The following is a 72,089-nucleotide window of genomic DNA, read 5'->3' on the forward strand; positions in this document are numbered from 1 at the left end:
TGAAATAAAACAATATTAAAGGAAGATTCTATCAATGGAGAAAGGACTAAGTTATACATGATATGTTTTATTTTTTATTGAAGTACAGTAGATGTATAATATTGCATAGTTTCAGATGTATAGCATAATGATTTCAGCCAATTTGTAGAATATATTGCAATATGAATTATTACAATAATTGTAACATAAAATTATTTTAAGCTATTGTGTATAATTCCCTAATCTATACAGATTATCTTTGTTGCTTCTCTACTTAATATATACTACTTTGCATCTGTCAATCTCCTACCATTAAATTCTCTTTCCCTTCCACTTTGGTAAATATAAATTCTTCCCATATCTTAGAGTCTGCTTAAGTCTTGTCTATCTAATCTCTTTACCTCTCCATCATGTCTCTATCTATCTCTCTATAGCTCTATCTACCTATCTATCTATCTATCTACCTATCTATCTATCTATTTATCATTTATCTATATATCTATCTATCATGTATGTATATATCTATACTTCTAACTATTTATGTGTCATATATCAATAAATAGCTATAGATAGATGTACACAGATATTTGTTATTCTTTAGATTCCACAGATAAATTAAATTATATACTTTTTTCTTTGTCTAAGTTAATTCACTAAGCACAATATTTACTAAGTCCTTTCATGATGCTGAAATAGCAATGTGTTATATTTTTTCATGGCTGGGTATTATTCCATCACTTATTTATAGAAACATCATATCTTCTTAAGTCCATAGTCTACAGTACACTTTTGGGTTGCTTCCCTGTCTTGCATATTATAAACAGTGCAGTTGTGAACATTGGTTCTTCTCAATTTAGGGGGTTTTCCCCAGATTTTTCCTAGGAGAGTTATTACTGGATCATATGGTAGTAAACATTTTAGTTTTTACACAAATCTGAATACTGTTTTCCTTAGAAGTTGTACAAATTTACATTCCTACCAAGAGAATACAAGAGATTTCTTACCTCCCCATCGTCTCCAACACTTACTATTTGTAGACATTTTGATAATAGCCGTTTGACCAGAGTGAAGTGATACCTCATTGTTGTTTTGATATGCAATTATGTAATAATTTGTAATGTGAAATTTTATCACTTTCCTGTTACTCATCTGAATGTTTTCTTTGGAAAAATATTAACTCAGGTACTCTACTTTGGTTTTTGATTGGGTTTTTGTTTTTCATCTTGAGCTGTGTAACCTAAATCCATGTTATATCTATTAACCTACATTTATTAACCCCTGGTCACTTGCATTGTTTGCAAATATGTTCTCCAATTACATAGGCAGTGTTTTCATTTCATTGATAGTGTCCTTAGCTGTGCAGAAATTTTCTAGTTTGTTTAGGTTCCACTTGCTTATTTTTGCTTTTATTTCTTATACCTTAGGAGACTGATATAAGAAAATATTCCTATGATGTATATCCTAAAGTGTATCACCTATACTCCCTTCTAGCACTTTTATAGTATCAGGTCTTACATGTAGGTCCTTAATACACTTGGAGTTTATTTTTGTATATGATGTCAGGGAAAGCTTTCATTTCACTGTTTTACATGTAAATGTCCAGATTTCCCAACACCATCCATTGACGAGACTTGTCTTTTCTCCATTGTGAACTCTTGCCTCTTTTATCATAGATTCATTGCTCATAGGAGTTTGGAATTATTTCTAGGGTCTCTATCTGTTTTTACTGATTATATCTCTGTGCCAATGCCATAGTGTTTTTATTACTGTAAGTTTTTAGTAGGGTAATGTATCCAGGAGGTTTATACCTCGAGATTTGTTGTTTATTCTCAAGATCATTTTGGCAATTTTTAATGGTTTCATGTAAAACTTAGAGGTATTTATTTTCTTCTTATGTGGAAAATACAGCTTCGTAACAATAATTGCACTAAATCCTTATGTTTCTTTGTGTAGTACTGTCTTGTTAACAATATGAACTCTTTCAATCCAAGAGCACAAGACATCTTTCCATTTCTTTGAATCATTTTTAATTTCTTTGTCAATGTTTAATAATTTTCAGTGTGTAGATCTTTCACATATGTGATTACATTTATTTTAAGATATTCAGGGGAATGGGGTTTTAAATGTTTTTGCTTTCGAAGTCCAATTTATGGTATCTCATGATTAATGTGGACAAATGCAAGAGGCGTCTTTACATTAATCTTGTACTCTGCTCCCTTGATGAAATTATTTTTTGTTCATAATAGTCAGTGTGGAGCCCTTAGGACTCTCTGTGTAGATTTTTATGACTTCAGTACTGGTGACGATTTTACCTCTTTCATTCAATTTTGTGTTTCTGTTACTTCTTTTTCTTTCCCTTTTCCTTTCTTCTATTACAATTGAACAGATGTGGTGAGAGTAGGAATCCTTGTCTTGTTCCCGAATTTACACAGAAGGCTTTCTGCCTTTCCCCTGAATATTATAAATTGTTATAAATGTCCTTCAGTATGTTGAGAAATGTTCCCATTGTACACATTTTCATGAGAGTTCTGATGATTAATGTATGTTGAATTTTGTCAAATGCTTTTTCTTTGTGTATTGACATGGTTTTGTGAATTTTGTCCTTCTTTTATTAGATATGTGTCATGCTGCTTGACTTGTGTATGTTGAACCGTCCTTGTGAATCTGGAAGGAATCCATCTGATCATCATGTATAATCCTTTATATGAATTGCTGGATTAATTTGTTGAAATTTTTCGAGGATTTTTGAATCTCTATTCATCAATGGTATTGGATTTTCATTTTCATTTTTATTTTTGGGGGGATTGTCTTTGAGTTGTTTTGTTATAAGGGTAATGGTGGCCTCATGGAATAACATTCGGAAATGTCCTTACTCCTTCATTTGTTAAACGTTAGGGGGAAAGGGGTTTTAGTGAAGGAATCCAGGCATTTTGTTCAAAGGGTGTTTTTAAAATTATAAATTTTATTTAACTTATACTGATTGCTCTACTCAAGTTCTCAGTTTTCTCTATTCAGTCTTGGCAGGCTGTACATTTTTATAAATTTGTCCATTTCTTTTAGGTCATCCAGTTGGTTGTCATGTAACAGCTTATAGTGCTTTCATAATCTTTTTTTGTATTTCTATAATATCAGATATTATTTCTACTGTTTAATTACTCATTTTGTTTGGGTGCAGTCTCTGTATTTCTTGATAAGCCTGGCTAAATGCTTTCCTGTATGTTAACATTTTAAGAAAAATTAAAGCTGTTGGTTTTATGATTTGTAATTTATTTTTCAACTTTTTATTTATTTTTGACCTAATCATTAAAGATTTCTCGTTCTACTGCCTTTGGGTTTTGTTTGTTCTTATTTCTTGTGGTTTTGGGTGGTATGCTTGGACTTTTGTATGGGGTTTTTCTTATTCCTTGTAGAAGGCTTGATTTGTTCTCAGCTTACCTCTTAGATTTGTCTTTGATGCATCCCAAATGTTTTATGTAGCTGTGTTTTCATTGTAATTTGTCTCCAGGTATGAATTTATTTCCCCTTTGATTTCACCTTTGAACTTGTTTTATTGTATTTTTTAAAAGATGTGGTTTTACCTCATGTTTGTGTTTTCCTATTCTTCTTTCCAGAGTTGATGCATAGCTTCATACTTTTGTGTATGGAAAAATACTTGATATAATCTATAATTGCTTAAAATTTCTGAGGCTTATATCATGTCCTAATATGTGGTTAATTCCTTAGATAAAATCCTGTGCTTACTTGAAAAGTTTATATGTTCTGCTTTTCTGATGCAGTGTCCAATAGCTCAGTTAGGTTCAAATGATTTAATATGCAATTAAGACCTCTGTTTTCTAACAGATATTCTTTCTGAATGATCTGATCATCAGAAGAGTGAGGTGTTAAACTCATCTACTATTATTGTTTTATAATGAATTAATTCTTTCATGTCTACTAAAATTTCTTTTTATATTTAGGATCTATGCTGTTGGGCCATATATAATTTACTGAACGTAATTCCCAAATTTTTTCTTGATGTAAATTTCTTTATATTATCTCATATCTCTTTCATTTTGGCCCTTATTTTAAAATGTATTTTGTATGATTTGAGCATTGCTATCTGCACTTTCTTTTCAATTCCATGGTATACCTTTTCCATTTATTTCCAGACTATGTTTATCTTCCACCATAAAGTGAGAATTTTTTGGGGGGAGGCAAAGATGGTGGAGCAAAAAGATGCTCTTAGCTCACCCTTTCCCACAAATGCACCAAGACTCACATCCATAGACCCACTAAGCTAACAAGAAAACCTGCAGAACTCTGACAGTACATTGTCCTCTTCAATAGATAAAGATGCAAAAAATCTGGCAGTAGAAAAGTAAGAAAGAAAGAAGAAAAGGCAAAACAGAGTGGGACAGGTACCTCGGGGAGGGAGAAGCAAAGAAGGACTGGTGCTCATTCACTAAGTCTCCTCTCTACAACTGAGATTTCGGTAGGATGGAGGGGGAGCATTCAAGTCTTGGACCTGTACAAAGTATAAGTTGACTAACAGAACTATGATAAACAGTCACAGAGGATCCCTGTGAGGCCCAGCAAATGATGTAGCCTGGAAACTGAGGACAGGGCCATGCTGCCCGAGCTGTGTGGTAGATGGGGATGGCTGCACTGTGGCAGCCTGGGGGAATGGTGTGGGCTTTGTGCCATGGTTGTGGGTGCACAAGGCAGAACAACCTGGGCCATCCATAAAACAACAGCACAGATGTGCCCTGTGGGGGGAAGGTTGCATTCCCCATCTCTGAAAATCCACAAACGTTTCTAGGTGAAGAGAGCTGGGGTTCAGACACAGTCTCCATAGCCTCTGGTGCTTTGCGCCCAGGCAGCAGTGTGGCAAAAACTGCATCTACACCTAAGGAATTAGAAGCCGCAAGTGTCAGACGGAGATTTGTCTATACCATGAGGCACATAGGATCCTACTGTAATGGTTCCTCAGGGAACTTGTCTGCCAAGAAAACAAGGAGCTGGATTTTGGCCTAGACCATGGACAGGGCAGTCCCTCAGTCTTCCCTCAGCCCACTTCTGTTGTGCAAACCCAAGGCAGAGCGTACAGTGTCACAGAGCTTCAGAGTGGTTGGCACACTGAGGGGGCGGGTGGCCCCCACATTTTCTGCTGGAATGCAGCCTCTGACGATGGTGCTGGGAGAGGGCGTGATGCCCAATCCTTACTGGTCAGTGTGCAACATCTGACTGCAGCATCAGGCAGGGCAGTGACAAGACAGCCCAGAGTAAAGAGAGCTGCACCTGACCCAGTGTTGGGTTTAGGAGCGATCTGCTTGCCAACATGCCCTGGGAGCAGCACAGATGAGGGCTCCAATGGAGGGCCTCTGGAACAGGAAGATGAGCTTCCAAAACAGGATGAATACAGAAAGACTTCACATTAAAAGTACACAGTCACCAGGAGGACACTGACAACCCTCTTGTTTTAATCAGTTTATACAGGTTCCATTTTCTATTACTCTCCTAATTTCTAATTCTTATACAATTATATATACCCCCATTATAATCCTATGAAATAATTAAAAATATTTTAATTATTATTTTTCAAATCTCTGTTTCAGCTTGCTTTTCTATTATTCATTATACAATGTCTTCAAACATTTATTTATCCCTTCTTTAAAATTCTTTATCTCTCTCTCTCTCTTTTCTCTTTTCTAACATGTATTATTACATAGGCATTAGGTAGATAAACTCCTTTAGGACCACACTAGTTAACTGATACTCCAAAAACCACATTGCCAGAGAGGTAGGAGCAAGACGAAGGAGCAGAGAAACCATTCCCAATTAAAAGAACAGTAGAAATCCCAAGAAAGTATGATCAGTAAATAGACACTGATATCTTAGTAGATCAATATTTCAAAAAAGAAGTGATCAAAGTACTGAAGGAAATAAAAGAGATAGTGTTTAGAGATAAAAATATGTCAAAAATGAAATGGAAGCAATAAGGAAGAGCCGAGTAGAATAGATAAACTCGTTCACTGAGATGAGGAATGCTCTAAAGGAGTCACAAAGCTGACTAGATAACACAGAGGAATGAATTAGTGACTAAGAAGACAGGACAATATAAAGCACCCAATTAGAAGATCTACAAGAGAAACAAAGAGAAACAAATGAAAAAAGCACAAGAGACCTATGGGATAATAGAAAGCATGCCAAACTTGGCGTGGTAGAAGTCCCAGAAGGGGAGGGGAGATCAAAGGGGATTGTAAAGGTGTTTGAAAAATTCATGACTGAGAACTTTCCAAACTTAAAGAAGGAATCAGATATACAAGTACAGGAAGCTCAGTGTCCCAAACAAGAAGAACCGAAGCACACCCACAGGAAGACATATAATTAAGATGGCCAGAGTCAAGGATAAAGAAATGATCCTAAAGGCAACAAGGTCATATCAAATAGTGAGTTACAAGGAAATGCTCAGAAGGCTTCCAGCTGATTTCACTACACAATTTCTACAGGTCAGAAGGGAGTGACAAGATATACTCAAAATCCTGAATGAAAAAAATGATATACCATAGGATACTTTAACCAGCAAGGCTATCCTTTATGGTAGAAGGAGACATAAAGAATTTCACAGACAAGAAAAAGCTACAAGAGATTAGCAACACTAGACCCATGCTAAAGGAAATATTGAAAGGTCTCCTCTAAAAAGAAAAGAAGCAGAATGCTACAGAAACGTGAAACTCACAGCTAGAAAGGTGACAACTCATGAGTTACAAATAAAATAAACACAAAATTTTAAAACAAGACATACAAATCATTGAGAGTGGGAGAGGGAGGAAGGAAAATAGAGAATTTTTTTTTCTTTCTTTTTAAAATTTTTTGTTCTTGGTAAGATGGGTTTGAGATCATGTTACTATCAGTTTAATAAAAGCAGTTATAATAATCGTCTAAAAGACTTATAAAAAAGAGTAACAAGAAAGCAAAACTTATCAGGGAGTCACTAAAACTAAATAAAACTCATGATAATACAAAGGAAAATTACCTAACCATAAAAGGAAGATGAAAGGAACAAAGAGGAAATACTAAATCACCTGGAAAATAAGTTGAAAATGGCAATAAACTCAAACCTATCATCAACTAAAAAAAATGTTAATGGACTAAAGGCTCCAGTTGAAAGTCATAGAGTGGCATGTTGGATAAGAAAGCAAAAACCTTCAATATGCTGCATACAGGAGACCCACTTCAGAGAGAAGGACACATATAGATTGAGAGTGAAATGATGGAAAAGTGTATTCCATAAAATTGGAAAAGCCAAACAAGCAGGTGTTGCAGTACTGATTGCAGACAAAATACTCTTTAAAACAAAGGCCATAAAGTAAGATAAAGAAGGACATTTTATAGTGATTGAAGGAGTGATACAATATGACGATAGCACACTCGTTAATACATATGCACCAAATAGAGGAGCAAATAAGTACATAAAATAATTACTAACAGATTTAAAGGGGGATGTATATTTGTAGATTTCAACACTGCATTAACATCACTGGACAGATCATCGAGACAGAAAATAAATTAGGCAACAGAGAAGTTAAATAATAAAATACAAATATTAGACTTGGTGGATATTTTCAGAGCAATGCACCCCCCACAAAATAGGATATACATTCTTTTGAAGTGCACGTGGAATATTTTCCAGGATTCATGATGTACTTGGGCACAAAAGAAACCTCAGCAATTTTATGAAGATTGAAATTACCTCAAGCAAGTTTACTGACAACAATGCATTGAAGCTAGAAATCAACAATGGAGAACCAAAAGGGAACAAAAGGAAAACTTGGAGATTAAAAAATATTTTATTAAAAAAAATGGTTTAATGAAGAAATCAAAGCTGGAATGAAAAAGTACCTTGAGACAAAAGAAAATGAAAGCAAAACCACACAAAATTTATGGGACACAGCAAAACCAGTGTGGAGAGAGGAGTTTATAGCGATAGGGGCCTTCCTCAAAAAAGAAGAACAATCACAAATAAACAATTTAACCCACAGCAGAATGCACTAGAAAAAGAACAAAAAATCACACGAGGCAGCAGAAGTAAGGTAATCATAAATATTGGGGAGGAAATAAGTAAAATACATATTAAAAACACTATAGGGAAAAATTCAACGAATCCAAAAACTGGTATTTCGAAAAAGAAAGTAAAATTGACAAACCTCTGTCCAAACTCAAATAAAAGAAAAGAGAGAGAGCACAAATTAGCAAAATAAGGAAGGAGAATGGAAAAATTACAACAAATAAAGAAGAAATACCGAATATCATACAAAAATATTATTAATATTATATGGACATAAACTGGATAACCTACAGGAGATGGACAACTTTCTGGAAACATACTGTCCACCAAGACTGAATCAAGAAGAAACTGACCCCTTGAACAAGCAGTGCACTAGAAATGAAATCAAAATAGTAATGTAAAACCTCCCTACAAATAGCAGTCCAGGACTGCACGGATTCACTGAAGAATTCTACAAAACTTACAAAGAAGAACTCATACCATTCCTTCTCAAACTCTTCCAGAAGATTGAAAAGGAAGGAACACTCCCAAAGTCATTCTATGAAGCCACAATCACCCAGATACCACAACCAGGCAAAGACACTACCAAAAAAGGGGATTATAGGCCAATATCACTGATGAGCACAGACGCCAATATCCTCACCAAAATAGTAGCAAATAGAATCCAACAACACAGATAAAAGATTATACTTCATGACCAATTGGGGATCATGCCAGGGACAGAGGGGTGGTCCAACATATAGAAATTAAGCAGTGTAATACATCACATCAACAAGAGAAAGGACCAAAATCACATGATCCTCTCAATATAAGCAGGAAAAGCATTTGGTAAAATTCAACACCCACATATGATAAAAAATCTCACCAAACAAGGCATAGAGGGAACTTATTTCAGCATCATGAAAGCAATAGAAAACAGAACTACAGCCAACATAGTACTCAACGGTGAGAAAGTCAAAATTTTCCAACTAAAATCTGGGACAAGACAAGGATGCACACTATCACCACTCCAACTCAATATAATCTTGGAAGTCCAAGGACCAGCAATCAAACAAGGGAGAGAATTTATAGGAATGCAAATTGGAAAGAAGAGATAAAAGTCTCACTATATGCAGAAAATATGTTACTACATATAGAAAACCCGGCAAGATCCAGACAAAATCTACTACAGCTGATCGAAAAATTCAGCAAGGTAGCAGGTTACAAGATTAAGGTTCAAAAATCATTGGCATATAATTATGCTAATGATTCAGATAATACTATAGAGCTACAGTCACCATGACAGCACTTTATTGGTAGGAAAACACACATATAATTCAATGGAACAGAATAGAGACACCAGAAATGAACCCACAAACTTTTGGTCAATTAATCTTCGATAAACTAGGCAAGAAAATACAATGGAATTGAGACAGTCCCTTCAGCAAATTCTGTTGGGAAAACTGGACAGCAGCATGTAAATCAATGAAGCTAGAACACTCCCAATGAATCTAGAACACCATACACAAAAATAAACTCAGAATGGATCAAAGACTTAAACATAAGGCAAGATACAATAAACTTCCTTTGGGAAAATATAGGCAAAACGTTATCTGGCATAAGTCTCAAAAATCGTCTTGTAGAAGAAATAAAAGCCAGAATAAACAATTGAGATGTAATGAAACTTACAAGCCTCTGCACAGTATAGAAATCAGAAGTAAAACAAAAAGACAACCTACGGAATGGGAAAATAATTTGCATATGAAACCAACAAAGGCTTGATCTTCAGAGTATATAAGCAGCTCATCCAACTGAATAAGAAAAAATAAACAACGCAATCCAAAAATGGGCAGAAAACTTAAACAAGCGATTCTCCTAGGAAGACATACAAATGATCAAAAGACACATCAGAAAGTGCTCAATATCACTGATAATCAGAGAAATGCAAATCAAAACTACAGTGAGGTATCACCTCACAGCAGTCAGAATGGCCATCATTCAAAAATCCACAAATGATAAATGCTGGAGAGGCTGTGGAGGAAAGGGAACCGTCTTCACTTCTGGTGGCAATGCAGTCTGGTGCAGCCACTGTGGAAAACAGAATGGAGATTCTTCAAAAGCCTAGGAATAGACATATCATAAGAAACAGGAATTCCACTCCTGGGCATAAATCCAGAAGGAACCCTATTTCAGGATGACACTTGAACCCCAATGTTCATAGCCAGCACAATTTACAATAGCCAAGACATGGAAACAGCCTAACTGTCCATCGACAGTTGACTGAATAAAGAATAGGTGTTATATTTATACAATGGAATACAATTCAGCCATATACACCGACAACATAATGCCATTTTCAGCAACATGGATGCTCCTGGAGAAAATCAGTCTAAGTGAAGTAAACCACAAATAGAAAGAAAAATACCATATGAGATGGCTTATCAGTGGAATCTAAAAACAAAACAAACAAATCAAAAAAAGCACATACTCAAAAAAGAAATAAACTCACAGACATAGAATACAATGTTTAGGTTGCCCAGGGGTCGGAGGGTGGGGAGAGATAGACTTGGAGGTCAAAATTATAGAATAGATAAACAGGATTGTAGTGTATAAGACAGGGAAATATATAAAAGATCTTGCGGCAGCTCACAGAAGAAAAAATGGGACAACAAATTTATCTATATTCATTGTAACTGAAAAATTGTGCTCTATGCTGGAATTGGTGACAACTTTGTAAAAAGACTTTAAACCAATAAAAAAAAAGTAAAAAAAAAGAAAAATCATGATCCTAAATATTACAGGTGCATATATAAATTATAGAGGAAAAGTAACTCTGCAACGTGTAGTAAAACCAATCATTTTGTTTTATGTTTTCTTTTTAAGATGAACAAAATCATAAAACCTCTAGCCAGGTGCATCATGAACAAAAGAGAAAAGCACCAAAGAAATAAAGTCAGAAATAAAAGAAGAGAAAAAACAATTGTTCCCTCAGATATACAAATAAGTGTTCATTTTGTCAACAATTATATGCCAATAACATATGCCAATGACAACTTAGAAGAAATAGACAAATGTCTAGAAAGAGACAGAGATAAGGAGAAACAAATAATTTGAACAAACTGATTACTAGAAGAAAGAAATATTCTGCATTTAAAAAAATCATTAAATATTAGTTCAGATTTAAACAGCTCCCGTGGAGAACTGTACAAAAATACAAAGCAGGGCTTATACTCTTCAAACTATTCAAAAATATTGAAGATGTGGGAAATCCCCAAATTAATTCTATGAAGATTTCAACACCCTTATAGCAAAACCAACAAACGAAGTATGGGCAAAGACAAATTTAAGCCAATATATTTGATAGATTTAGATGCAAGTATTCTACAAAATATTACTAGCAAACTAAATCCAGCAATACCAAAAATGAATCATACACCATGATCAACTTGGATTTACTGCAGGGTTACAAGAGAAGTTCAACATTCACAAATCAATCAGTTTGATACACCACATTAACAAAACTAAAAGAGAAAATGACGTGGTTATTCCAATAAATCCATCAAAAGCATTTCACATATTTCAAAATTTATTCATTAGAACAGCAACAACAGCAACAACAACAACAACAACAACAAAAACAGCAATACAAACTCTTAACATAGTAGGATTCAGAAAATATATCTCAACATATCTAAAGTCATTTATTACAGAACCACAGACAACATAATATGAAAACTTGAAAAAAATCAAGCCAAATTAAGAAATACTACCAGGATGCCACTCTCACCATTTCTATTAAACACAGTATGGGAAGTCCTAGCAACAGCAATCAGAAGAGAAAAAAATTATTCAAGTTGGATTGAATGAACTACAACTGTTATTATTTTAGAGGACATAAAAATCTATATAGAGAACCCTAAAGATTCTCCACAGCAAAACAACAAAAACAAATAAAGACGTTTAACAAACTTGCATGATTCATGATTGATATACAAAAACTGTCACTTTTTTTACACTAACAATGAAATATTCCATAATTTAAAAAAATCCATATGAAATCAGATCAAAAATGAAAAACCTATAAAAAAACAAGATAATAAAATCGAAAGGACACTGAAAAATAAATCTGAAGATGATGCAAAGAAATGGAAAGAAATCTCAAGGTCTTAGTTTAGAGCAATTAATATAGTTAAACATACATACTACAAAAGATGTCTTCAGATATAAAGTGATTCAGATCGAAATACGTGATATTTTCCACAGGAATTAAAACAGTCCTAAGATTTGTAATTAAGTGCAAAAGATCCAGAACTGCAAAAGGAACAATCAAGAAAAAGAACAAAGTTGGAGGCATAATCCATAACCCTCCCAGATCTCAGATTTTATTACAATAATACAGTAATCAAAACAGCAAAGTTCTGGAAAACAAACAAACATTTACTCACTGGAACAGAACACAGAGGCAGAAATAAAACATCACACCTATGGTCAACTAAATAATGACAAAGGAAAAAATATACAATGATTAAAAGACAGCATTCAGCAAGTGATGTTGAGAAAGCTAGACATCTACATGTAAATCAATGAAATTAGAACACTCCTACACACTATACAAAAATAAAGTCAAAATATTTTAAAATCTGAATCTAATACATGACACAATAAACTCCTGGAAACTAACATAGGAAAAAAATAGATAAATTGTAGTAAAACTTTCCTATGTCACTGTCTCAAGCTGAAAACAATAAAAGCAAAATGATCAAATAGGTCCTAGTTAAACATAAATCCTTCTACACAACAAAATAAACAGAATGAGAAGATGAACTTCCAAATGGGAGAAAACATTAGGAAACAATGCAATCAAAAAGAGGATAATTTCTAAAATACCCACATCGTTCATACATCTCCATTTCAAAAATCTACAAACAGATCAGCCAGAAAATGAGCAGAAGACAATTCTCTAAAAAAGACACACAGATGACAAACAGGAACATAAAAACAAGCTCACATTGCTAATCATTATACAAAGGCAAGATAAACATAAGATAATGTTTTACCTCACATTAGTTAGAAGGGTTGTCATCAAAATGTCTACAAATAATAAAGACTGTGGAGGTTGTTGAGAAAAAGGGACACTCCAACGCTGTTGTTGGGAATGAAAATTGGTGCAACCACTTTGGAAACAGTATGGAAGTTCCTTTAAATAATAAAAATAGACCTATCATATGACACAGCAATCCCACTCCTGGGCATATAAAACATAAAACCTGAAAACAAAGAATCTTAGGGTAAATATAAGAAGTACACTTGACTTAATTTGATTCTTCAAATGTCTCCTCTGGCAAAGGAAGCAGAAGCAAAACTAACAAAATATGATTGTATCAGTCTAAACAGATTTACACTGCAGAAGAAATGTTCAATAAAATGAAAAGTCAACCAACACAATGGGAGAATATATTTGCAAGTGATATTTTCCTATCAAGTGTTAATATCTAATATATGTTAAACTCATACACAACAATGAAAAAGACCAAACAATCCAATTAAAAAAATGCCATAGGAACTAAATATATAGATCTGAATCAATTTTCTGTAGAAAACATACAGTTGGCTAAATGACACATGAAAATATGTTCAGAGTTATAAATTATTAGGAAAGTCATAAACCAAAAATGAGACAATACCTCACACAAGTCAGAAGGCTCTCATTAATAAGAAAACTAATAGATGTCAGTGAGATTGTGGGGAAAATGAAACACCGTGGACACTGTTGATAGGAATGCAAAGTATTGATTCCATTGCATATAAACATCAAATTTTCTTCATACATTTTTCTGTCAAGGGATGTTGTGTTTGTAGGACCCTGTCTGAATGCTCTAGAGAATAAGCCCATGGGCTGAATTGACAAACAAGCTCTGAGGAATGTCACATATCCAGGCTGGATAAGAAATGGCCTACTCAATGTATCAAGTATGGATGGATGGAGAGCCTATGCTGAGTAAGATCCTCAGAGGACGACAACCTTAGACATGCACAGCCAGCTGGATAAGAGATGGCTTACTTAATGTAGTTCCGTGATGAACTTTAAAACAATCCTTGATCATCTAACATTCTGTGATTACTGTGGGAGCATGGGGACATAAATAGCTTAAGATTATTAACATAGTTGTAACTTAGATGATATGTGAGGCATTGTGCATGTGCCATATATACCCTTTTTCTAAGAATCAATAAACAGAGAACTGCTCCACTTCTGTCCACACAGTGTTTGTGTGTATATGATATCGTGCTACTGACTGTTAATTTAATTTGTTAGGATTATGTTAAAAGGATGTTGCATTATATACAATGCTCTTTCTGCACCTATTGAGATGATTATGTGAGTTTTATTTCTCATTCTATTAGTGTGGCATGTCACCTTTATTGATTTGAATATTTTGAAGTATCCTTAAACACAGGGAAAAATCCCTTTACTCATGTATGTGTATGATACATTAAATGTGTTGTTGAATTCATTTTGCTTGTATTTTGCTGAGAAATTTGGCACATACATCAGGAATAATGTTCTATATTTTGCATATAATGTCCTTTATAGCATTGTTATGCAAATAAAGCTGGCATCATAAAACAAGTTTGGATACTTTCACACCCTTCAAATTCTTGGATGGTTTGGGGAAGAATTGTTGAGAAATTTTCTTCAAATGTATCACAGAATTCACCAGTGAAGTCATCTTGTAAATATTTTCTGGTTTGGGAGGTTTGGATTACTTATTTACTCATACACATTTTTGCTCTATTTAACTTTCTAATTTCTTCTTGATTCAGTATTGGAAGACATATGTTTCTGGGAATTTGTCTTTTGTTCTAGGTCATTCAAATTGTTGGCTTGTGGTAATTTCTTATGATGCTATGCATCTCTACATCAGTTGTAATATCTTCTCTTTTATTTATAATTTCATTTGAGTCTTTATTTTATTCACCAAACTATAAGTTTGTCCACATTATGTTTAAAACAAACAGACTTAGGAATTTTTTCTATCTTTTCAAATGTTTCTCTTGTTATTAGCCTTAATCTCATTCATTCAATTTTCATCTTTATTCTTTCTGTTTTCTCCTAGATTCTTGATGTTTAAAGTTAAGTAGTGTGAATATTTGTATTTCTATTATAATTAAATATTATTTATTTATTTATTTATTTATTTACTTTCTTTCTTACTTTCTGATTTACTTATTTATTCATTTATTTATCATTGAAGTACTGCCATTTACAATGTGTCAAACTGTGGTGTATAGCACAGTGTAAAACTTCATGCGTATACTTGTGTGCCTATTAAAGTTAACTTCACAATATTTAACATACTGCCATGTGTCATACAAAAGAAATTTTGAAAATATCTATTTTTATATATAGCGGAAAACATTTATAAATCTACAGCTCCCAAATATATCCTCTACTATCCCCTTTCAGAAGTAACCATAAGATTATTAATTAGATCTGCAAGTGTGTTTCAGTTTTGTAGATGAAATCATAGTGTTCTCATTCAAATTTTTTTTTAAGGTTCTACATATATCATGTCATGTATTATTTTTCTTTCTCTTTCTGGCTTACTTCAATTAGAATGACACTTATTGGGGACATTCATTTTGCTGCAAATATCATTGTTTTATCATTTTTTATGGCACAATATTTTTCCATTGCATAAATATGGCATAAATCCTGTATACTGTTATCTATTGTTGGACAATTAGGGTGCTTCCATGTCGTGGCTGTTGTATATAGCACTGCTAAGAACATTGGGGTGCAGATGACATTTTGAATTAGGGTTCTCTTTGTTATATACCCAGAAGTGAGATTGCTGGATCATATGTTAAGTCTATTTTTTTCTTTTGAGGAATCCCCATCCTGTTTTCCACAGTTACTGCACCAAACTACATTCCTAACAACAGTGTAGGAGGTTTCCCTTTCTCCACAGCTTCCCAAGCATTTATTGTCTGTGGACTTTTGAATGATGGCCATTGTGAATATTGTGAGGTGATACTTCATTATAGTTTTGAATTGCCCTTCTCTGATATTTATTGTGAACAATTTTTTTTTTTCATATATCTGTGTGGCATTTGTATGTCTCTAACGGAGAATAGCTTGTTTAGGGCTTCTGCCCATTTTCAAATTGGGTTTCTTGTTTTTTTTTATGTATTATTATTAGTTTGTATGAACTCTTTATATTTTGGAATTTAGCCTTTGTCAGTTGCATCAATTCTAAATATTTTCTTTAATTCTGTAGGTTGTCATTTTGCTTTGTTTATGGTTCCCTTTGCTGTGCAAAAGCTTATAAGTTTAATTAGGTTCTATTTATTAATTTTGCTCTTACATCCATTACCTGGGTAGGCTGTTCTAGGGGATCATTGCTGCGATTTGTCTCAGAGTGTTTTGCGTATATTTTCTTCTAGGAGATTTACTTTGTCTTCTCTTACATTTAAGTCTTCAAGTCATTTTGAGTTTATTCTTGTGTATGGAGTGAAGGATTGTTCTAACTCCATTGCTCTGCATGCCGCTATCCAGCTTTCCCAACATCAGTTGGTGAAGAGATGGTCTTTTGTCTGTCATATTCTTGGCTACTCTGTCAAAGATTAACTCAACATAGACCTGTAGATTTATTCCTAGGCCCTCTCTTCTGTTCCATTGGACCATATGCCTGTTTCTGTACGTGTATCATGACATTTTGATTATTGTAGCTCTGCAATAGTTTATGGAGACCAGGCAGGTTATTCCTCCAGCCTCTTAATTTGTCTTCAATATTCTTTTGGAAATTATGGATCTTTATTGTATCTATATAAATCTTATGATCATTTGTTTCAGTCCTAAAAAGAAATGTTATGAATAATTTGATAGGAACTCAGATTTAATCTGTGGATTGCCTTGGGTAGTATGGCCATTTTAACAATATTATTTCTTCCATTACGAGACCATTGGGGATCTTTTCAATTCTTCAAATCTTTCTTGATTTCCTCAATCAGTGTTTTCTTTTTCTCCATGTATAAGTCATTCACCAACTTAGTCAGAGTTATTCTTAAGCATTTTAAAATTTTGGGTGCAGTTATAAAAGGGGTGGTTTCTATAATTTCTTTTCCCCTTGATTCAATGTTAGTGTAAAGAAATGTAATTGGTTTTTGTACATTAATCTGGCTACCTTGCCCAGTTCCTTTTTAGCCTAAGTATATTTTTGTGAAGCTTTTACAGTTTTCTATATATAGTGTCATGTTTGCATATTGTGACAATTTTACCTTTTCTTTTCCAGTCTGAATACTTTTATTCCTTTTTCTTACCTGATCATTGTGGCTAGTAATTCCAAGACTATATAGAATTGTAATTGTGAGAACGGGCATCCTTGTCTTCTCTCAGGTTTTTGTGGGAAGATTTCCAGTTTTTCACCATTGAGTATTATGCTGTCTATATGTTTGTTGTAAATAGCTTTCATTATGTTGAGATATGGTTGAACTCTGCCTACTGTGATAAGAACTTTTATTGCAAATAGGTGTTAAATTTTATCAAATGCTTTTTCTGCAACTACTGAGATGATCATATCGTTTTTGTCTTCTCTTTTGTTGATACGGTGTATCACAATTGATAGATCGATTTGCATATGTTCAACCATCCGCGTGTTCCTGGGATGAACCTAACTTGTCCATGGTTCATGATCTTTTTTAACATGCTTTTCAATTCGGTTTGTTAATAATTTCTCAAGGACTTTTACTTCTTTGTTTATCAAAGATATTGGCCTATAGATTTCTTTTTGGGGTAGTGTGTTATTGTGGTTTTGGTATCAGGTTGATGTTGACCTTATGGTGTGACTTTGGGAGTACTCTCTCCATATCAATCTTTTGGAAAAGTTTGAGGAGGACTGGTATGGATTTTTCTTTGTATGTTTGGTCAAATTCCCCAGTGAAGCTATTTGGTTTTGAAATTTTTTTGCAGAGGATTTTTATTTTATTGATGATTCTATTCCATTTCTTGTGATCTGTCTGTTCAAATGGCTAATTTCTCCTTGATGCAATATTGGTGGGCTGAATGTTTCCAAAAACTTCTCCATTTCTTCCTGGTTATCCAGTTTGTTTCCATACAGTTACTCATGGTATTCCCTTATGATATTTGGTAAATTTCTTGTACTCTTTGTAGTTTCTCCATTTTCATTTCTAATATTATTTGTGTTTTCACTTCTTGTTGGTGAGCCTGTCCAGAGATTTGTCAATTTTGTTTACTATTTCAAAAAAGAGATTGATTAATTTTTTTCTTTTTTTAATCTCTATTTTAATTATTTCTCCCTTGATCTTTATTTTTTCCCTCTTTCTGTGGACTTTTGGTTTTGTTCGCACTTCTTTTCTTTATTAGTTTACATTGAATGTTAAATTATATTTTGAAATTGTTCTTCTACTTTGAGGAGGGCCTTGTCACTATGAACTTCCCTCTTAAGCCTGCTTTAACAGTATTCCATAGACTTTGTGTAGTGTTTTGTCATATTTCTCAAGATATTTTTTAATTTCTTCTTTTACTTCATCACCTCCACCCCTTGTTTTAGTACCATATTTTTTAATCTGGATGCTGTCTTTTTTTCTCCCAGTTTTTCTGTGATTGATTTCTAGTTTCATGGTATTATACTCAGAAAAGATGCTTAAAATAATTTTTATCTTCTTAAATTTTTTGAGGCTTCTTCTGTGCCTGATTACATAACCTTTCATAGAAAACATACCTTGTGCACAGGAAAAGAATTTATATTCTGTTTTGGGAATAAGCACTCTTTTGAATATATCAAGCATCTCCAATTATTTTATAATGTACTTTAGTATCTTTGTTCCCTTATTAATTTTCTGTGTGAAAGACCAGTCCAGTGATGGTAATGGGAAATTATAGTCTCCTACTTTGATTGTGTTCCCAGGGATTTCTCTTTTTTTATCTATTAGTGTTTGCTTTATATATTAAAGTGCTCCTATATTGAGGGCATATATCTTAATGAGTATAATACCCTCATTTTGATTTGCTTCTTTAATCATTTTATCATGTCCGCGTTTATCTTTTTCTTTGGCCTTTTTTGTAAAGTCTCTTTGAGTGAAGTCTATACTGCTAGTCCTGCTTTATTGTCATGTGCGTTTGCATGGAATATATTTTTCCACCTTCTGACTTTCAATTGATGCGTGTTCCTCTTACTAAAGTGGGTCTCTTCTATGCTTCATAATATACGTTCTTGTTATATTATTCCATCTTATAATATATATCTTTTGATTATATTGATAAGTCATTAACATTTGTGATAATTATTGCTAGACTAGTGTTTATTTCCATATTGAACTTCATTCTCCAGTTGATTTGGTATATTCTTTTTGTTCATTTCTTTTTGTTTTTGTGGCTTGATAAGTTTTCTTTTATTATCTTGGTTTCTTTTTGGCTTTGTGACTTCATTGTATGCTTTTGACTTATGGTTACTTTGTTTTGTATGTATATTGACCCGTACTATATTAATTTATTTTATCTGATAAGAATACAAACTCAAACCCATCCTAAAGAGAACAGAAACAAGAGGAAAACACTCTGTATTTTCCTGCTTCACTCTGTGACTCTTAAAAATTTTGATGTCCTCTAATACAACATCATATTTATTCTGTTGTAAGTCAATGTAGATATTGCCTTTCTAATTATGCCTTTCTCTTTTCTATAGCATCCTGCTTCTGTTTATTTAGAGTAGATCTTTCTATATTTCATCTTCTCTTGCTAAATTCTTAAGTATTTACTTGTGTGGAAGTTATTTATCTCTCCTACTCTTCTAAAAGTTAGCCTTGTTTGATAAAGTATCTTAGATTACAGCTTTCTTTCCTTCAGGACTTTGAATATGTCTTGCCACTGCCTTCTGCCTGCTGTATTTGTGTAGGAATCGAGTTTATGTGTATAATGTATATAATAATATATATATGTAAAGAACACATACAAATGAAGTTAACAAATATGGTGAAAACCTATACATTAAAAAACAGGAAACATTGATAAAGGAAATAAAAACTGATCCAAAGAAATTAAATGATCTCTTACATTGAAGATGTGAAACAATGTGTTTGAAACAACCATACTACACAAAGGAATCTACATTTAGTGTGATTCATGTGAAAATACCCATGAAATTTTTCCAATAAATAGAACAAATAATTTTAAAATGTATATGTAGCCACAAAGAGCATGAGTTGCCAAAATAATCTTGAAAAGGGGTATTAAATGTAATGGTGTAAAATTCTCTGGTGTTAAGCAGTCCTACAAAGCTTTACTAATTAAAACAACATGATACCGGCTCAAAAACAGACACCAATCAATGGAAGAGAATAGAGCAACCAGATATAATTCCACACACATATGATCAATTAACCCATGAAAAAGGAAGCAAGAGTATAAAATTAAGAAAAGACATTCACCTCAATAATTACTGCTGGGGAGATTGAAAATGTAAAATATAGATTAGTTTATTTCCTCACATTGTTTACAATCCGTGAGCTCAGAATATCTTTCTATTTATTTCATTTACTTATATTTCTTGCACCTGTAATACATAGATCTATGTTTAGAACTTAAATTTCACTTATCAATTTATTCCTATTGTATTCTATTTGGTATAAATTTACACACAATAGTTTTCATAATTTTTATTTCTGATAATGTGTTGTTATTATACAAAAATGCAATGGATATTTGTATATTGATTTTGTATTCTGCAAGCTTACTAAGTTTGTTCATTAATTGTAACAGCCACTGCAGGAGTCTATGGAGTTTTCTATCTATGCCTAATTATGTCATCTGTAAAAACTTCACTACTTTATTACAAGTTGGATGAATTTTATATTTTTTCTTGACTAGTTGTTCTGGCTAGGACTTCTAGTAGTGTAATTTAGGACTTGTGAAAATGAGCTACTTTTTCTTATTACTGGACCAGAGGAAAACCTTCCTGTATGTTAACATTGAGCTTGACGTAAGCCATGGGTTTTTCATATATGGCTTTTATTATGTTTTGTTACATTCTATCTAGAGCGAATTTAAGAATATTTTAATATTAAAGTTAAGATCAGATCTGTCAATAATTTTCCTACATATTTTGAGATTGTTATTTTTGAATTCTTTGTGTTTTAAAGGGATGTTATCTCATATATTCATTTGTATATTTTAAATAATATTTATGAATCAGAACTAAGTCCAACTTAACTATAGTTTATAATACTTAAAATATGCCATGATTTCAGGTTGCTAATATTTATTTAAAATGGAAATTACAGATACTGAAGGAAAAATTTACATTGTAGTTTGAGGGTACATTTATATATTTAAAAATTTTATCTCTTATTTTGAATTTGGCTTATGTTTAATGGATTTTATTTCTAAATAAATAATATAACTTTTGGTTGAACTGGATTTACTGCCGTTTGCTGATACAGAACATAGCTATTATTTACAATTAGTGCACAAGACACTTGCCTTAAAATGCCATATTATACTAACAATGCCAACTGTTTCAGGACTGAGAAATGTATTGTTTCCTAAAATGCATTACCTGGTCTTTTCCACCCCAACTGACATAAACCGTTATATCTTTGTTTTTTGAATGTTTGTTTGTTTGCCCCTTAATGGAGGCACTGCTTATTGAACCCAGGATCTTGTGCATAAATGTATTTATCAACATAATTTTGGAACATTTAACAGAAGCCCTAAGAGTATGGATTAGAAAGATGACAAGAAAATTTATTACTTCTAGGGACTGAAAAACCTCTGAGTGAAAGAATGGCAAAAATAAACATTTGTAAATATACAATAAGATTGTCTCTTTTGCAATTTTAATGTAGAATATTAAATTACATTAGTTTCAATTATAGCACTGAATTACAATTTAAAACAAAAATTCCCCCTTTCTGATTTCTTAAATTTGATTGATTACTTTAGTCTAATTTTATTTCATAAATATTAACAATTTATTTATAAACATACCAAATAAACTGATATTTATTCTACTCATATTTAGAATATAGTGCTAGTTATTGTAAAGTACACAGATAAATACCAACTTCCATTTCCAAATCAAATTATGTATCACTTTAATTACAAATGATGATGAAATAGTTATACCTATTCTGTACAGGTTTTATACAAATTTCACTTTAAATTCCTAAACTTTAAAATCATTTTATATATTTTCTGCAGTATTTATACTCTGTTCACTAATCTGTCATAAATTTGTGTACAAAAGGATGGAGTTTGGTTTTATTTAAAAGACCCCAAAATTAAATTCTTTAAAAATATTTTGTGCAGATAATATTTGCAGATCACACTATAAAAATAAGCATCCTATATGTTTCATTTTTACTGGATAAATGAGAACTAAACACTGGCTAAATGGTACACTTGGGTTGCTAGGAGACCAGTCGTTCTGTGATGTGACATATACTCAGATCGAGAATGACTGTGATGGCCTAGCAGTTTATCTGTGCAGTCCTGCCAAAGCACCATTTGAAGCTGCAGTGCTCAAAATCATGCAGATTAGAATAGTAGCTGTAGAAAAATTTATATGAAGTGGCACATGTTTCTTCAGAAAATCAAGATGTGTCTCGTAAAGATGGACCTACTGGTTCAGGAAACTCTGGTAGAACTCTATTGTGTGATCAAACATTCTCTGGGGACTTGGACTTGAGGTCTATGATTGAAGAAAATGCTTTTCACACTTTGTCTGAAGGATCCTTAATTAAAAGGCCATGTTACACACATTGTGTCTCTGAACCAGAGAAAGATAATGAGTTTCGTTCTCTGACATTCCCAAGAAAACTCTGGAAAATGGCAGGGAGTGACCAGTTTAAATCCATCTGTTGGGATGATAATGGAACTTCCATAGTGATTGATGAAGATGTCTTTAAGAAGGAAATTTTGGAAAGATAGGCCCTCTCAGAATATTTGAAACTAGAAGCATGAAAAGGTTACTTAGACAGCTTAATCTTTATGGGTTTAGGAAAGTGCAGCAGAATTTTCAAAGATCTGCATTTCTACCAGACTTACTGGCAGAAGAAAAAGAAGTCTCTTTTTTAAGCAAGGTATTCAGAAACTTTGGTTACCACTTGGTAACTTATATATAAAATTTTATTTTGTACATCAATCTATGGTAATATAAATGTAAAGCTAGATTTTGAAAATTGTATAAAACTACTATGGCTAAAATCCTTTATTTTTTCTAAAAAATAAGGACAGTGTATAAACTATACTGATTATAAGAAACTTTGATGGCAACTATGAATCTTACCAGAAATCTAAATAAAGGTATTTAAGCTGCTTTTAAAAAGTGGCATTCACCATTACTGCAAATGCTAACTTCTTATATTTGATGACTATACTAAATAAATGTGTATTTTCGAAACAAGGAAATTCAAAATGTCGTCAGCAATGTTCATATTTTGATGATATTATCTTTGCATAGTAAACGTGAAGTCTGAGGTTTTATAGGTTAGGCTTATTATAGTGTTGTATTTTGGTTTAAATTATTACTAAAATCTTTCAACTTTGGTTGTAGCTGCAGTTCTATCATAACCCAAATGTTAAACGAGGCTGTCCCCAGCTTTTAGTGAGAATAAAAAGAAGAGTGGTATTAAAACTGCCTCTCTGTTACCTTCATTGGATGAAGATTTCAACAAGAAGCTCTATAATGCAGTGGGTAATTTGGATAATAATAATTCTTTTTTTGTGGGTTACAGTAGTGGAGAAAGTGCATTTTTACCTTCTGTAAATTTAAACATGCCACTAATAAGAAAGCCCTCTACTAGCCACATAATTGGTGATACAACTATCCCGATCAGAGGTGATTTTTCTCCTCCATCATAAATGTCAGTTAGACAACCAGAAAATATTACAGTGGATCAACGTGCTATTTTAAGTCAGTTGACCAATCTCCACGGGCACTCTCAAAGCAGCAGCATTGAAGCAAATGGCCGTGTTGTGAACTTCATTACAACTACAACATGTATTTCTCAGTACAGCAACTTGTCTCCCTTGCAGAGGAATTATTTTGGACAGATGGTGGAGACTTCTATTTTTCCAAATAGATATCTCAACATATCTGCCAATGAAGGTCGTTTTTCTAAACTTCAACCAGGGATCAACCCACGGTCTCCAGCGCCAGTGATAGCTGATGCATCAGCTATCTCTCTTTCAAGGCCAACTCATCAGATATCTTCAGTTTATGAAAGTCATCCTAATCAAAACTGATCTACCAGAGGACTACCAGATTATGCAGGATAACAAGATTAAAATTGATGTCGGCAAATGTCGACAAATATCTCCAATTTTCTTATTTGAACAATAAACATAGATGTGTACCTGTATTTACCTATTTTTATTTTAATTGAGTTAAGAGTTAAATGGGAGACTAAATTAACATTTAAACAAAAAAATATATTTGTTTGATATGATCATTTGATAGAACAATATGGGAGTTAATATAAATAATGTTTTGTAAGGAATAAGAGAAAATGGAAGAATTTGGGGAAAGACTAAAACATGAAGAGATGGAAAAGTACTAAGTGGTTTCTGGTTCATCCTGGAAAGTATTCAAAGTGTTAAGTTAGGATAGGTTGGAACAGGAGTTAAAGGCAGGAACCGGCCCAGGGGTAATGGTCTCTACTATATCATTCCTAGTATCATAACAGTCCCATGATGTAGTCTCAGAAGGCACATTCAGCATGTGGTAGAATTTAAGAAGTAATTTTATCTATGGTGTTCTTTGTGCTGTTCTCAAAGCATTACAATTGGTGCTTTCATTTCCTGCCCTCAAGAGTCTACACTATATTTTCTAGTCGATACTTTATGTTGCTTTTATGTTCCAGCCAAAGACAAGCTTACGTCCTCAGGGTGGCACTTAATGCCTTTCCAACTCTAAGCACACAAACTCAACTTAGTTTAGTCATTTCTTTATAAATCTGGCATCTGACTACCTTGGCATGTCTTTATGTTTCTCTGTATCTGGAGATACATCCAGGCAAATTCTGGTCAACTGTGTTAGATGAAACCTCACCAATTTTGCTCCAGCTCATCCTTGGATTTTGGGTGTCCTCCTTTTTCAAACTTAGACTTTCCCAGTCTCAGCACATATACCACCTCATCCAGATGTTTTTGGTCTATCCCCCTTTCCTTGTCTAACTTGGATACCAGCACAGTAAGCACAGCACATGCCACAGGATGCATTTTAGTATTTATTGAAAGAAAAATGCTTGTTGACTTTAAGCAAAATCTACTTTCCTGTAACAACAAAACTCTCATGGTTTTCAAACTATTTCGTTATTGTCTTTACTCTTCACAACAAACTAGCTCTTTTCATAACCCATGGACTACCCACTCAAGACAGTAATTGGAGGTAGGTACAGAAGACAAAGTATTATTTTCTACTTAATTCACGCCTCCAGAGGCCTAAAGCATTTCATTCCCATTTGCTGGATTTTTTTCTGACACTTCATCCCCCACCCACCCCAAAATAGCTGATTCTCTTCCCCATACTAATAACTATACTGCCTTATTATTAATTTACTTATTAGAATCAGAGCCTTGACCAGAGGAGAGAGTGATATTGCAAATATTTAATGTAGGTTTATGCACACTACATAACTTCTGCCCCTTCTAACCTTCACACAGGAAGTATCAAAGAGGTAATAGCCCCTTGGTTGGGGTGCTCATATACAGTAACCAAACTGCAATCTAAATTGTGTGGACTAGGAGGAGGTGAGGGTGGTTGAATTAAAAATTTGTCCAACTGCATGAGTAACAATTTTCTGCAGATATTAGGAAATATAAAATATTCATGGAAGACTTTGACTATTTCCCATTATTTTAAAATAAAAGGTGAAGCATTTACAGAATGTGAAATGCCCTGAAATGCTGGAAAAATTGTAGGCAAGGTCAGGGTTTCTAAGGCTTCTGCTCATAATCATGCAGCCAGTGTCAGCTGATAAGACTGGAATGGCAAAATTGAGTCCTGAAATATGTCACCTGTTGTGAAGAGAGTCTTTGATAATCTGGAGAAAGAGCAAATGCGCCAGGGTAATCTTTTGAATATCCCACCAATATGACCATTACCAAGAGAAGAAAAGAGCCCACTTGCAGTAGGAGATCTGTGTCTGAACAACAGTGGTTTTTCCTACAACAGAAACATCAAGCTTTAAACTTGTCAGCTGAATTATGATGGTGACTATTTTGTTGCTTATATTAGCAGTCTGGGGTTGAGATCGGCTGCTTCAGCAGCTAATTTCCAGCTCCCTTATCAGACACTGGGTCTTACCGTGATCATCTTAACAAGGTTCTATACTAATTAGTCAAAAGCTTCAGTTTACTTTTAAAATCAGAAATCCTAAAGAAGAATATTGTTGGTTACTCCATCTCTAATTTTCTACCTGGGAAACCTCGACTATTGGCAAAAGTACAAAAGTTGGCTGGTGATTTGAATACTATTCTCTGAGCTCTGCCCACAGAACTCTTCCCACTAACTACTATAAATCTGTCTACCACTGTTTGTGTGTATGCAAATGCATTGTCAAGCAGTAACTAAGTTTGTCTTAGTTGGGTCATCAGTGAATTCTTCTTATACATCTGGCAGTATCTCTCTGAGTTAAGAGTTTCATTGAGCCACCAAATTTTCTTCTGATCAGGGAGAGGTAGATTATATTTCACCCAGTATACTAATTGTTAACTTTTCATTGAACCCCGAGCTGATGCTAGGGCCAAGCCACTGAACCCTTGAATTGGACTGAGGCATATTCATTCTCCAGTCCCTAGAGCCCAGCAAAGGACTGTGTCTCCTTTTTAATTTAAGCCTATGTCTAATTTCTTTTTCCTTCTGATTCTCATTGTTGACACAATTTATCTTGGTTTTGATCACCCCTTGACAAATTTATAGAGACTGAACCACTGACTTATTCCCGTTCACCTAGAAATTGCAAAAACATTTCTTTCCTTGGACTACCTGGAATAAAGTGAGAATAGTCATCATTTTGAAAGCAGTCCTCAGTACTAATAATGCAGAACCTTTACACTTCTTTGCCTAGCATTTGAGCAAGAATGTTTGTTGTGGATCTCAGGGATTATCCTCACATCCCCTAATGCAACCATGAGAAAACACCACATTGTTATGCAAAATCAAGTCTTTATCAATATTGCATTCCCATTGCAAAACAGTTAAGAATTGTAGGAGTTCTGAGATTTTACCATGCTGAGATTTTTAGCAACCTAACATGTCATTTCTTACAGAATCTGTTTTGGAGTTGAGACCATTGGTCAGAGACAGTGAACTTTATCACTCACAGCAAGAGCAGCCAGTTTTAAATTTGTATCCATTCCCTAATCTCAGATGAATACACAGAGTGAAATTTTGATGCCTACAGAAGCAGTGGGCTGTTAACATGAAGAAAGTTAAAGGCATGGTAAAGCACTAATTTTATTAGTATCTTTATGTATTATTTATTGGAATCACTCTATTAATATCTTTACCTAGGTTAAGTATATCATAGTTCAAGTTAACTTGCTGCAGAAACAATCATGAGAAATGACTTGGGAATAAGTGAATATTGACTTTCCATATTTCCTTCCACTTTTATTGAGATATAATTGGCATAAAACATTGTATAAGTTTAGGTGCACAGGAAACTGATTTGATATACAAGTATCATTAAATAAATATCATAACAACTTTACGGAGAATTCATTATCTCATTTAGATACAATATTAAAGAGATACAATTTGCCTTTTGGTTGTGATGAGAAAACTTAGGGTCTACTCCCTTAAGAACATTCATATATAACATAAAGCAGTATTAATTTTAATTTTCATGTTACTATGGGGCATCCCTAGGACACATTTATTTTACGGCTGGTGGTTTATAGCTTTTAAGTGCATTAAACAAATCGTCCTTTCCCAACCCCTGCCTCTGTTAACTACAAATCTATTATTTTTCTATAAGTGTGTTTGTTTTTGAAATGTACTTTAATCCATAAACTGTGTTAGTTCCTCTTACACAACGTACTGTTTGATATTTTTAGTACATTTCAACCTGATCTCCAGAATATATCTAGTTATTATATGTTGCTATTTAAAGATATTTCATAGTTATTTACTATTCCCAATACAGCACATTTCTTGCCCCTGACTCATTTAATTTGCAAGTGGAAAATTTTCTCTCTTAATTGTCAAATATTTCTTTTTCCTCACACAATTACCCTCCTTCTTCTGAACAAGCTGTTACTTTTTATACCTATATCTCATTTTGTGTTGTGTTATGCTCATTTCTTTTAAATTCCTAATATGAGTAAAATCATACAGCATTTGTCATTCTATTTGTGACTTTTTTCACTTAGCATATTACCCTCTTGGTCTAACTATTGTTTGCAAATGAAGAAGTTATTCTTTTTATAGCTGAGTAATAACCCATTGTATTTTTATCTGTTTGTGTACATATAGATAGATAGATAGATAGATAGATAGATAGATAGATCTATAAAATATAAAAATAAAAAATATAGATGGGTAGATATATATACTATAAACACACATTTTCTTTATCCATCATCTATTGTTGAACAATTAACTTGCTTCTATATCCTCTCTCTTGTAAATAATGCTGCATTGAATATAGGTTTGAATTTATCTTTTCTAGTTTATGTTTTTATTTCCTTGGAATAAGTATCCAGATATGGAAATGTTGGATTATATTTCATTTTTAATTTTTAAATAAAACTGCATACTGTTTTCCAAAGTGGCAGCACAAATTTACATTCACTCCAGCAGTGCATCAGTGTTGTTTCACTTACATCGTCACCAACAATTATATTTGATATCTTTTTGATAATATTCATTCTGACAGGACTGACATACAATCTTTTTGTGTTTTAGGCTTGCATTTTTTTGATGGTTAGTGATGTTGATCGGTTTCATATGCCTGTTGATTACCTTTCACCCACTGTATATTCATTTTTTTTGTAATGGGCTAAATGACCACAACTATCTGATTTCATTCTCAGGCATTCTTTGTGTTCAATTATTTTCTTTTTTCTGTGCCACTACCATATTATTTTTATTACTGAAGCTTTGGATTATAGTTTTAAATCAGGGAAAGTGATACCTCCTCTTTTTTCTTTGTCAAATATGTTTGTGTTTATTGTTTGTTTCCTTTTCATTTTTTTTTTAGTAATTTCAATTCTTTTGTGTTTACATGTAAATTTTAGTATTATTTATTGCAAATTCTGAAAATGCCCATGGTATTTTTATAGGCAATGAATTTATTTAATGTATTTTCTTGGCTAGTACCATCATTTAAACAATAATTTTTTCCTCATCAATGAACACAGTATATCCTTTTGTCTGTTTGATTTATCTTCAATTTCTGTTATAAATATTTTATAGTTTTCTGTGTACAGGTCTTTTACCTCCTTGGTTAGATTTATTTCTAGTTTTTTTTTTTAATGCAACTGTAAATGAGACTATTCCTTCACTTTCTCTATCTGTTAGCTTGTTGTTAGTGTGCAGAAATGCAATATTTCTGTATGTTAATTTTACATTCTGAAATTTTACCAAATGCATTCATAAGTCCTAGTAGTTTTGAGGTGCCATCTATAGGATTTCTGTTTAAAGTATGTCCTGTGCAAACAGATACTTTTACCCCTATTCTTAATTAGCTATATTATATTTCCATTTATTTTGGATAGCTATGGCTAGAATTTCCAATACTATACTAAATAAAAGCGGTAAGAGTGTTCATTCTTGTCTTCTCCCTGCTCTTACAGGAGATGCTTTCAGCTTTAAATCAGTGAGTGTCATGTTAGCTGAGTTCTTGTCATATATGACCTTAACTGTGTTGTATGTTTCCTCATGTCCACTTTGAGGAGATATATAATCTTAAATAGTTAATGAATTGTCAAAATATTTTATGACACTATTGATGCGACTATATAATTTTTATTCTTTAATTTCTTTCTGTGGTGTATCTTATTGATTAACTTGTAGGAAATGAATCACTTTTAATTTCTTACTGTGGTGTATCTTATTGGTTAACTTGTAGGAAATGAATCACTTTTGTAGCCCTGGATTAAAATGGACTTAATGATAATATATAATCCTGTTAATGTATTTTTTGCTTTGCAAACATTTAGTGATGAGTTTTTCATCAATGTTTATCAGTAGTATTTAACCTGTAATTTTTTGAGGTATTTGTTCCAGTTTTAGTAGTAGTGTGATAAAGAAAGTTGGGGTAGGAAGCCTTTTCTCCACTGCAAATTTTTGGAATTCTTTGAGAAGAATAGGTGATAGATCTTCTCAAAATGTTTGGCAGAATTCACCTGTGAAGATATCTAGGCCTGGACTTTTGTTTCATGGGAAATTTGTTTAATTACTTATTCAATTTCATTAGTGGTAATCTGTTCATATTTTCTGTTGCTCATTCCTGTATCTTCTTTTGATGCTTTGTATTTCTTTGATATAAACTGTAACTTCTCATTTATTTCTGAGCATATTAATCTGTACTCTTTTTTTCTCATGAGTCTGGTTAACGTTTATCTATTTTATTTATCTTTCAAAAGCCATTATTTAGTTTGATTGAATGTTTCTATTTTTAATCTTCATTTTAATTATTTATGTTCTGACCTTTCAGATTTCTTTTCTTCTACTAACAATTTATTTCTTATTTTGCTACATCTTTTGTTTGTAAGATTATATTATAAGAGAGAGATGTTTCTTATTTTTATAAGTGGGATTATTTTGCTATAAGTATCCCTATTAATTCTGCTTTTGCTAAACCCCATGGACGTTGTTTTTGTTGTTCTTTTTCTTTATATATATTTCCTTTGATTTTTACAGCAATCCACAGGTTGTTTAATATTGTATGATTTATCCTCCAAATTTTACTATTTTTCTTAAGTTTTTACTTTTCATAAATTTCTATTCTCACAAAATCCATATGTTTCTTCTCTAAACAAGGTGAAAAACAATAAAATTTAAACAAAAATAGGAAAGACCCAAATTATCTAGAATTATCTTTGAAAAATGAACAAAGATGTGGGTATTATCTTCCCTGAATTTATAACGTACTACAAAGCTACAGTAATCAAAACATCAAAATATATCCCTGAAAGAGACACGTAGATCAATGGAACAAGTAAAGATTACAAAAATAATCCCACACACATAAGGTCAATTAGTCTACAATGAAGGAGGCTAGAGTATACAATGGAAAAAAGGCAGTCTCTTCACCAAGTAGTTCTGGGAAAACTGGACAGTACATGTAAAAGGAAGATTTATGAGCACTTCCTTCCATAGAATACAAAATAAGATAAAAATGGAATAATTTCCTAAATGTAAAACCTGAAACTGTACAATTTCTGACCAAAAACATGAGGAGAACTGACTTTGAGTTAAATCATAGCAATATTAATTGGTGATCTGTCTCTTAATTAAAAAAAAAAGAAAAATTATCAATAATAGTTTTAAATTTATGTAGGAAAAATTAGATGTACTTCGGGATACAGGGATTCTACTTCTTGTATAAGTGTGAAGTGTGAAACCATTTGCAGAGCAAAGGAAACATTCTACAAGACATATGACAACACACAGAATAAATGGAAAAATTTCAGAAAATGAGATCAACAAGGTGTTAATATCCATAGTATATATGTAGCATATTAGAGTCAATATTTTAAAACACAGGCCCCAACTATAAACAGTTTAAGGATCTTCATGGAAACTTTTCAAAAACAGATATGTGGGTGATTTTCATTTACGTAAAGAGAAACATAACATTGCTATTCATTAGGAAATCTTAAATAAAACCAGAATGAAATATAATCTCACAGCAAACAAAATGGCTATTAAAAAAGTCTTCAAATGACAAACATTAATAAGAATGTTGATAAAAGGGAACCCAGGTGCATGTTGGTGGAAACATTAATTGATTCATCCACTAATATAAAAGTGTAAACAGTGCACAGAAAACTAGAAATAGTAGTATTATATGTTACAGCAATTCTAGTTTTTGACATAAATCTGTAAAAACGTGAAAACATTGACTTTAAAGGATATATTACCCCCAATGTTCTTAACATCATCATTTAAAATAGCCTAGGATAAATACACAACTCAACTGCCCATCAACAGATGATTGGCTGAAGTAGATATGAGATATAGATAACATAATAAATACTTAGTCATTGTCATATCAAAAAATAAAATTCGTTTGGAAAAATGTGACTGGAATCAGAGAGTGTTTTACATATGAAAATAAATCATACTGAGAAAAATACTCTAAGTTATCACTTATATGAGGAAACTAAAGATATAAGGGAAATAATCAAAAAGAAACAGGAACAGAATCACATATATATGTGTAGTGTACCAAGTAGTGTTTTCCTTTGGGGACAGACAAGAAGGATGGTGAAGACAGAAATGTGCAAGTTACCAGTTATAAATTAGAGAAGCAACAGTGTTATATTTACAGCACAGAGATATATTTTAATAATTTAAATGATTTTAAAGAGATTATAGGCATATATTTTAGTAAAATGTGCATGTATGTGGGAAAAACAATGAAGAAAATAACCCAGGAAACTCAGAATATTTTGTAGTACTATAACCTTAAGGGAGGTGATTTGTTCAATTTCTTTACTGTTCTTATAATGTCCTAATTAGAATTTAAGCTTTTAAATGAAAATGTATATTCTTTGAAAAAAGTGACATAAGTTTAAACTATTTTTATCTCTCCCCATACAACTTCAGTTCACATCTCAACAAAAATGACTACATCACAAACAATACTCCAGAACGCATGTGTAAAGCTGAAGTTTGGTGGGCTAAAACACATAAAGGAGGCTCAGCTGAGGGAAGAGCAATTTTGGTGCCTGTAACCAAGGCCTACTTACTAGGGTATCTGAGTCCACAGGCTCAGAGATCCCAGAAGAAACTGCATCTCAGTGGTTCACACAGCTTCTGCCTCCAACTGCACCAATACTCATGGTCACAGGTAACTAGGAGGGAGCCACAATGGAGACAGAAATTCCATCCTTCAGACACTTAGACATTCATGACACTGTCCTAATTCCCCATTCACATTGGTGGAGACAAGTTACCTTGCAAAACTGGACATGGGAAAGGCACTTGCCTGATTCCAAATACCCACCTGTCTTTACACATTTCCTCAATGTGTAAACTGAGTCTCAAGGGATATCAGATAAAAGAAAGGGTTCACTATACCAGTGACAACAGTGGCATTAACTACCAGAGAAGTCTAAGAAGTGACAATGAAAGCATATCTTTATCCAGACAGTAGCAACTGGAAAATGACATTTTGAAATATTATCAGAGGAAGCTTAGGTAAGTACAACCAAAAATTGTGCAATATTGCAAACTACCAGAAAACAAAAGCAAGGGCTCCAACTCCAGAAGTGTTATTTAGTGTCATCAGAGCAATAATTTACCAAGATCATGACCAATCACTGTAACATTATACTGCACGCACACACACAGTTACACAGCCACAGACACCAAAACAGACACAGACACACACGAATAAGCACACGCACACAGACACACAATGTCAACCGTGCAGAAAACAAACCAAAGTCATGGTATATTGCCATATAACTAATAGAGAATCCAAATAGGTGTCATAAAGAAACTCAATACAAAAAACAAAACTCAGATAGCAGTTTAGTGAGCTTAGGAATAAATCAAATGATGATAAGGAATACATTACCAAAGAGACTGAAACTAAAAAATAACCAAATATTATTGGAGGACCAAATGAACTTAATAACTGAGATGAAGAATGCAACAGAAAGCATTGGGAGCAGACTGCTTTTGTGGAAGAGACTTTAGCAAACTCACCAATACAAAACTTGAAATGATGGAGGAGCGCAGGGATACAAGATATTAAAAAGTGAGGAAATTCTACACTAGCCAACAGACTTCTTCAGGAAGTGCACTTTAGAGTGAAATCCTGGAGGGAGAAGAAAGTTAGAAGGTAGCTGATGATTTAAAGAAGTAATAGTTGATAACTTTCTGAACCTGTGTAAGGAACTGATATACAAGTCCGTGAGCCAAAAAACACCAATAAGTTTAAGGCAAAGAGAACTCCTTCAATATACATCATATGCAAGTTGGCTAGTCAATGACAGAGGAAAATTTTAAAGGTAGCCAAAAAATGTTATGATAATCTACAAAGGAACCCCCATTAGACTTTCAGCAGATTTCTAAGCAGGAAACATAGGCCAAGTTTAAATTAAATGGCATTTTCAGATTACTGAAATAAGAAATCTCTCACCCAAGTATACTCTACCTTGCACAGTTATCACTTAGATATAAAGTGAAAATAAAGACTTTACCAGATAAACAAAACATGAATGAGATGAAAAATACAAAACTGAGACACCTTACATGGGGTACAGAAAAGAGCTCTTCTGAGAAAAATAAAATGGAAAAAATATGCATAACATTGAACAAAATGCTAAGCAGACACGAGAAATTTGCAACTGTTTCTTTGGGTATGTTCTTAAATGCTATTATAATATATGGATTAATGAGAGAAAAATAGGATATCAGGGGCAATAAATATATATACATCAATCTGGTAACATGTTCACAAGAGTAATAGAAATTATTTGAGACAGAAATCATAAAAGGTAAAGAGTAAAAATATATCAATATTAAAGGAAGTGTCTATCAGTGGAAAAATTACTAAATTATACATGAGATGTTTTATTTTTAATTGAAGTAGAGTAAATGTATTATATTGTGTAGTTTCAGATGTACAGCATAAAGTTTCCAAACTCTTTGTCGATTATATTGCATTATAAATTATTAGAATACCTTTAACATTCAATTATTATAAGTTATTGTGTATAATTCCCTGATCTATACAGATTATCCTTGTTGCTTCTCTCGTTTATGTATACTACTTTTTATGTCTCAATATAGTACCATAAAATTGTCCTTCCCTTCCACTTTGGTAATCATAAATTTTTCCCATATCTTTCAGTCTGTTTCAGTCTTGCCTATCTAATCTCTCTCTCTTTACCCTGTCTTAATCAATCTATCTATCTATCTATCTTTCTATCTATCTATCTATCTACCATGTATCTATGTGTCTATCCTTCTATTTATCTGTCATCTATCAATAGATGCCTATAGATAGATGTACATAGATATTTGTTATTCTTTAGATTCAACATATTAATTATATTAGATACTTTTGTCGTTGTCTAATTTTCTTCACTAAGCACAAAATTTACTAGGTCCATTCAGGATGCTGAAATAGCAATGTGTTGTACTTTTTAATGTCTGATTAATATTCCATTGCATATTCATAGAATCATGATATCTTCTTAAGTCCATACTCTACTATGGACTCTTGGATTGCCTCCCAGTCTTTCATGTTAAAAACAGTGCTATTGTGAACATTGTTTCTTCTCAATTTAGGGTTCTTTCCCCAGATTTTTCCTAGGAGAGATATTTCTGTTTCATATGGTAGTTCTGTTTTAGGTTTTAAAGAAATCTGAATACTGTTTTCCATAGAAGCTGTACCAATTTACATTCCTACCAAGGGTATACAAGAGATTTCTTACCTCCACATCGTCTCCAACACTTTCCATTTGTAGACTATTTGATAATAGCCGTTTTACCAGTGTGAAGTGATACCTCATTGTGGTTTTGATTTGCAATTACCTAATAATTAGTAAAGTTGAGCAATTTTATCACCTGCCCATTACTCATCTGTAAGTTTTCTTTGGAAAAATATTAACTCAGTTACTCTGCTCTTGTCTTTGATTGGGTTTTTGCTTTTCACAATGAGTTGTGTAAACTAAATCCATGTTACTTCTATTAAAACCTGGTCACTTGAATTATTTGCCAAAATGTTCTCCAATTACACAGACAGTGTTTTCATTTCATTCATTGTTTCCTTAGCTGTGCAGAAGTTTTGAAGTTTGTTTCGGTCTCACTTGCTTATTTTTGCTTTTATTTCTTTTGCATTAGGAGACTGATATAAGAAAATATTCCTATGATATTTTACCAATATGGTATCACCTATATTCCCTTCTATCAGTTTTATATGATCAGGTCTTACATTTAAGTCCTTAATACACTTGGAGTTTATTTTTGTATATGATGTCAGGGAATGCTTTCATTTCACTGTTTTACATGTATATGTCCAGCTTTCCCAACACCAAACATTGACGAGACTGTCTTTATCCATTGTATACTTTTGCCTCTTTTATCATAGATTCATTGCTCATAGGTGTGTGGAAATGTTTCTAGGCTCTCTGTTTTTATTGATTATGTCTCTGTTTCAATGTCGTGCTGATTTTATTACAGTAGGATTTTAGTATAGTAAGGTATCTGGGAGGGTTGTATCTCCAGATTTGTTGTTTTCTCTCAAGATCAATTGGACTATTTTTAATGGTTTCATGTAAAACTTAGAGTTATTTTTTTCTGCTTCTTTGGAAAATTCTACAGCTTCATAACATTAATTTCACTAAATCTGTAGGTTTCTTTCTGTGTTATGGCCATGTTAACAATATGAACTCTTTCAATCCAAGGGCACAAGACATCTTTCCATTTCTTTGAATCATTTTTATATACTTTGTCAATGTTTTATTATTTTCAGTGTGTAGATCTTTCACATATGTGGTTACATTTATTCCAAGATATTCCATGGAATGGGATTTTAAGTAGTATTGCTTTAAATGTCAGTTTTAGAGTATTTCATGATTAATGTGTAGAAATGCAAGAGACTTCTTTACTTTAAACTTGTACCCTGCTCCCTTACTGAAATTATTTATTATTCATAACAGTCAGTGTGGAGCCTTTAGGACTATCTGTGTAGATGATTATGCCATTAGTACTGGTGACAATTTTGCTTCTTTCTTTCCATTTTGTGTTTCTTTTACTTCTTTTTCTTTTCCTTTTCCTTCCTTGTATTACTATGGAACAGAAGTGGTGAGAGTTGGAGTCCTTGCCTTCTTCCCGAATTTACCCAGAAGGCTTTCAGCTTTTCCCTCTGAGTAGTATAAATTGTTATAAATGGCCTTTACTATGCTGCGAGATGTTCCCATTATACACACTTTCATGAGAGTTCTGGTCATGAATGTATGTTGAATTTTGTCAAATCCTTTTTCTGTGTGTATTGACCTGGTCCTGTGAATTTTGTCTTTCCTTTATTAGATATGTGTCATGCTGATTGACTTGTGTATTTTGAACCATCCTTGTGACTCTGAAAGAAATCCAACTGATCATCATGTATAATCGTTTCTATGTATTGCTGGATTGATTTGTTGATGTTCTTTTGAGGATTTTCAATGTATATTCATCTAGGATATTGGATTTTCATTTTCATTTTTTTTTGGTAATGTCTTTGGTTTTGTTATCAGGGTAATGGTGGCCTAATGGAATAACTTTGGGAATTGTCCTTCTTCATTCATTTTTTAAACTAGTTGGGGGGAAAGAGGTTTAAGTGAAGGCATTCAGGCATTTTGTTCAAGGGGTGTTTTCAAAATTATACATTTTATTTAGCTTATACTGATTGCTCTTTTCAAGTTTTCTGTTTTCTCTTTATTCAGTGTTGGTAGGCTGCACGTATCTAGAAATGTGTCCAATAGATTTCGGTCACCCAAGTTGTGGTCACGTAACAGCTCATAGTGTTTTCATAATCTTTTTGCATTTCTGTAATATCAGATGTTATTTCTGCTCTTTCATTTCTTATTTTGTTTGGGTCCACTCTGTGTATTTCTTGATAAGCAGGGCTAGATGCTTACCAGTTTGTTAATATTTTTAAGAAAATAATTGCTCATGATTTTAGGATATTTAACTTATTTTTTGATTTTTATTTCATTTATTTTAAACCTACTAATTAAAGATTTCTCATTCAAATGCCTTTGGGTTTTGTTCTTATTTCTAGTTATTTTGCGTGGTATGCTTTGTCCTTTGTGTGAGGTTTTTCTTGTTCCTTGTAGAAGGCATTAATTGTCCTAAATTTCTCTCATTGATTTGACTTTGCTGCATCCCATACATTTTATGAAGCTATATTTTCATTGTAATTTGTCTATAAGTATGATATTATTACCACTTTGATTTCATCTTTGACCTTGTTTTATTTTATTTTTTTAAAGAATGTTGTTTAATCGCATGTTTGGGCTTTTCTTTTTGTTTCTAGAGTTGATGCATTGTTTCATATTTATGTGTATGGAAAAATACTTGCTGTAATCTATACTTGCTTAAAGATCCTGAGGCACATTTCATGACATAATTTGTGGTTATTTCCTTAGATAACATCCTGTGTACACTTGAAAAGTTTATGTGTTCTGCTTTTCTGATTCAGTGTCCAATAACCCAGTTAGGTTTAAATGATATAATATATTATTAAGACCTCTATTTCCTTACAGATATTCTTTCTGGATGATCTGGCTATCAGAATATTGAGGTGTTAAATTCATCTATTATTATTGTTTTATAATCAATTAATTCCTTCATGTCTACTAATATTTCTTTATATACTTAGAATCTATGGTGTTGGGTCCATATATAATTGAATGAGTGTAAACCCTATTTTAATATTGATCTCTTTTTCATTATATAATCTCAGATGTATCTTTCACTGTGGCCCTTATTTTGAAATGTATTTTGTATGACTTGAGCATTGCAATTTGCACTTTCTTATCATTTCCATGAAATGTCTCTTCCATCTACTTCCAGGCTGTGTTTATCTTCCACCATAAAGGGAGCCTTTTTGGGGGTGGAGGCCAAAGTGGTGGAGTAGAAGGATGCTCGATACTCACCCTTTCCCACAAATGAACCAAGACTCACATCCACAGACTCACTCAGCTAACCAGAGATCCTGCAGAAATCTGGCAGAACATTGTCCACTTCAAAAGGTAAAGATGCATAAAATCTGGTAGGAGAAAAGGAAGAAAGAAAGAAGAAAAGGCAAAACAGAGTGGGACAAGTCCCATGGGGAGGAAGCTGCAAAGATGGACTGGCACTCATTCACTCGGTCTCCCCTCTCCAACTGAGAGTTTGGCAGGATGGAGGGGGAGCCTCCAAGTCTTGGATCTTTACAGAGTATATGTTGACTGACAGAACTAAGTTAAACAGGCACAGACACCCAGCCCAAGATTCAGCCCCGAAGATGAGGGCTGGATCATGCTGCCTGAACTGGGTGGTGATGGGGATGGCTGCACTGCGGCAGCCCAGCAGAATTGAGTGGGTTTTGAGCCATGGCTGTGGATGCACAGGGCAGAACAACATGGGCCCTCCATAAAACAACAGGGCAGATGTGCCCTCTTGGTGGAAGGGTGCAATCCCCATCTCTGAAACTCCACAAAAGTTTCTAGGTAAAGAGAGCTGGGGCTCAGACACAGCCACCATAGCCTCAGGTGCTTTGCACCCAGGCAGCAGTGGGGGCAAAACCTGCATCTACACCTAAGGACTTAGCAGCATCGAGGGCCAGACTGAGACTTGTCGACAGCATGAAGCAAATATGACCATACTGTCCTGGTTCCTCAGAGAACTTGTCTGCCAAGACAAACAAGGAGGTGGATTTTGGCCCAGACCAGGTACAGGGCTGTTCCTCAGTCTTCCCTGAGCCCACTTCTGATTTGCAGACCTGAGGCAGAGTGCATACTGGCACAGAGCAGCAGAGCGATCGGCAACATGAGGGCGCGGGTGGCCCCTTAACTTTTGAGCTGGAATGCAGCCCCTGACCATGGTGCTGGGAGAGGGCGTGATGCACAATCCAGCCTGGTCAGTCTGCAACATCTGACTGCAGCATCGAGCAGGGCAGTGACAAGCCAGCCCACAGTAAAATGAGCTGAACTTGACCCAGTGTTGGGTGTAGGAGCGATCTGCTTGACAACATGCCCTGGGAGCAGCAAAGATGAGGGCTCCAATGGAGGGCCTCTGGAAACAGCAAGCTGAGCTTCCAAAACAGGATGAATATAGAAAGACTTCACATTAAAAGTACACAGTCTCCAGGAGGACAAAACCACCATCTTGTTTTAATCTGTTTTTACCGGTTCCATTTTCTATTACCCTCTTAATTTTTATTTCTTAGGCAATTATATATACCCCCATTTCAATCCTTTGAAATTTTTTAAAATATTTTTATTATTATTATTTTTCAAAACTCTGCTTCAACTTGTTATAATATTATTCAGTATACAACGTCTTCAAAGCTTTATCTCTCCCTTCTTTAAAATTCTTATTGTCTCTCTCTCTCTTTTCTATTTTCTAAGTTGTATTACTACCTAGGCATTAGGTAGATATTCTCATTTAGGACCACAGTAGATAACTGATACTCCATAAACCACAGTGCCAGAGAGGTAGAAGAAAGATGAAGAAACAGAGAAACCATTCCCAATTAAAAGAATAAGAGAAATCCCCTGAAAGAACGATCAGTGAAATAGACATCGATATCCTACTAGATGAAGATTTCAAAAATGGAGACATCTAAATACTGAAGGAAAGAAAATAGATAGTGTTTAGAGATACAAAATATGTCAAAAATGAAATGGAAGCTATAAAGAAGAGCCGAGTAGAATAGGTAAACCCACTGACTGAGATGAGGAATGATCTAAAGGGTTCACAATGCTGACTAGATAATGCGGAGTAACAAATTTGTGACTTAGAAGACAGGACAATAGAAAGCACCCAATCAGTAGGGTGACAAGAGAAACAATGAGAAACAAATGGAAAAAGCGTAAGGGACCTATGGGATAATAGAAAGCATGCAAAATTTAGCATAATAAAAGTCCCAGAAGGGGAAGAAAGATCAAGGTGGATTGCAAAAGTTTTTGTTGAAATCATGACTGAAAACTTTCCAAACTTAAAGAAGGAATCAGATATCCAATACAGGAAGCTCAGGGTGTCCCAAACAGGGAGAAGACAAATACACCCATAACAAGACATATAATTAAGGTGGCCAGAGTCAATGATAAAGATATGATCCTAAGGACAGCTAGAGAATAGCAAAGAGTGAGTTACAACGGAATCCCAATAAGGCTCCCAGCTGATTTCACTACACAAATACTACAGGACAGAAGACAGTGGCAAGATATATTTAAAGTCCTGAATGATAAACATGTTATATCCTAGGATACTTTAACAGCAAGACTATCGTTTCTGGTAGAAGGAGACATAAAGTATTTTACAGACAAGAAAAAGCTTCAAAAGTTCAGCAAAACTAGACCCATGCAAAAAGAATTATTGAAATGTCTTCTTTAAAAAGAAAAGCAGCAGGATGCTACAGAAATGTGAAACTCACAGCTAGAAAGGTGATAACTCATGAATTACAAATAAAATAAACAGAAAATTTGAAAACAAGACATACAAAACATTGAGAGTGGGAGAGGGAGACAGGAAAATAGAGAATTTTTTTATCTTTCTTTTTAAAATGTTTTGTTATCGGTAGGATGGGTTTGAGATCATGTTACTTTCCATTTAATAAAAGCAGTTATAGTAATGGTATAATGGACTTTTAAAAAAGGGTAACAAGTAGAAAAAAACTTATCAGGGAGTCACTAAACTAAAGAAAATTCATGACAATATAAAGGAAAATTACCAAACCATAAAAGGAAGATGAAAGAAACAAAGAGGAAATACCAAATCAACTGCAAAGATAAGGTCAAATTGGCAATAAACATAAGCCTATCATCAACTAATGTAAATGTTACTGGACTAAACGCTCCAGTCGAAAATCATAGAGTGGCAGGCTGGATAATAAAGCAAGAACCTTCAAATGCTGCATACAAGAGACCCACTTCAGAGAGAAGGACACATAAAAATTGAGAGTGAAAGGATGGAAAAGGGTATTCCATAAAATTTGAAAAGCCAAAAAGCAGGTGTTGCAGAACTGATTTCAGACAAAATAGTCTTTAAAATAAAGGCCATAAAGAAAATAAAGAAGGACATTTTATAATGATTTAAGGAGTGATAGAATATGAGGATAGCACACTCGTTAATACATATGCACCAAATACAGGAGAACATAAGTACATAAAATAATTACTAACAGATTTAAAGTGGGATTCATATTTGGAGATTTCAACACTGCATTAACATCACTGGACAGATCATTGAGACAGAAAATAAATTAGGCAACAGAGAAGTTAAATAATACAATAGAATTATTAGACTTGGTGGATATTTTCAGAGCATTGCACCCCCCACAAAATAGGATATACATTCTTTTCAAGTGCACGTGGAACATTTTCCAGGATTCATGATGGACATGGGCACAAAAGAAACCTCAGCAATTTTAAGAAGATAGAATTTACCTAAAGCATGTTTACTGAACACAATGCCATGAAGCTAGAAATCAACACAGAGAAACAAAGGTGAACAAATGGAAAACATGGGGATTAAAAAATATGTTATTAAAAAATAAATGGGTCAATGAAGAAATCAAAGCTGAAAAAATAAAGTTCCTTGAGACAAAAGAAAATGAAAACAAAACCCCACAAAATTTATGGGACACAGCAAAAGCATTGCTGAGAGGGGTGTTTATAGTGATACAAGCCTTCCTCAAAAAAGAAGAACAACCAGAATTAAACAATTTAACCCATCAACAGAATGAACTAGGAAAAGAAGAACAAAAACACCCAAAAGGCAGTGGAAGGAATGAAACCTAAAATATTGGGGAGGAAATAAATAAAATAGAGATTAAAAAGACCATATGAAAATATCAACCAATTCAAAAGCTGGTTTTTCCAAAAAGTGAGAAAATCCAAAAAACCTCTGGCCAAACTCAAAAAGAAGAAAAGACAGGGAGCACAAATTACCAAGATAAGAAAGGAGTATGTAGAAAATACCATAAAAAATTAGAAATACAGAATATCTTATGAGAATATTATGAAAATTATATTGAACCAAAAGTATAACCTAGAGGAGTTGGACAAGTTTCTGGAAACATACTGTCCACCAAGACTGAATCAATATATAACTAACCCATGGAAAAAGCAGAGCACTAGAAATGAAATCAAAATAGCAATATAAAACCTCCCTACAAATAGCAGTTCAGGACTGGATGGATTCACTGAGGAATTCAACCAAACATAAAAGAAGAATTCATAACAGTCCTTCTCAAAATCCCCAGATGATTGAAAAGGAAGGAATACTCCCAAAGTCATTCTATGAAACCACAATCACCCTGATACCACAACCAGGCAAAGACACTACCAAAAAAGAGGATTATAGGCCAATATCACTGATGAACCCAGACGCCAAAATCCTCACCAAAATAGTAGCAAATAGAATCCAACAACACAGAATAAAGATTATACACCATGACCAAGTAGGGATGATGCCAGTGACACAGGGGTGGTTCAACATATGGAAATCAATCAAAGTAATACAGCACATCAACAAGAGAAAGAACCAAAACCACATGATCATCTCAAAAGGTGCAGGACAAGCATTTGATAAAATTCAACACCAACGTATTATAAAATCTCTCACCAAAGTGGGCATAGAGGGAATATATCTCAGCATCTTGAAAGCTATAGATAACAAACCTACAGCAAGAATAGTACTCAATGGTGAGAAAGTCAAATCCGTCCCACTAAAATCTGGATCAAGACAAGGATGCACACTATCACGACTGCTACTCAAGATAGTCTTGGAAGTCCTAGCCACAGCAATCAAACAAGAGAGAGAAGTAAAAGGGATGTAAATTGGAAGGAAGAGGTAAAAGTCTCAGTATATGCAGAGAATATCTTACTATATATAGAAAACCCTGCAAGATCCGGACAAAATTTACTACAGCTGATCAAAGAATTAAACAAGGTAGAAGGTTACAAGATTAAGGTTCAAATATCAGTGGCATTTCTTTACGCTAACGATTTAGATAATACTATAGAGCTATAGTCAACATGACAGCACTGTATTGGTAGAAAAACATACATATAGGTCAATGCAACAGAATAGGGAGCCCAGAAAAGAACCCTCAATCGTTTGATCAATTAATCTTCGACAAAGGAGGCAAGAATATACAATGGAATAAAGACAGTCTCTTCAGCAACTTGTGTTGGGAAAACTGGACAGCAGCATGTAATTCAATGAAGCTAGAAAACTCCCATGAAACTAGAGCACCATACAAAAAAATAAACTCAAAATAGATAAAGCACTTTAACATAAGACAAGATACAATAAACCTCCAGGAGGAAAATATAGGCAAAACGTTATCTGACATAAGTCTGGAAAATTTTCTCATAGAAGAAATAAAATCAAGAATAAACAAATAAGACTTAATGAAACTTACAAGCTTCTGAACAGTAAAGAAACTGAAAGTAAAACAAAAAGACAAACAACGGAATGGGAAAAAAATTTGCATATGAAACCGTCAAAGGCTTGATCTCCAGAGTATACAAGCAGATCATCCAACTGAATAAGAAAAAATAAACTACCTAATCCAAAATTGGACAGAAGGCCTAAACAAGCAATTCTCCAAGGAAGGCATACAAATGATCAAAAGGCACATCAGAAAATGCTCAATATCACTGATTATCAGAGAAATGCAAATCAAAACTGCAATGAGATATCACCTCACACCAGTCAGAATGGCCATCATTCAAATATCCACAATTTGACAAATGCTGGAGAGGCTGTGGATTTAAGGGAACCGTCCTTCACTGCTGGTGGCAATGCAGGTTGGTGAATCCACTGTGGAAAACAGGATGGAGATTCCTCAAAAGCCTAGGAATAGTCATACCATATAACCCAAGATTCCCGCTTCTGGGCATAAATCCAGAAGGAACCCTACTCAGGTAGACACCTGCACCCCAATGTTCATAGCCAGCAATATTTACAATAGCCAAGACAAGGAAACACCCTAAATGTCCATCAACAGTTGACTGGATAAGGAAGTTGTGGTATATTTATAGAATGGAATAGAAGTTATTCTTATAAACTGACAACATAATGCGATTTTCAGCAACATGGATGGTCCAGGAGAAAATCAGTCTAAGTGAAGTAAGCCAAAAAGAGATAGAAAAATACCATATGAGATGGCTCATGAGTGGAATCTAAAAACAAAACCAAACCAAACTAAAAATGCATAAATACAAAACAGAAATGCACTCGCAGGCAGAGAATACAAAGTTTAGGTTACCAAAGTTTGGGGTTGGTAAGAGATAAACTGGGAGGTCACAACTGTAGAATAGATAAACATGATTCTACTGTACAGCACAGGGAAATATATAAAAGATCTCACGGCAGCCCACAGTGGAAAAAATGGGACAACAAATGTATATATGTTAATTGTACCTAAAAAATTGTGCTCTACAATGGAATTTGAGACAACTTTGTTAAATAAATAAAAATCAATTTAAAAAATATTAAAATAAAGAAAAAAAAATAATCCTAAATATTGCAAGTGTAAATATAAATTAGAGAGTAAAAACAACTATGCAAAAGCTTAATAAAACCAAAGATTTTGTTTTTTGTTTCTTTTTAAGATAAGCAATATCAAAAAACCTCAAGCCAGGTGAATCATGAAGAAAAGGGAGACGCTCCAAAAAAATAAATTCAGAAATAAATTTGTACAAATAACAATTGTTCCCTCAGATATACAAAAAAGGGATCATTTGGTCAACTCTTAAATGCCAATAAACTGGACAACTTAGAAGAAATAGACAAATGTCTAGAAATAGACAGGGATAAGGAGAAACAAATTATTTGAACAAACTGATTACAAGAAGAAAGATAGAATCTGCATTTAAAAAAATCTTGAAATATTAGGGCAGATATAAACAGCTCACGTGGAGAACTGTACAAAAATAAAAAGCAGAACTTATACTCTTCAAACTGTTCAAAAATAGTGAAGATGTGTGAAACTCCCAAATTAAATCTATGAAGCTTTCATTACCCTGAAAGCAAAGCCAACAAACAAAATACAAGCAAAGAGAATTTCAAGCCAATATCTTTGATTGATATAGAAAAAATAGTCAAAAATATTATTAGAAAACTAAATCCAGCAATACTTAAAGTGAAACATACAACATGATCAACTTTAATTCATTGCAGGGTCATAAGAGGGGTTGAAATTGCATGAAATCAATCAGTTGATTCACCACATTAACAAAAGCAAAAGGGAAAATGAAGTGGTCATCCCAATAAATCGATAAAAAGCATTTCACAAACTTCAACTTTTAGTCATTAAAACAGCAGCAACAACAACAACAAGAAAAACAGAATCAACAAAAACAGAAACCTCTTACCAAATTAGGATACAGGAAATATATCTCAACATAAATAAAGTCATTAATTACAGACAGACAACATAATATGCAAAAGTGAATAACTCAAAGCCAAATTAAGGAATAAATCAAGGATGCCCACTCTCACCATTTCTCTTAAACACATTATGGGAATTCCTACCAACAGTAATCGGACAAGAAAAAAAGTTATTCAAGTTAGATTGAATGAAGTAAAACTGTTATTATTTTAGATGACATGATAATCTATATAGAGAACCCTAAAGATTCTCCACACCAGAACAATTAAAACTAATAAAGACCTTTAGCAAAGTAGGATGATTCATGATTAATATACAAATACTGTCACATTTCTTTACACTAACAGTGAAATATCCCATAATTTTAATAAATCCATATGAAATCAGATCAAATGAAAAACCTATGAAAAATCCAAAATAATAAAATGAATAGGACACTGATAAATAAATTTGAAGATGATGCAAAGAAATGGAAAGGAATCTCAAGGTCTTAGTTTAGAGGAATTAATATTAAAATATACATACTACAAAAGATGTCTACAGATATAAAGTGATTCAGATCGACCTACAAGTTATTTTCCACAGAGCTTAAATCTGTCCTAAGATTTGTATGGAACAGCAAAAGAACCAGAACTGCAAAAGAAACAATGAGGAAAAAGAACAAAGTTGGAGGCATAACCCATATCCCTCCCAGATCTCAGACTATATTACAGAAACAGTAATCGAAACAGCACAATGCTGGAAAACAAGCAAACATCTATATCACTGGAAACGAACACAGAGGCAGAAATAAAACATCACACCTATGGTCAACTAAACTATGACAAAGGAACCAAAAATATACAATGCCGAAAGACAGTCTTCAGCAAGTGATGTTGAGAAAGCTAGACAGCTACATGTAAATCAATGAAATTAGAACACTCCCTCACACTGTACAAATATAAACTAAAAATGCTTTAAGTATCTGAATCTAATGCATGACACAATAAATGTCCTGGAAACTAACATAGGCAAAACAAGACATAAATTGTAGCGAAATTTTCTTATGTCACACTACCAAGCTGAAAACAAAAGAAGCAAAATAATCAAACAGATCCAAATTAAAGTTAAAAGCTTCTCTACACCAAAATAAACAGAATGAAAAGATAAAATTCCAAATTGGAGAAAACATTTGGAAACAGTGCAATCAATAAGAGGCTAATTTCTAAAATACACACATCATTCATAAAACTCCATTTCAAAAATCTTCAGCAACACAGCCAGAAAATGAGCAAAAGACAATTCCCTCAAGAAGACGCACAGACGACAAACAGGAGCATAAATACTTGCTCACATAGCTAATCATTATAAAAAGGCAAGACAAAAATATAATAATGTTTTAACTCACACTAGTGAGAAGGGCTGTCATCCAAATGTCTACAAATAATAAGTACTCGGGAGGTTGTGGAGAAAAAGGGACTCTCCAATGCTGTTGGTGGGATAAAAATAGGTGCAACCACTTTGGAAACAGTATGGAAGTTCCTTTAAATAATAAAAATAGCCCTATCATATGACACAGCAATCCCACTCCTGGGCATATAAAACATAAAACCTGAAAACAAAGAATCCTTGTGTAAAATATAAGAAGTACACTCTGACATTGGACTTAATTTGATTCTACATATGTCTCCTCTGGCAAGGGAAGCAGAAGCAAAACTAACAAAATATGATTGTATCACTCTAAACAGATTTACACTGCAGAAGAAATGAAAAATACAATGAAAAGTCAACCAACACAATGGGAGAAGTGATATTTTCCAATCAAGTGTTAATATGCAACTACATGGCAAAATCATACACCACCACAACAAAAATGACCAAACAATCCAATTAAAAAAAATATACGCAGGAACTGGATAGATAGATCTGAATCAATTTTTTGTAGAAAACATACAGTTGACTAAATGACACATGAAAATATGTTCAGAGTTATAAATTATTAGGAAAGTCATAAGCCAAAAATGAGACAAGACCTCACACTTGTCAGAAGGCTCTCATCAAAAAAAATATATAGATGTTGGTGAGATTGTGGAGAAAAAGGAACACCATGGACACTGTTGATAGGAATGCAAAGTATTGATTACACTGCATATATACATAAAATTTTCTTCATCAGTTTTCTGTCAAGGGATGTTTGGTTTGTAGGCCCCTGTCTGCACTAGAGAATAAGCCCATGGGCTGAACTGATAAACAAGGTGTGAGGAATGTCACATATAAAGTCTGGGTAGCAAATGGTCTTCTCAATATATCAAGTATGATTGGCTGGATATCCTATTCTGGGTAAGATCCTCAGAGGAGGGCTACCTAAGACAGGCACAGCCATCTGAATAAGAAATGATCTACTTAATGAAGTTCCGTGATGAACTTTAAAACAATCCTTGATCATTTAACATCCTGTGCTTACTGCAGGAGCATGGGGACATAAATAGTTTAAGATTATTAACATTGTTATAACTTAGATGATATGTGAGGCACTGTGCATGTCCTATATAAACCCTTTTTCTAAGAATCACTAAACAGTGAACTTCTTCGCTTCTGTCCACACAGTGTTTGTGTATATATGATATCGTGCCACTGACAGGGTAAATTTAATTTGTTGAGAGTTTCTTAAATGGATGTTGCATTATATATAATGCTCTTTCTGCACCTATTGAGATGATTATGTGTGTTTTATTTCTCATTCTATTAGTGTGGCAGGTCACTTTTATTGATTTGAATATTTTGACTTATCCTTAAACCCAGGGATAAATCCCTTTACATATGTATGTGTATGATACATTAAATGTGTTGTTGAATTCATTTTCCTTGTGTTATGTTGAGATTTTGGCACATAGGTTCATCAGGGATAATGTTCTATATTTTGCATCTAATGTCCTTTTTTATGCAAATAAAGATAGCATCATTAAACAACTTTGGAATCTTTCACCCCCTTCAAATTCTTGAAAGTTTTGGGGAAGAATTGGTGAAAAATTGTCTACAAATGTATGGCAGAATTCACCAGTAAAGTCATCTTGTAAACTTTTTCTAGTTTGGGAGGTTTGGATTACTGATTTACTCATACACACTTTTGATGTATTTAACTTTCTAATTTCTTCTTGATTCAGTGTTGGAAGACATATGTTTCTGGGGATCTGTCTTTTGTTCTAGGTCATTCAAATCGTTGGCTAGTGGTAATCTTTTATGATGCTATGCACCTCTACAACATCAGGAGTAATATCTTCTCTTTTATTTCTAATTATATTTGAGTCTTTATTTTCTTAGCCAATCAAAACATTTGTCCACTTTATGTTGAAATGAAACAGACTTAGGTATAAATTTTTTTATCTTTTCAATTGTTTCTCTTGTTATTTTCTTTGCTCCCATTCATTCAAATTTCTTCTTTATTCTTTCTGTTTTCTCCTAGATTTTTGATGTGTAAAATTATGTAGTGTGAATCTTTGTATTTCTTTTATTATTAAATATTATTTATTTACTTATTTATTTCTTTATTTACATATTTATTCATTTATTTATCATTGAATTATGCCATTAACAATGTGTCAATCTGTGGTGTATTGCACAGTGTCCCCGTACAAGCGTATATTTCTGTGCCTCTTAAACGTTACTTCACGATATTTAACTTACTGCCCTGTGCCATACAAAAGAAATTATGAAAACATCTATTTTTGTATATAGTGGATAAAATTTATAAATATACAGCTCCCAAATATATCCTCTACCAGTCACTTTCTGCAGTAAACATAAGATTATTAAGTAGATCTGCAAGTGTGTTTCAGTTTTGTAGATGAAATCATAGTGTTCACATCCAAATTTTTTTTTTTAAGTTCTACATATATCATGTCATGTGTTATTTTTCTTTCTGTTTCTGGCTATCTTCTATTACAATGACACTTATTGGAGCATCCATTTTGCTGCAAATGTCATTGTTTTATCATTTTTTATTGCAGAATATTATTCCATTGTGTAAATACAGCATAACTTCTGTATACTGTTATCTGTTGTTGGACAATTAGGTTGCTTCCATGTCGTGGCTGTTGTATATAGCACTGCTAAGAACATTGTGGTGCAGGTTTCTTTTTGAAATAAGGTTCCCTTTGATATATACCCAGAAGTGGGATTGCTGGATCATTTGTTAAGTTTATTTTTATACTTTAGAAGTATCCCCATCATGTTTTCCACAGTGACTGCACCAAACTACATTCCTACCATCAGTGTAGGAGGGATAACTTTCTCCACAGCTTCCCCAGCATTTATTGTTTGTGGACTTTTGAATGATGGCCATTGTGACTATTGGGAAGTGATACTTCATTAGAGTTTTGAATTGTCCTTCTCTGATAATGATAGTGAGCAATTTTTTTCATATATCTGTGTGGCATTTGTATGTCTCTATTTGAGAATTGATTGTTTAGTTCTTCTGCCCATTTTCAGATTGTGTTTCTTGTTTTTTTATGTATTATTATTATTAGGTTGTATGAACTCTTTATATTTTGGAAACTTAGCCTTTGTCAGTTGCATCAATTCAAAATATTTTCTTTAAAACTCTAGGTTGTCTTTTTGCTTTGTTTGTGGTTCCATTTGCTGTGCAAAAGCTTATAAGTTTAATTAGGTCCCATTTATTAATTTTGCTCTTATATCCCTTACCTGGGTAGTCTATTCTAGGAGATCATTGCTGAAATTTATGTCAGAGTGTTTTGCCTATATTTTCTCCTAGGAGATTTACTGTGTCTTGCCTTACCTTGTAGTCTTCAAGCCATTTTGAGTTTATTCTTGTGTATGGAGTGAATGATTTTTCTAGCTCCATTACTCTGATGCTGATATCCAGTTTTCCCAACACCTGTTGGTGAAGAGATGGTCTTTTCTCTGTCATATTCTTGGCTACTCTGTCAAAGATTAGTTCAACATAGGCATTTAGATTTATTCCTAGGCTCTCTATTCTGTTCCATTGGTCCATATGCCTGTTTCTGTACCAATATCATGTCATTTTGATTATTGTAGCTTTACAATAGTGTATGGAGACCTGGTGGTTTATTCCTCCAGCCTCTTTCTTTTTCTTTAATATTTCTTTGGAAATTATGGATCTTTTATGACCCTATGTAAATCTTAGGATCATTTGTTACAGTCCCAAAAAGAAAAGTTTTGCATAATTTGATAGGAAATCCCATTAAGTCTGGGGATTGCCTTTGGATGTATGACCATTTTAACCATTTTGTTTCTTCCATTATGAGACCATTGGGTATCTTTTCAATTCTTTTTTGATTTCCTCAATCAAAGTTTTCTAGTTCTCCATGTATAATTCATTCACCTACATGGTCAGATTTATTCTTAAGCATTTTATAGTTTTGGGTGCAGTTATAAAAGTGGTTCTCTCTATAATTTGTTTTCCTGTTGATTCAAAGGTAGTGTAAAGAAATGTGTCGGAGCCAGCCGACAATCGATCAGGTCCAGAAACCTGTGCTGCAGGACTGAGAAAAGAAAGACAAGACTAAAGACAAGACTAAAAGGTGGGGCTGAGAGGGTCTCACTCTAGCCCGCAAGATGCTAGGTCAAGAGTGGACCTCGAGTTTATTTCCAGCAGTTAATTTATATGCTTTTAACCCATAGGCAACGGTATCATAGGCAACGGTATTGTTTTTATGATCTATTAACCATAGGCAACGGTATCGTAGGCAACGGTATTGTTTTTATGATCTATTAACAATGTGTACTAAAATCATTAACTTGTGTATTGTTATATACATCATTATTGTTTATAGTTCTCATCAATCAAGACTAACCGTTCCCCAAGAGCCAACATCATTAATTACGGTTATTGTTCCTCTAGGCTAACACCGTGACTTGTGTATTGGTAACTCAGGTGATTGTTACTAAGATCACTAACTTGTGTGACTTGTGTATTAGTAACTCAGGTGATTGTTACTAAGATCACTAACTTGTGTGACTTGTATCTCTCTTTCCAGAAGCCCCTGTTCTTAATAACTCAATGGCACCTGAGAGCCTGACGCCCCGCACTCTGGGAGTTTAGGCCCAGTTTCTGTGCTCGGCAGCCCTCAGGTCATGAGTGGCCCCCCGCAGAAATGCAATTGGTTTTTTGTACATTACTCTGGGTACCTTGCCCAGTTCCATTTTTAGCCTAAGTTTTTTTTTGTGAAGCTTTTACAGTTTTCTCCATATGTGTCATCTCTGCCTATCATGACAACTTTACCTCTTCTTTTCCAGTCTGTATCCTTTTATTTCTGTTCCTAGCCTGATTGCTGTGACTAGGAATTTCAAGACTATATTGAATTGAAATTGTGAGAATGGGCAACCTTGTCTTGTCTCAGGTTTTTGTGAGAAGTGTTTCAGTTTTTCACCATTGAGTATTTTGCTGGCTATATGTTTGTCATAAATAGCTTTCATTATGTTGAGATATGGTCCCTCTATGCACACTGTGATAAGAATTTTATTGCAAATAGGTGTTAATTTTTATCAAATGCTTTCTCTGCATCTACTGAGGTGATCATGTGGTTTTTTGTCCTCTCTGTTATTGATATGGTTTATCACAATGTATTGATTGATTTGCATAGGTTTAACCACCCTTGTGTTCCTGGGATGAACCTAACTTGCCCATGGTGTATGATCTTTTTTACATGTTGTTGGATTCTGTTTGTTAATACTTTCTTAAGGGAATTTACATCTATGTTTATCAATGATATTGGCCTGTAGGTTTCTCTTGGGGAAGTGTCTTTGTCTGGTTTTGGTATCAGGTTGATGTTGGCCTCACGGTGTGAGGTTGGGTGTACTCTTTCCATATCAATCTTTTGGATGAGTTTGAGGAGGACTGGTATAGATTTTTCTTTGTATGTTTGGTCAAATTCCCCAATGAAGCTATTTGGGTCTGAATTTTTGTTTGCAGAATTTTTTTTATTTTATTAATACTTCTATTCCATTTCTGGTAATCTGTATCTTCAAATGTTTAATTTGCTCTTGATGTAATACTGTTGGGCTGAATGCTTCCAAAATCTTGTCCATTTCTTCCTTGTTATCCACTTTGTTTCCATACATTTGTTGATGGTATTCAGTTATGATACTAAGCAAAATTGTTTTGCTCTTTTTAGTTTCTCCATTTTCATTTCTTATGTTATTTGTGTTCTCTCCATTTTCTTGTTGTTGAGACTGATCAGAGTTTTGTCAATTATGTTTACTATTTCAAAAAATAGTTTGATTGATTTTTTCTATTTTTTAATGTGTATTTCAATTTTTTCTTCTTTGATCTTTCTAATTTCTCTCTTTCTGCTGACTTTTGGTTTTCTTTGCTCTTCTTTTCATGATTAGTTTACATAGAATGTTAGATTATTTATTTGAAATTGATTTTCTACATTGAGGAGGGCCTTGTCACTATGAACTTCCTTCTTAAGCATTCTTTTACTGTATTCCATAGACTTTGTGTAGTGTTTTGACATATTTCTCAAGATATTTTTTAATTTCTTCTTTTACTTCTTCATCTCCCCGACTTGTTATAGTACCATGGTGTTTAATTTAATGCTGTAATTTTTTCTCCCTTTTTATCTGTGAAGGATTTCTAGTTTCATGCTATTATACTCAGAAAAGTTGCTTGAAATAATTTTTATCTTCTTAAATTTGTTGAAGCTTCTTCTGTGCCTGTGTACATAATCTTTCCTAGAAAATATTCCATCTGAACTGGAAAAGAATGTATATTCTCTTTGGGGAGGAGTTCTGTTTTGAAAATATCAATGAACTCCAATTATTTTATCATATATTTTTGTATCTTGGTTTCCTTATTAATTTTCTGTCTGAAAGACAAGTCTATTGATGGTAATGGGGAGTTATATTCTCCGACTGTGATTGTGTTCCTATCCATTTCTCCCTTTTATCTATTAGTATTTGTTTATGTATTTAGGTGCTCCTATTTTGAGTGCATATATCTTAATGAGTTTAATAACTTCATATTTTATTGCTCCTTTAATCATTGTGTCATGTCCTTGTCTATCTTTCTCTATGGACTTTGTTGTAAAGTCTATTTTGTGTGAAGTCAGTACTGCTAGTCCTGCTTTCTTGTCATGTCCCTTTGCATGGAATATACTTTTCCATCTTCTGAATTTCAATTAATCTGTGTTCCTTTTACTAAAGTGAGTCTCTTCTCTGCATCATAATGTAGAGTGTTGTTATATTATCTCATCTGACAATATATATCTTTTGATTGAAGTGCTAAGTCCATTAATAATTGTGATAATTATTGATAGACTGGTGTTTATTTACATTTTGAACTTCATTTCCCAGTTGATTTGATATTTCCTTATTGTTCATTTCTTTTTCTTTTTGTGGCTTGATAAGTTTTCTGTTATTATCTTGGTTTCTTTTTGGCTTTGTGACTTCATTGTAAGATTTTGAATTATGGTTACTCTGTTTTGTATGTATATTGACATATATCTATATCTTTTTATTTTAACTGATAGGAATAGAAATTCTAACCCCTCCTATAGAGAACAGAAACAAGAAGAAAATTCTCTGTATTGTTCTGTTTCACTCTCTGACCCATAAAAATTTTGATGTCCTGTTTTACAACATCATGTTTATTCTATTGTAATACATTGTAGATATTGCCAGTCTAATTATGCCTTTCTCCTTTCCACAGCATCCTGCTTTTTGTTTCAGAGTAAATATTACATTATTTTTTTGTTGTTGCTAAATTCTTTTAGTATTTGCTTTTGTGGAAGTTATTTATCTCTCCTTCTAATCTAAAGGATATCCTTGCTTGATAAATTATCTTAGATTACAGGTTTCTTTCATTCAGGATTTTGAATACGTCTTGCCACTGCCTTCTGCCTGTTGTATTTGTGTAAGAAATTTGTTTCCAAATATAATATATATAATTATATATATATGAATAGAATATATAAAAATGAATTTAAGAAGTAAGGGGAAAATGTATACGTTAAAAAATAGAAAATATTGATGAAGGAAATTAAAACTGATCCAAAGAAATGAAAAGATCTCTTATGTTAATGATGTGAAACAATGTGGTTGAAACAACCATACTACACAAAGCAATCTAATTTAGTGTGATTCATGTAAAAGTACCCATGAGATTTTTCCATTAAATAGAACAGATAATTTCAAAATTTATATGTAACCACATAGATCATGAGTTGCCAAGATAATCTTGAAAAAGTGTATTAAATCTAATAGTGACTAGTTCTCTGATGTTAAACAGTCCAACAAAGTTTTAGTAATTTAAATAACATGATACTGGCTCAAAAACAGACACCAATCAATAGAAGAGGATAGAGCAACCAGATATAATCCCTCACACCTATGATCAATTAACCCATGAAAAAGGAAGCAAGAGTATAAAATGAAGAATAGACATCTATTCAATAAGTAATGGGGGAGACTGAACATGTAAATGATAGATTAGAATAGTTCCTCAAATTGTATACAATCCATAAGCAGCGAATATCTTTCTATTTATTTTGTTTACTTATATTTCTTGCACCTGTAATTTATAGGTCTATATTTAGTCCTTTTATTTCAATTAGCAAATGTATTCCTAGTTTATTCCTTGTGGTATAAATATACACACAATATTTTTCCTAATATCACTTTCTGATAATTTGTTGTTACTATATAAAAATGCAACAGATATTTGCATATTGATTTTGTATTCTGCCAGTATACTAAGTTTGTTCATTATTTGAAACAGCCACTGGAGGAGGCTATGGAGTTTTCTGTCTATGCCTAATTATGTCATCTGTAAAAATTTTACTGCTTTTTTACAAGTTGAATGCCTTTTATAATTTTTCTTGACTAGTTGTTCTGGCTAGGACTTCAAGTAGTGTAATTTAGTACTTGTGAGAATGAGCTACATTTTCTTATTAATGGACCGACCAGGGAAAAACCTTCCTGTATGTTAACATTGAAGTTGATGTTAGTCATGGATTTTTCATATATGGCTTTTATTATGTTTAGTTACATTCTATTTAAAGTGAATTTGTTAAGAATATTTTTATAAAAAAGTAAAGATCAGATCTGTGAATAATTTTCCTACTTTTTTGAGAAAGTTGTTTTTGAATTCTCTGCTTTTTAAGGGATTGTATCACATATATTGATTTGCATTTGATAAGTAATATTTATGAATTAGGACTAAACCCAGCTAAACTATAGTTTACAGTACTTATAATATGCAATTAATTCTGGTTGCTAATGTTTAGTTAGAATGGAATGTACACATAATGAAAGAAAAATTTACATTGTAAATTGAGTGTACATTTATTTATTTAAAATTTTTTCCCTCATTTTGAATTTGGCTTATGTTTAATGGAATTTATTTCTAAATAAAGAATATAACTTTTGGTAGAACTGGATCTTCTACAGTTTACTGATACACAACGTAACTATTATTTACAATTAGTGAACAAAACACTTGCCTTAAAATGCCGTATTTTACTAACAATATAAACTGTTTCAGGACTGAGATACATATTACTTCCTAAAATGCATTACCTGGTCTTTTCCACCCCAACACACATATAAAGTTATTTCTTAGTTTGTTGATTGTTTGTTTGTTTGCTCCTTAATGGAGGCACTGCTTATTGAACCCAGGATCTTGTGCATAAGTGTATTTATGAACATCATTTTGGAATACTAAACAAAAGCCACAAGAGTATGGATTATAAAGATGACAAGAAAATTTATTCCTTCTAGGGACTGAAAACCCTTTGAGTGAAAGAATAGCAAAAATACATATTTGTAAATATACAATAAGATTTTCTCTTTTGTAATTTTAGAGTAGAATATAAAATTACATTTGTTTTACTTATAGAACTGAATTACAATTTGAAACAAAATTTCCGCCCCTTGGGATTTCTTACATTTGATTCATTATTTTTATCTAATTATTTACCATTTATTTATATACAAAACAAATAAACTGATATTTATTCTGCTCATGTTCTGAATATAGAGCTACTTATTATAAAGTACACAGAAAAATACTTACTTCCATTTCCAAATCAAATTATGTTTCACTTTAATTACAAATGATATTGAAATAGGTATACATATTCTGTACAGGTTTTACACAAATTTAACTTTAAATTCCAAAATTTAAAATTTATTTTATATTTTTTGTGCATTATTTATACTCTGTTCAACCATGTGGTATAAATTTCTGTACAAAAGAATGGAGATTGGTTTAATTTCATAGACCCCAAAATTAAATTATTTTAAAAGATTTTGTTGGGAAAATTTTTGGAGATCACACTGTAAAAATAAATGTACTATATGTTTCATTTTTACTGGATGAATTAGAAATAATCACTGACTGGAAGTTACACTTGAGTTGCTGGGAGACCAGTCGTTTTGTGATGTCACAGCTACTCAAGTTGAGAACCATTGTGAAGGCCTAGCAGTTTATCTGTGCAGGACTGCAAAAGCACCATTTGAAGCTGCAGCGCTCAAAATCATGCAGATTAGAAAAGTAGCTGTAGAAAAAGTTATTTGAGATGGCACATATTTCTTCAAAAATTCAAGATGTGTCTTATAAAGATGGACCAACTGGTTTAGGAAACTCCGGTAGATCTCTATTGTGTGATCAAACATTCTCTGAGGACTTGGACGTGAGGTCTATGATTGAAGAAAATGCTTTTCAGACTTTGTCTGAAGAATCCTTGATAAAAACACCATGTTACACACATTGTGTTTCTGAACCAGGTGAATATAATGATTTTCGTTCTCTGACATTTCCAAGAAATTTCTGGAAAATGGCTGGGAGTGACCAATTGAAATCCATCTGTTGGGATGATAATGAATCTTTCATAGTGATTGATGAAGATGTCTTTAAGAAGGAAGATTTGGAAAGATAGGCCCCTTTCAGAATATTTGAAACTGGAAGAATGGAAAGTTTACTTAGTCAGCTTAACCTTCATGGGTTTAGGAAAGTGTGGCAGAATTTTCAAAGGTCTGCTTGTCTATCTGACTTTCTGACAGAAGAAAAAGAAGTCTCTGTTTTAAGAAAGGTATTCAGAAATTTTAGTTACCACTTGGTAACTTACATATAAAATTTTATTTTGCACATCAGTCAATGGTAATATAAATGTAAAGCTAGATTTTCAAAATTTTATAAATCTACTAAGACTAAAATAATTTTTTTTTCTAAAAAATGAGGACAGTGCCTTAAGTAGTCTAGATGATGAGAACCTATGCTTGCAACAATGAGTCTTTCCAGAAATCTAAATAAAGGTATTAAGGCTGCTTTTAAAAAGTGCCATTCACCATTAAAGCAATTGTTAACTTCTTAAATTTGATCAGTATACTATTTAAATGTGTAGTTTCCAAATAAGGAACTTCAAAATGTCGTCAGCAATGTTCATATTTTGATGATATTATCTTTGCATAGTAAACTGGGAATCTGAGGTTTTATAGGTTAGGATTATTGTAGTCTTGTATTATGGTTTAAAATATTACTAAAATGTTTATCATTTTGTTGTAGCTGCATTTCTATCATAATCCAAATTTTAAACGAGGCTTTCCCCAGCTTTTAGTGAGAATAAATAGAAGAGTTGGGATTAAAAATTCTTCTCTGGTGTCTTCATTTGCTGAAGATTTCAACAAGAAGCACTTTAATGCAGGGGGCAATATGGATAATCATAATTCTGTTTTTGTGGCTGACACTAATAGAGAAAGTGCATTTTTACCTTCTGCAATTTTAAACATGTCTCTAATAAGAAAGCCCTCTACTAGCCACATAATTGGTGGTACAACTACCCCGATCAGAAGTGATTTTTCTCCTCTGTCATCAATGTCAGTTAGACCATCAGAAAAAATTGCAGTGGATCAACGAGTTATTTTAAATCAGTTGACCACTGTCCACAGGCACTCTCAAAGCAGCTACATTGAAACAAATGGCCGTGTGGTGAACTCCATTTCAACTACAACTTGTACTTCTCAGTACAGCATCTTCTGTCCCATACAGAGCAATTATTTTGGACTGATGTTGGAGCCTTCTACTTTTCCAAATAGATATCACAACATATCTGCCAATGAAATTCGTTTTCCTAAACTTCAACCAGGGATCAACCCACGCTTTCCAGTGCCAGTGATAGCTGGTACATCAGCTACATCTCTTTCAAAGCCAACTCATCAGACATCTTCAGTTTATGAATGTCATCCTAATTACAACTGATCTACCAGAGGACTACCAGATTATAAAGGATAACAAAGATTGAAATTGATGTTGGCATATGTTGACAAATAACTGCAATTTTCTTATTTGAACAATAAACATAGATGCGTACCTGTATTTTCCTTATTTTTTTAAAATATAGTAAAGAGTTAAATGAGAGGTTAAGATACCATTAAAAGATAAAAGTAGATATTTGAATGTTATGATCTTTTTATTGAACACTATGGGAGTAAATTTAAGTAATTTCTTGTAAGGAGGAAGAAAAAATGGAAAAATTTGGAAAAAGAATAAAACATGGAGAGAGGGAAAATTACTAATTGGTTTCTGGTTCAACCTGGAAAGTATGAAATGTGTTAAGTTTGGATAGGTTGGACAGTACATAAATGCTGGAACCGGCCCAGGGATCGTGGTCTATTATGTCATCCCTGGAATCAAAAACGTCAAATTATGTAGTCTTAGATGGCACATACAGCATGTGGTAGAATTAAAGAAGTAATTTTATCTATGGTCTTCTTTGTGCTGTTCTCAAAGCATTCCAATTGGTGCTTTCATTTCCTGCACTCAAGAGTCTACACTACATTTTCTAGTCAATAATTTATGTTGCTTTTATATTCCAGACAAAGACAAACTTGCATCCTCAGGGTGGCATTAATGCCTTTCCAAATGTAAGCCCGCAAACTCAACATAGTTTAGTCATTTCTTTATAAATCTGGCAACTGACTACCTTAGCATATCTTTATGTTTCACTGTATCTGGAGGTACATTAAAGGAAATGCTTGTCAACAGTGTTAGTTCCAACCTCAATACTTTTACTCCAGCTCATCCTTGGACTTTGGTTGTTCTCCTTTTACCTACTTAGACTATCCCGGTCTCTGCACAGATACCACCTCCTCCAGATGTTTTCTGTCTCTCAACCTCTCCTTGTCTAACTTGGATACCAGCACAGTAAGCACAGCACATGCCACAGGATGCATTTTAGTATTTAGTGAGTGAAAAATACCTGTTGACTTTAAGCAAAATTTACTTTCCTGAAACAACAGAACTCTCATGATTTTCAAACTATTTTGTTATGGTACATACTCTTCACCACAAACAAGCTCTTTTCATAGCCCAAGGACTAATCACTCAAGACAGTAATTGGAGGTAGGTACAGGAGACAAGTTATTATTTTCTTCTTAATTAATGCCTCCAGAGGCCTAAAATATTCCATTCTCATTTGCTGGATATTTTCCTGTCTCTTCATCACCCACCCATCCCAAAATAGCTGATACTCTTCCCCATACCAATAACTATACTGACTACCAATTAATTTGCTTCTTAGAATCAGAGATTTGTCCAGAAGAGAAAGTGCCATTGCAAGTATTTAATATAGGTTTATACACCCCACATATCTTGTGCCCCTTCTAACCTTCACACAGGATGTATATAAAATGTAATAGCCCCTTGGTTGGTGTGGTCGTATTCAGTAACCAAATTGCAATCTACAATGTGTGGACTAGAAGAGGTGAGGGTGGTAGAATTAAAAATTTGTCCAACTGCAAGAATACCAAATTTATACTGATATTAGGAAATATAAAATATTCATGGAAGTCTTTGACTATTTCCCATTAATTTAAAATAAAATGTGAAGCATTTTCAGAATTGGAAATGCCCTAAATTGCTAGAACAATTGTAGGCAATGTCAAGGAGCCTACTGCTTCTGTTCACAATGATGCAGCCAGTGTCAGCTGATAAGACTGGAATGGCAGATTTGAGTTCTGAAAACATGTCACCTGTTGTAAAGAAAGCCTTTGATAACCTGGAGAAAGGGCAAATGGGCCTGGGTGAACTCTAGCAACATGCCACCAATATGACATTTACCAAGAGAAGGATAGAGACCACTTACAGCTGGAGAACTGTGTCTGCACAGCAGTGGTTCTTCCTATAACAGAAACATCAAGCTTTAAGATTGTCAGCAAAATTCTGATGGTGGCTATGTGGTTGCTTACATTAGCATTCTGGGGTTCAGATGGGCTGGTTCAGCTACTTTCCAGCTCTCTTATCAGACAGTGGTTCTTACCGTGATCATCTTAACAAGGTTCTATGCTGATAAGTCAAAAGTTACAGTTTACATTCAAAGTGAGAAATCCTAAAGAAGAATCTTGTTTGTCCATCTGTAGTTTTCTACCTGGGAAAATCTAGACTATTGGCAAAACTACAAAAGTAGGCTGGTGCTTTGAAAACTTTTCTCTGAGTTCTGCCCACTGAATTCTTCCCACTAAATACTACAGATCTCTGTACCACTGTGTGTGTGTGTGTGAAGATGGATTGTTAAGCAGTAACTAAGTTTGTCTTAGTTGAGTCATCAGTGAATTATTCCTCTGCATCTGGCAGAATCTCTGTGAATTAAGAGTTTCATTGAGCCACCAGATTTTCTTCCGATCAGGGAGGGGTAGATTATATTTCTCCCAGTATACTAATTGTTACATGTTCATTGAATCCCAAGCTGATGCTACGGCCAAGCGCCTGAACCCTTGAATGGGATTGAGGCATATACATTCTCCAGTCCCCAGAGCCCAGCACAGGACTGTATCACCTTTTTAATTTAAGCTTATGTCTGATTTATTTCTTTTAATTCTCATTGTTGACACAACTTATTTTGGCTTTGAACACACTTTGACTAATTTATATAGTCTGAACAACTGACTTATTCCAGTTCACCAAGCAATTGCAATAATCTTTCTTCCCTTGGTCTACCTGGAACAGAGTGAGCACACTCATCATTTTGAAAGTAGTCCTCTGTCCTAATATTGCAGAATCTTTACACTCGCTTGCCCAGCACTTGAGCAAGAATGTTTGTTGTGGATCTCAGGGATTATCCTCACATTCCCTTACGCAACCATGAGAAAACCCCAAATTGTTATCCAAAATCAAGTCTTGTCAGTATTGCATTCCCATTGCAAAACAGTTAAGAATTGTAAGAGTTCTGAGATTTTACCATACTGAGATTTTTAGCAACCTAGCATGTTCTTTTCTTACAGATGCTGTCGGGGAGTTGAGACCATCGGTCAGAGACAGTGAACTTTATCACTGACAGCAAGGGCAGCCAGTTTTAAATTTGTATCCATTCCCTAATCTCAGATGAATACACAGAGTGAAATTTTGATGCCTACAGAAGCACTGGTCTGTTAACATGAAGAAATTTTTAGGCATGGTAAAACAATAATTTTATTCATATCTTTATGCATAATTTATTATAATCACTTATTTATTAGTATCTTTAGCTTGGTTAAGTATATCATGTCTCAAGTTTACTTGCTGCAAAAACTATCATGAGAAATGACAAGGGAAAAAATGACCATTGACTTTCCATTTTCACTTTCGCTTTTATTGAGATATAACTGGCATAAAACATTGTGTAAGTTTAGGTGCACAGGATAGTGATTTGATTTATAACTATCATGAAATAAATATCATAGCAACTTTAGGGAGAATTCATTATCTCATTTTGCTAAAATTTTAAAGAAATACAATTTGTCTTTTGGTTGTGCTGAGAAACCTTATGGTCTACTCTCTTAACAACATTGATATAGAACATAATGCATTATTAATTCTATTTTTATGTTATTACTTGGCATCCCTAGAACACGTTTATTTTATGGCTGGAAATTTATAGCTTTTGAGTGCAAAATCAAATTCTCCTTTTCCAACCCCTGCCTCTGTTAATTACAAATATAATTTCTTTTTCTATAAGTATCTTTGTTTGTTTTTGAAGTGTACTTTAATCTATAACACTGTGTAAGTTTCTCCTACACAACATACTGTTCGCTATTTTTAATAAATTTCAAACTGTTCACCAGGATATATCTAGTTACGATATGTTGCTATGTAAGTATATTTCATAGTTTTTGACTATTCCCCATACAGTATATTTCTTGTCCCTGATTCATTTAATTTGCAACTGGAAAATTTTCTCTCTTAATTTTCCTCAAGTTTTTCTTTTCCTCACCCCATTTCCCTCCTTCTTGTGAACAACCTATTGCTTTCTATGTGTATAACTCCTTTTCTGTGTTCTTATTTTCATTTATTTAAAATTCAAAATGTGATTAAAATCATTCAGCATTTGTCATTCTCTTTCTGACTTTTTTCACTTAGCATATTACACTCTTGGTCTACCTATTTGTTGCAAATGACAAAATCTTATTCTATTTGATGCTGAATAATAACCCATTGTATTTTTATGTGTGTGTGTGCATATATATATATATATATATATATATATATATATATATATATATATATATAATAAAGATAAATCTGTAGTTAAGATGGGTAAATATATTATAAACACTCATCTTTTTATCCATCATCTTTGATGAACAATTAATTTGCTTCTATATCCTATCTATTGTGAATAATGCTACAGTGAATATAGGGTTGAATTTATCTTTACTAATTAGTGTTTTTATTTTCTTGGAATTAGTATCCAGATATGGAAATGTAGAATTATATTTCATTTTTTGTTTTTATATAAATCTCCATGTTGCTTTCCTCCTTGGCAGCACATATTTCCATTCACTCCAGCAGTTCATCAGGGTTGTTTTTCTTACATCCACACCAACACTTATATTTGTTGTCTTTTTGATAATAGTCATTCTGACGGGAGTGACATAAAATCTCATTATGTTTTGGACTTGCATTTTTCTGATGGTTAGTGATGTTGATTGGTTTCATGTGCTGTTGGTAACATTTCCCCCACTGTATATTCATTTTTTCTAATGGGCTAAATGATCATAACTGTCTGATTTCATTTTCAGGCATTATTTGTGTTCCATTATTCTGTTTGTTCTGTGCCACTACCATAATATTTTTATTACTGTAGCTTTGTATTATAGTTTTAAATTAGGGAAAGTGATACATCTTCTCTGTTCTTTGTCAAATATTTTGTGTTTATTGTTTGTTTTCTTTCTTTTCTTTTTTTTTAGTGACTTCAACTCTTTTGTGTTTAAATGTAAATTTTAGAATTATTTCTTGTAAGTGTCTGAAAATGCCTGTGGTATTTTGTTAGGCACTGAATTTAATTTGTGTATTTTCTTGGCTTATGCTGTCATTTAAAGAATACATTTTCCTCATCAATGAACACAGTATGTCCTTTCATCTGTTTGCATTATCTTCAATTACTGTTATAAATATTTTATAGTTTTCTGAGTACGTGTCCTTTACCACCTTGTTTGGATATATTTGTTGAGTTTTTTTTGTAATGCAACTGTAAATGATACAGTTCCCTCACTTTCTGTATCAGTTAGCTTTTTGTTAGTGTGTAGAAATGCAAGATTTCTGTATGTTAATTTTACATTCTGAAATTTTACCAAATGTATTGATAAGCCTTCCTAGTTTTGTGGCACCATTTTTAGGATTTCTGTTTAAATTATGTCATCTGAAAACAGATACTTTTACTCCTTTTCTTAATTACCTATATTTTACTTACTTTTATTTTGAATAGGTATGGCTAGAATTTCCAATACTATAATTAATAAAAGTGGTTAGAGTGAGCATTCTTGTCTTCTTCCTGCTCTTATTGGAGATTCTTTCAGCTATTAATCAGTGAGTGTCATGTTAGCTAAGTTCTTGTCATATAAGAACTTAGATTTGTTGAGGTATGTTTCCTCATGCCCACTTTGAGGAGAAATTTATTCATAAATAGATACTGATTTTGTCATAACATTTTATGGCTCTACTGTTGTGACCATATAAATTATATTCTTCCTGTTTTTAGCGTGGTGTTACATACTGATTAATTTGCGGGTATTGAATCACTTTGGCATCCCTGGAGTAAAATGGACTTAATCTTATTGTATAATCCTCTTAATGTATTGTTTGACTTGCTAACAATTTAATGATGATTTTTTCATCTATGCTTATTGGTAGTATGTAACCTGTAATTTTTGATGTATTTGTTCCTGTTTTAGTAGTAGTGTGATACAGAAATTTGGGGTAGGAAGCCTCCCTTCCTCTCGAAATTTTTGGAATACACTGAGAAGTGTAGGTGATAGCTCTTCTATAAATGTTTGGCAGAAATCATCTCTGAATCTGTCTAGGCCTGGAATTTTGTTTCGTGGGAGATTTTGTTTAATTACTGATTCAAATTCATTAGTGATAATCTGTTCATATTTTCTTTTTCATTCCATTCTATAGATAAGTTCTTTCTTAGAAATTGTCCATTTCTTCTAGGGTTTCCATTTTACTAGCATATAATTTGCTGTATCATTATATGATGATTTGTATTTCTTTGATATTAGCTGTAACTTCTCATTTATTTCAGAGCTTATTAATCTGTACCATCTTTTTTGCTCATGTGCCTGGTTAAAGATTATCAACATTATTTATCTTTCAAAATCCATTATTTAGTTTGATTAAATGTTTCTGTCTTTAATCTTTATTTTATTTAATTATGTTCTGAACTTTCAGCTGTCTTTCCTTCTACTAAAATGATTGTTTACTATTTTGCTACAACTTTTGTTTGTAAGAATATTTTTCAAGAGAGACATGTTTCTTATTTGTATAAGTGGGATTATTTTGCTATAAGCTTCCCTATTAATACTGCTTTTGTTATAACCCATGGATTTTGTTTTTGTTGTCTTTTTTTATATATTTTTTCTTTGATTTATACAGCAATCCAGTTGTTGTTAATAATGTATGATTTATCCTCCACACTTTAGAATTTTTCTCAGGTTTCTTCTTTTAGCATATTCCTATTCACACAGATTCCATTAGTTTCTTCTCAAAACAAGGAGAAAAATAATAAAATTTATACAAAAATCTGAAACACCCAAATTTTCTAAATTTATATTTAAAAATGAGCAATGCTGTGGGTATTATCCTCCCTGAATTTATAACATAACACAAAGATACAGTAATAAATGCATCAAAATATGGCACTTAAAGATACACATAGATAAATGGAACAAAATTAAGAGTCCTAAAATAAACCCTCACACATATGGTCAATTAGTCTAATATGAAGTATACAAGAGCATACAATGGAAAAAAAGCAGTCTCTTCAACAAGTAGTTCTGAGAAAACAGGACAGTACATGTAAAAGGAAGATGTAAGAGCACTTCCTTCCATAGTATACAACATAAGATAAAAATGGATTGATTTCCTAAATGTAAAGCCCGAAATTGTACAATTTCAGACAAAGAAAAGCAGCAGAACTGACTTTGAGATAAATCATAGCAATGTTTATTTTTGATATGTCTCCAAATTAAAAAATAATATGAAAAGTAACAATTACAGTTTTTAGTTTACTGAGGAAAAAATAGATGTACTATGCGATACAGGGATTCTACTTATTGTATATGTGTGAAGTGCAAAACCTTTTGCAGAGCAAAGGAAACCTTCAACAAGAGATATGATAACAGACAGAATAGAAGGAAAATTTTCACACAATTTAACCAACAAGTCGTTAATATCCATATTACATATATATAATATTAGACTCAGTATTTAAAAAACAAACCTCCAACTTAGAAACAGTTGAAAGATGTTAATGGAAATTTTCAAAATAAGACTTGTGGATATTTTTCATGCACATACCAAGAAACATAATGTTCCTATCCATTTGGTAAACATAAATGAAAACCAGAATGAAATATAATCTCACAGCAACCAAAACGGCTATTAACAAAATGTCTACAAATGACAAACTTTAATAAGAAGGTTGAGAAGAGGGAGCCCAGGTACACTGTTGGTGGAAAAAAAAATGATGCATCCACTATTATAAAATTGTGGACAGTGCACAGAAAACTAGAAATAGAAGCATTATATGTTGCAGCAATTCCAGTTTTTGGTATAAATCTGAAAGAAATGAAAACATTAACTTAAAGATTTATTACCCACAATGTTCTTAACATTATCATTCATATTACCCAAGGAAAGATGTACAGTTCAACTGCCCATCAAAAGATGATTGGCTGAAGTAGATGTGAGATATAGATAACATAATAAATAATTAGTCATTGTCATATTAAAAAATAAAATTCTGCCATTTGGAACAATACGACTGGACCCAGAGAGTGTTGCTTATAGGAAAATAAGTCATACGGAGAAAAACACTCTATGTTGTCACTTAAATGAGGAAAATAAAGATATAAGAGAAATAATCATTAAAAAAACAGGAACAGAATGACATATATATGTGTAGTGTACCAAGAAGTGGTTTCCTGTGGGGACAGGGAAGAAGGATGGAGAAGACAGAAATGTGCAAGCTACTAGTAATAAATTAGAGAACCAACAGGGCTATATTTACAGCACAGAGAAATATTTTAATAATTTAATTGATTTTAAAGAGAGTATAGGGATATATTATAGTAAAATGTGCACATAGGTGGGAAAAACGTTAAAAAAATAAACCCAGGAAAATCAAAATATTTTGTAATACTCTGATATTAAGGGAGGTGATTTATTCACTTTGTTTACTGTTTTCATAATGTCCTTAGTAGAATTTAAGCTTTTAATGGAAAAAGTATATACTTTAAAAGTGACATAAGTTTAAACAATTTTTGTCTTTACCCTTACATCTACAGTCAATAAAACGTTCACATCTCAACAAAAAAACACAACACAAAACAATACCCTGGAACGCATGTGAACAGGTAATGTTTAGTTGACTAAAACACACAAAAGAGGCTGAACTGAAGGAAGAGCAGAGTTGGTGTCTGCAACCAAGGCCCCGTGACTAGGTTGTATGTGTCATCAAGTTCAGAGAACCCAGTAGAAATGGTCTCAGTGGTTAACACAGCTTCAGCCTCCAACTGCACCAGTACTCATGGTCGCATGTAACTAGGAGGGAGCCACAATGGAGACAGAAATTCCATCCTTCAGACACTCAGACATTCATGACAGTGTCCCTACTCCCCATTCACAGTGGTGGAGACAAGATACCTTGCAACACTGGACATAGCAAAGGCACTTGCCTGATTCCAAATATCCACCTGTTTTTACACATTTCCTCAATGTGTACACTGAGTCTCAAGGGATATCACATAAAAGGAAGGGTTCACCGTCCCAGTGAGAACAGTGACATCAACTACCAGAGATGTCTAAGAAGTGACAATGAAAGCACATCTTTTATCCAGACAGTATCTACAGGAAGGTGCCATTTTGAAATATCAGTGGTAGCTCAGGTAAGTAAAACCAAAAATTGTGCAATATAGCAAACTACCAGAAAACAAAAGCAAGGGCTCCAACTCACAGTTTGTTATTAAGTGTCATCACAGCAATAATTTGTGAAGATCATGACAAATCACACTAACTTTATAGGGCACGCACACATACAGATACACAGACACAGACACAAACACAGACACAGACACACACGCACATGCACCTGAGCACACGCACATACACATAATGTCATCCATGCAGCAAACAAACATAAAGTCATGGTACATCGCCATATAACTAATAGAGAATCCAAATAGGTGACATAAGAAATTCAAAACAAAAAAAAAAACTAAGAAAGCATTTTAATGAGCTCAGGAATAAATGAAATGATGATAAGGAATACATTACCAAAGAGACTGAAACTATAAAATACCAAAAATTATTGGAGGACAATGAGAACTTAATAAATGAGATGAAGAATGCAACAGAAAGCATTGGGGTAGAGTGTCTTTGTGGAAGATAGATTAGCAAACTCACCAATACAAAACTAGAAATGATAGGAGAGGGCAGAGATTCAAGATATTAAAAAGTGTGTAAATTCTACAGTAGCCATCAGACTTCATCAGGAAGTGCACATTACAGTGGATTCCTGGAGGGAGTAGAAAGTTAGAAGGCAGCTGATGGTTTATTTAAAGAAGTAATAGTTGATAACTTCCCAAACCTGTGTAAGGAACTAATATACAAGTACGTGAGCCAAGAAAACACCAATAACTTTAAGACAAAGGGACCTCCTTTAAGATATGTCATATGCAAATTGGCAAGTCAATGACAGAGTAATATTTTAAAGGCAGCCAAAAATAGTTATGATAATCTACAAAGGAACCCCATTAGGCTATCAGTAGACATCTAAGAAGAAAACACAGGCCACGGTAAATAACATTAAATTTCAATCATCTAAAATAAGAAATCACTCACCCAAAAATACTTACACAGTTATCACTTAGATATAAAATGAAAATAAAGACTTTACCAGAAAAAAAAACCTGAATGTGACAGAAAAACAAAACTAAAAAACCTTATAAGAGGTACAGAAAAAAAGTCTTCTAAGAAATATAAAGTGGCAAAAATGGGCAAAACATTGACCAAAATCCTAAGGAGAGACCACGAGAAATTTGCATCTGTTCATTTGGGTATGTTTTTAAATGCTATTATACCAAATGGATTAAAGAGAGAAAAATAGGAAATCAGGGGCAATAAATATAGATAATTAAACTGGTAACATATTCACAAGAGTAAAAGAAATAATTAGAAATGTAATCATTAAAGGTAAAGAATAAATTAAAACAATATTAAAGGAAGCTTCTATCAGCGGAAAAAGGACTAAATTATACATGAGATGTTTTATTTATAATTGAAGTACAATACATGTAGTATATTGTGTAGTTTCAGATGTACGGCATAGTTATTCTAATCACTTTGTAGATTATATGCATTATGAATTATTACAATAATTGTAACAAACAATTATTTTAAGATATTGTGTATAATTCGATGATCTATACAGATAATCAATGTTGCTTCTCTCCTTTATATATACTACTTTCTATCTGTCAATATTCTTCCGTTAAAATCTCTTTCCCTTCCACTTTGGTAAACAGAAATGTTTTCCCATATCTTTGAGTCTGCTTAAGTCTTGTCTATCTAATCTCTTTACCTCTACAACATGTTTCTATCTATCTATCTATCTATCTATCTATCTATCTATCTATCTATCTATCATCTATTTATCTATCTATCTATCTAATTATCTATATATCTATCTATGTATCTATTTATCTATCTCTCTATCTCTCTATCATGTATTATCCTTCTATCTATTATTCTGTCATCAATCAATAGATAGCTATAGATATTTGTACACATATTTTTGTTATTCTTTAGTTTCCACATATAAATAATATTATATACATTTATCTTTGTCTAAGTTACTCCATTAAGCACATTTTTACTTGGTCCACTCAGGATACTGAAATAGCAATGTGTTATACATTTCCATGGCTGAGTTTTATTCCATTGCATATTTATAGAAACATCATATATTCTTAAGTCCATACTCTACTGTGTACTCGGATTACTTCCCTGTCTTGCATATTATAAACAGTGCTGTTGTGAACATTGGTTCTTCTCAATTTAGGGTGTTTTCCCCAAATTTTTCCTAGGAGAGGTATTACTGGGTCATATGGTAGTTAACTTTTTAGTGTTTAAACAAATCTGAATACTCTTTTCAAAAGAAGTTGTACCAATTTACATTACTACCAAGAGTATACAAGAGATTTCTTACCTTCACATCTTCTGCAACACTTACTATTTGTAGACATTTTGATAATAGCCATTTGACCAGTGTGAAATGGTACCTCATTTTGGTTTTGATTTGCAATTACCTAATAATTAGTAATGTTGAGCAATTTTATCACTTACCTGTTACTCATCTGTATGTTTTCTTTGGAAAAATATTAACTCAGGTACTCTGTTCTTGTTTTTGATTGGATTTTTGTTTTTCACCTTGAGTTGTGTAACCTAAATCCTTGTTACATCTATTAACCTACATCTATTAACCCCTGGTCACTTGCATTGTTTGCAGATATGTTCTCCAATTACACAGGCAGTCTTTTTATTTCATTGATTCTGTCCTAAGCTGTGCATAAATTTTTAAGTTTATTTAGGTCCCACTTGTTTATTTTTGCTTTTGTATCATTTGCCTTAGGAGACTGATATAAGAAAATATTCCTATGATTTTATCCAATAGGGTATCACCTATATTCCCCTCTATCAGTTTTATAGTATCAGGTCTTACATTTAGGTCCTTAATACACTTGGAGTTTATTTTTGTATATGATGTCAGGAAATGCTCTCATTTCGTTGTTTTACATGTAGTTGTCCAGCTTTCCCAACACCATCCATTGATGTGACTGTCTTTTATCCATTGTGTACTCTTGCTTCTTTTATCATAGATTCATTGCTCATAAGTGTGTGGAAATATTTCTTGCCTCTCTATCTGTTTTTATTGATTACATCTCTTTGCCAATGTCATACTCTTTTTATTACTGTAGGTTTCATGTATAGTAAGGTATCTGGGAGGGTTATGCCTCCAGGTTTATTGTTGTTTCTCAAGATCATTTTGGCAATTTTTAATGGTTTCATGTAAGACTTAGAGTTATTTATTTTCTGGTTCTGTGGAAAATACTACAGCTTCGTAACAGGAATTGCCCTAAATCTGTAGGATTCTTTGTGTAGTACGGCCATGTTAACAATATTAACTCTTTCAATCCAAGAGCACAATACATTTTTCCATTTCTTTGAATCACTTTTAATTTCTTTGTCAGTGTTTTATAATTTTCAGTGATTAGATCTTTCATA

The 72,089-nt window shown here is 33.2% G+C and overlaps 1 pseudogene; it reads left to right on the top strand.

Moving 5' to 3' along the window:
• Positions 1-22,396: 22,396 nt before the first annotated feature.
• Positions 22,397-59,645, top strand: LOC116279876 (heat shock transcription factor, Y-linked-like; annotated as a pseudogene).
• Positions 59,646-72,089: the final 12,444 nt, after the last annotated feature.

This window comes from Vicugna pacos, unplaced genomic scaffold (genome assembly GCF_048564905.1).
Source record: "Vicugna pacos unplaced genomic scaffold, VicPac4 scaffold_19, whole genome shotgun sequence".
Taxonomy (NCBI): Eukaryota; Metazoa; Chordata; class Mammalia; order Artiodactyla; family Camelidae; genus Vicugna; species Vicugna pacos.